Consider the following 60,948-nt stretch of genomic DNA (forward strand, 5'->3'; position numbering starts at 1 on the left):
GGAGTGCTTTCTCCTCATACTACAAGGCGGAGTTCTACAAAATGTACACTCTAAAAAATATTGTGTAGCTCAAACAAAAAAAATCAACGCAACAGTTTGCATCAATATATTTGCGTTATGACAACTTCTAACAACATTACGTTCAGCCAACAAACTATACTGAGTTAGACAAATTACCTTTTACTCTTTAGACAGAGGTATTTTTAAGTAGCATAAACTCTATTTTTTAAGTTGAGTACTTGAAAAAAATGAAGTAGTTCCAACTATTTTTTTTACATACATTTTAAAATAAATTCAGTGTTATGTACTTAATTACCATAATTATATATGCAAGTTTTCAAGTCCACAACCTATAAAAAATTAAGTTGCTTTAATTGTTTAGCTTTTTTTCTTCATGTTTTTGTTCATTCATTTAGTTGCTTGTAAGAAATTAATTCATTCAACAACAATTTATTAGTTAACTTTTTTTTATTTTGAACTGCAGTTTCAAAAACTGAGTTTCAAAATTTTTCACTTTGCACAATTTACAAAACAAAAATTTGTGCTCCCCACAACTTATAAACAAACTGGCCCTACAGATTTGCCTTTTGTATGCATACTCAGTTACGCCATCACAATGAATTAATTCCAACACAGCAAAGTTATTGGCATTTACATAATTTTCCCACAGTGTCAAACAATCTGTAAAACTTTAAACTTTAAAACTATTTCTTCACAGTAAACCCCATTTTTAAAACATCTAAGATTGCTACTGTCACAAACAAGCATATATAAATGCTACTGACATCCATATATTAACCTCAGTTTTTCATGCAGTATGAAATATAACACAAAGTTCAGCCTACAGTAGACTTCAAATTACAAAAAAAAAAAAAAAAAAAACGTGAACACAATTTCCTCTGGAACAAGTAGAGATTTCAGAAAATATTGTTCTTCAGACGCATTACTTTTTCACTGGGTTTCAGTCCATCAAGTTCAAGAAACAGCTTCTGAAACACTTCACAGGTATATTTAAGTTCCTTGGGGTAACTCAGATTCAGAGCATATATTATGCCCATCAGCAGAGCACAGCACCTTGAGATATCCATTCCATTCAGGATTTTGATGCCCTCAACCACAATGGTTGCCGTCTTTTGGTCAAATCCTGAAGTAGTTTGATCACCGATGATGGCAATTGTCATCACTTGCCTTTCAATGTCTTCCTCAAACTCTTGTGTGTTCTTGTAAAGCAAGAGAAAATATAGATAGCATGTTAGACCTAATGAATTGGATTATTATTGCTGATTTTTTAAGTTAATCTTACTTAATTCAGTTAATCACTGGAAACTTTGTTCTATTTTAACTTTAACTCTATTTTAACTTTTTTAAATTTTATTTTAATGACCATGCACCTAGTAACTCAAATGGCCAAAATAGGTTGCATCAATAAGTAACGATCAAAAATATTTTATCATAAAAATAATAGTAAGTTTCATGAAATAATTCAAATGGTTAAGTGAAAAGCAACAGCCATACACATTTTTACAAGTCTTTTTCCCATACATCTCTTTATTAAACTAAATAGCCCATTGTTATGATATCACTGACCTGGGTAGACCCAGTGTGTGGCCAGTGTAATATACCTAAAATTTGAACTGAAAGAGAGCAGTGCAGGATCTTGACCATCATCAGGCAGCTCCCTACCTTGAATTTCCACATCACTGTGTTGATCTGTGTTGGCTGAACTTACAAACCTTTTTATTATGTCTTCCTTGAAGTCCATCAATGAGTGAGGAGTATGTTTTCGGCTTCTGTGGGAAACAAATGTACCATAAATATTAGTGCTGAAATTGCAGTTCTAAAATATACAGATGACAGTCTCATGTTTTTTCAAATGCCGACCCAGGTGTTCAAATAATTATCTTTCTGTGGAGATTGTCTTGGCATTGCAACAAGGACAAGTAAAAGAGATACTTTCTGCAGATCTGAATCTTTCCTGAGTTCCCTTAGAGTGATGTCTTGATAAATGTGATCTAAGGCTACCCCATGTTCTGAAAGAACAAATAACTTGATAAAGGCATGGCAGTGTTTGCCCACCATGACCATGGTATATCCTGTAATGTTTTAGCAATGCTATTTGTGTTTTGGTTTCAAATTTACACATTTTACACCCCAAAGATATGGGCCAACACCCCATTAGATATGGGCCAACATAAAAAAAAATACTTATCAGCCTAGAATGTCATAGTACATTTGCATTAACTGTTCATGCAAATCTCAGCAACCAGTAGATATTCGTAATTGATGCCAGAAGATTCACTGAACGATAATTTAACAGTAGTTGACTGTATGCCTTTAAGTGCAGGAAAATAAAATACAAATTTTAGGTTGCATAACAACAGTGACCAAAATCCAGAATATCTCTTTCTGCAGGTTGTACTAACACAAAAACACACTGTATAAAAAAAGCAATTAAAAAAAGAATAAAAAATAAATAAATAAAAAACTGCCTCTACCATCTTTTTTACAGAGATCAAAAGTCTGTTAATGTTGGTCAAACAGCAAACTGCCTACAATAAAACTTGAATTCTATCTGTGTGTATGACGACAGATTTTTAAAAATGTGTCTGTGCATTAAATTATTTTCCCATTTACAGTACAAATGAAATTCCCTCTCTGGCTGAGCATATTTTTCAATGAAAACATTTTTACATTCTTATCCACTGCTATCCTGGTCAAATTACACTGCTAACATCAACTGTATTACCAGGTGTAGCTAAACCTCTAGTTAAATGGAGAGAATTTATTTGTAAATGATTACTCACCTTGAAATTACTCACCTTGAAATGTCCTTTGTGTCATACTGGTCAGCCTGAAACATGTCTGAACTTGCTCCTTGCTCGTTAAGTGGGGGAGGAGCTTTGAAATCCTGAACTCAAATGGTGTGGAAAAATTAAGTTATCAAGCCAATTTCATTGGGTTGCTACAACATAAATATTGTTTTAAACTAATCAACACATATATTTATGTTTAAATTCCATACATTATTAAGTTGATGTAATTATCAACATTATTCTGTCATGACAACTCATTAAAATAATGCTGGCAACTTAAAAGGTTTAATCAAATTAACAATTTAGAATTTTTAATTTACAACAATGTATTAAATTATGTAGTGGTAACATATCCCTTGAATTATTTTTTAGAGTGTACAGACTGGAAACTTGTATGCAGTGTGGAGACACATTCAAAAATTGTATTCCAGGTATGCAGTGTTAGTTGTTGCCATGGGGTGTTTTGCTTTCAATGATTAATTAAAACATTACAAAAATAATGAACATTGGAATATTTTTTTTTTCTTTCTTTGCTTACCTGTAGGATATGTAGGTCGAGGAAGAAGAGAGGAGCTCATAAAAATTATTAGTCAATACAACCACGAATGCTTCTTCAACGAATTCCCACAAATCTGTGCTGACCTTCTTTGAGTGTTGTGTGCATGTAGTGCCATAGATGCAAACTCCTCACCTTTCAGTGACAACCCACTTTTATGAGATTTGCATGGATCCAATGAGAGTGGCTCTTACAAGAATACTTGTGATCTTACAAGGGTAAATAAAGAACTGGTTGTTTCAATAAGTTTTGCATAATATTTTCTTTATTCTTTACTTCAAAAACTGTCTGAAAAGGTAATACTTTATGTATTTGAGGTCTGAGATGTGGGAATGGTGAAGAGAGAGAGGAGCAAACATTTTGCATTTTAGCTCCGCATTCAACTAATCAACTAATATTGTCTTACTGAAAATAGCTGGCATAGCACTTCATCTTTTACAACATGGGATTCTGACTATATTTTAATCACATGCAGTTTTCTATTAATGTTCATGATCAGTGGATGAAAGCACACCTTTTTTCTACTTGATTAGAAAATATTTAGTAGACACTTGATTTAATACCACTCCAATAAAAGCAGATGCGCCTACTTATTAATTTGAAGTCAAAGTGGACTACTGAGAGGGGTAAAGAATTAGCCAACTAAGAACACACTTGTTTTTATTCTTACTTGTAACAAGAAACTACGGGCATTGTGAAACGTAAGATTCTATTTTTATTTAGGTATATATAATGTTTTGAAATTAATACAAACGTTCATGCAAATGAAAATATTAAAATAAAGTGTTTGTAACTAAGCATTTAAAGCGTTATTAAAAAAAAAATGTTTTTAGCAGGTTTGTTTTTCCGTCACAAGAATAACTTTATTTACAACTCGATGCGGAAACAATAGTAAGTATGATGCGAATAAGTATGACGTTAATCTACCGAGTCCAATCAAAATGCAGTGGGACCAGATCCAACTCCGCCCCCCTGGATCTTGTGTTCTGCAGTGAGGGACTACTGATTAAAGTACAGAGTCAGTAATCATGCAGCTGAGGCAAAGCCACATTCACATCAGTCATAGGGAGAAGTAAAAAAAAAAAAATGTCCCTGTATTAAAAAACTCACATAATGCAAAACTGTCTGCCATAGGAGAGACCAAAATGTTTCTAACAAGGGCAACTCTACTATTAATTTCAAAGCAATTGTTTCCCGGAGAGCAGGATATGGTCATTCCTTTGTATTGGCATTGCTTAAACTGTGTGCATGTGGAAAATCCTAGTGGAGTAGGTCCAGAGAAATGTGGCTGTTTAAGATGTTCTTCCAATGTTGAACTTTCTTTTGAGTCCCTATTAAAAGTTTGTTTCTCATCCACACGTCTCACAATTTGTTCAACAGGATTTTGAGGTCACTTAACTTAATCCTTTTCAAATGTCCTAAATAATTTTCAAATGGAAAGCATGATACAGAGTCAAGATCACCATATTTACGAGAATCTTGTGCCAAATGTAGAAGGCTGTGTATGTTATATACAACAAACTCAGATCCATAGATTTTAGCAAAATTTGTGACAAAAAACTTCAATAACTTTTCAGCATAATCAAAATAGTCACTGCACAGAACTGGACTCAAAATAATTCTTATGGCAACTGATAAGACTAAAAAGTTATTGTTATATACATGTTTAGGAAATACATTAAACAACACAACAGGACCAGTGTATAACAAAAACTGCCTGAACTCTGTGGCTTTCCATTGACTATATTCGTAAAGGGATCATTGCTTTCTTGAGAAATTCCTAGGTCGTTTCAAGTTCTCAGATACAACAGAAAGATCATATCACGATGGTGTTCCTCATCTAACATTTCATCAAACTGGGCATCTGTTCTCAGGGCTGCTTCCATGTCTGGGTACACTATTTTTCCATTTAAATGAACACCAGGTTGCACACAACGCTCACAAGAGCTGTAACCCGAGTGACCTTTTATACATTTGAGAAAAGCTCTTGCAGGAGCATCACATATAAACACATCAGGCAAGGGAACACTGTAATACTTCTCAATGAAGTACAAGCCTTCTTTTGTGAGTCTTTTAAATTCCTCAACATCATCTTTCATGTACTCATGAACTGATGGTGGTTTAGATGGGGCAGCATACAGACTTATCATGAACGCTTCTGAGCTAGGTAGCTCCTTAAGTATGGACCACAACATGGGAACTTCTGAAAAGTGTTATTCCATCAACATTTAGTCATAGAGTTAATGGGCCTCATTTACGAAATGAATGTACGACAACAAATAAATTTGGCGTACGGTCGTTTCAACGCAAAACTTTTATTTATCAATCAATTTATCAATATGAACGTGAATGGTGGCTACAATCAAATCTCACGTCTTGTCTCAGCTTGTGTACGCAAGTTTTTGAGTTACCTGTACTTGCGCGCAGCATAGTAAATATGGTGGAGAATTGTAGAATGACAACATTTTGTTCGTTTTTATTTTCCTGACCGCCAAACGAAGCTCACTAGTCGATCTTTAACCAGTAAGATTAGAATGTCCTTTTTTTTTGGTTTTATACAGGGCTTTAGAATAGCGAATAACAGCGAAAACCACAGACCATGAGGATTCAGTCATCGCATCATGCACCTGTAGCGCTTCTGTGAAAGGAGAAAAACAGAAACTAAGTCTATAAAAGGAATAAAATAAATAGGATCACACAAAATATATAACAGGCTATAATATAATTAACATTAACAAAAGGAAGAAAAAAAACACTGCAACAAGTATAGGCTATGCTCGTTTTTGTGACACCCTTAATGCATTTTATATCTTTATTTGATTTAATCCATCTGATCGCACAGGTGCCTTGTGCACACACAAATAACATTAGTTCTAGCTTTGCCTAGCTTCAGCCATTCATCATCAAACTAAAATGCAGTCAACCAAACATAAAATTTGCACCATTTAATTTAAAAGGTCCACTGTAAAATCAGCGTGCAGCGCCCAAACAAATATTTTTGCACATGCAAGGATTTTACACAGATATTAAAACATGAGTGAAGTATGAAGCCATATTTAGGCTACATAATGAATAATAGTTATACAGACAAATTTTACAAATATGGCAAAAATGGAAACATCTGGATTCTTGTGGTATGAGACAGGCTTGTGAGCCCAATGCTGTTTGAGTTTTGCTTGACATTTGTATGCTGTTTATAATGAATGCCACTATAGCCCAACTTCTGTTTTATTTTATAGTTTACTATATAATTTTATAACTACTTATTTTTCATTCTTCGTTCTGTTCGGAATACCGTTAAATTTAAAATATTTTTTTGTGGGGTGAGGGGAACTAAATAGGCTGTTTGTATTTACCAGTATTTTTAATATACATCTAAATTACATAAATTAATGTAGCCAAATTGTTTTCAATTACAAGGTTAACGGGTGTTTTTGGAGTAAGATCGATTTCTCTTACATGAGTGTACTTCCTCTTTTTGGCCGGGTTCCGTTTCTCCATGTCGTAAACTCTAGGGGCGAGGCTTCTAAACCGGGGTGTTTTTAGGGTCGTGATAATCAAATATCGATTGTTTTCTGCTGCCACATTTATCAACGTGCGATCATTCATATGATGAGACTGGCGGCATACTAATGTTTCAAGAATCACACGTGAACTCTGTTGTAAGTTGATTTGTGCGCACGGATCTGCGCTTGTTTCTACATTAAATTGATTAATGAGGCCCAATGTGTCTGTGAGTTCATCTTGTGCATTGTTCAGCTCTGCACATATGGCATTACAAATGCCAAAATGATAGTGAATTCCACTACCCATATATTTTTTTTTTTGACTTCAGTCTTTTAAAGTAGACATAAGTGTTCATGGATCTTTTGGTAAGTTAAGACCTTCATTTATAAGTATGTGTAGTAATTCTGACAAAGCAGACTGAGAGATATTCCGACTAGTTGCCCAGTCAGCCAATTTTGTCTTCATGTCAAGCTGAGGATCCATTTCCTCTTCGTCAGAATCTTGAAATTAGTCATTTGTTTCATCACTATCCAAATTCAAATTCAGTTGATCTAATCTGTCAGTTTCAAAAACCTGCTCATCATTCACACTTTGCTCAGCAGTTTCATCAAGAACTTCCAGAGCATCCAAAGCAAGGCTCATTAAATGTTCTTGCACTTTTGTTTTGATTCGTCGCCGTGTAGTACGTGAACTTACACCCTAGTACTCCATTATCTAAAAACTAAATTAGGAATAAATTCAATAATGTTTATGGTATAAACAATGATCTACATACAGAACTTGTTACATATATATATATATATATATATATATATATATATATATATATATATATATATATATATATATACAGTACTTTTTATATAGAGAGAGCAATGTATAAAAGCATGTATAAATGTGGCTGACATCAATGTATAAATTAATTTATAATTCTTTGTATATTGCTTAAGAGCACTATCAAATTTCTAATTGCAGTACATACATGATAATTTATACTTTTAAAATACCTCAAAATATTTGTACGTATACAAAGGGCAGGGCGATACGACAATTTAAAGCGTCGACTGTTAGAAATTTGTTATCTTTTGAGATAGTTTATTTAGCTGTATTTTCATATTTATATATATATATATATATATATATATATATATATATATATATATATATATATATATATATATATGCGTAGCACACTACTACTTAAAGAAATATGCATAAATGGGAAAGTAAAGGCTTGATGTTAAATGGGCTAGTGATTTAGCGCCAATATGCTGTGAAAAACAGCTGTCAGCTCATTGAGGTGTTCACGCATGCTCGAAGCGCGCGCACAGAAGGGCCTAAAGAATGGTGGTCTCAAAACTGTTTGAGATCCACCCTACCTGGCATTCGAAAGCAACATTTGTTCGCTTTTAGGAGTAAGTTATATCAGATACCTTAAAAACTCAGTATTTTGCCATTCAAACGTGGTTATTATTATAAATTGTGTGGAAATTCAGTTTTCCCTCAGGTGAAAAAATGGCAACAATACACCACAAAATGCATCAGTAAAGCATAAAATAATCAACAACTGAGAATCCTACTTAATTAATATCAGGCAAAAAACCAAACGTCTCAGGTTACGAATGTAACCATGGTTCCCTGAGTAGGGAACGAGACACTGCGTCCTCTAGGGGTTGCTATGGGGATCAGTCAGTATACCCATGCCGCCATGCTTAGGGGAGTGCAGGCCAGAATCATGGCGAGCACTAAGTACCAACTCTACCATTTCCATGGGAGTTGCCCCTGGGACATTAGACGGCTGTCCGTGACACTATCCCTTATGACCAAAGGCCTAGGCTACATACCCAACTTACCTGTTAGGGCCTCGACCCGGGGTAGAGCTCAAGGCTTGGAATCAAGAAAGATTCCTTTAAAGGGATACGGCAAAGAGCCTAGCATTTTATACTAAGTCTTGCCTGTCACACAGGGGCTACCGCTTGCTCTTGCAAAAGCTTGCTGAAGAAACTGTCTCAACAGATCCCTAGTAGCAACACCCTGTTTAGATAGGTATCCGAGGATACAAAGGTGGAGCGGCGCCCAAGATGAACGGGGCTTTTACCAACTCAAGAAAGGGCACGAAGCAACCGCGCAAAGCCCTCACCATATAGGATTTTTAGAAAGAAAGAAAGTACTAGCGTGCGAACTTACCACAGTGTGGATTTCAGAAACTGTGCAAAGACTTCACGTGCACACTTACCATAGCATGGATTTTAAATACTGTTCTAAGGGGGGGGGCTCAAATATCAATCTGATAGAGCAGCTCATAGATGGAATGGTGCATCCCAAAACAATACGTTTGAGAGTCATCAACTCGATCTATGGTAATAATGCTCGAGTGGCTAGCAGTAAATATCTAGCTGAGGGGAGGGGCAAACACCCAGCTCTCAAACGAGGGGGAGCTCGACCTACCACATGTTCCAAGCTGGAACAGCTAGCAATAATTTACTTAGCTGAGGGAGCACAACCCAACTCTCACGAGAGAGAAGGCTCAACCTGCAGCATATTCCATGCTGGAACGGCCAGCAGTAGGCTACCTAGCTGAGGGAGCACAACCACAACTCTCAACAAGAGAGGGGGCTCGACCTACAGCCTGATCATGAGAATCAGAAAGGTAAGCATACTACCAGCTAGCCAAAAACTCAGCGCATCAGAGAGGCGAAGGAAGAGCCTAGTTTACCTGATGCTGCTGGATGCCAGGTGCTCTGGGAAAAACAGAGAACTCAATTCTTATGTTAGAGGAGAACTCCGAATTCAGAAAGAGAGTAGCGCGCTCGTAGGATCCCTTTTTTGGTAAAATCCCTATGTGGATTCTAGAAAGTGTGCAGAGTGTTCAACGTGCACACTTACCACCATATGGATTTCAGAATGTACACAGAGCTTAGCGTGTGTACTTAAAGCTTCCTAAGTATCGCAGAGGTGCCGAACCACATGGGAGAGGCAAGCTCAAATTACAAACCTCTGGCGAGGGGAGCATCACCTGAGACAGCATATACAAGAAGATTCCTGCAACTGCCACCTCCACTTCCCGCTCGATCCGTCAGCAAGAAGGGATATCCAAGCAACCAGGAAGCCCCTCAGGGTGACCTGGCTGGTTATCCAGGAAATTCCTTGCAGTGCCGTGCTGGGCCTGATGATCAAGAAGGCTCCTGCAGAAACCTATGATCTGGCCGCCTGATACCAGAAGCATGAAGCCGGAATCAGGGCTATCATACTTTCCGATGAGTGTTTAATAAACACTGCAATTGAGCACTGCAAAGAAAACTCACACACATAACCACCAGCAATTTAATACATATATAAGTATATATAGAATGGATCATACTCACACACCCTGGTTCCCGCGCTGGAGCCCCGCTCAAGAGGAGACCGTAATGCAGGAAGTTCCCACCTAACCTCGGTCAGGTGGAGAGCTGGTGGTTATAGGGGAATTAGGAAGGGGAAGATAAGGGCAGATGTAAAACCCCCAAAGGGAGTGAGTAGATACTCAAGTAATGCACAGATCCGGACGAAAGTGATGATGCCTTGTCTGGATCACCTCCCTTTGCCTATCTTCCTTTGACCCGCAATTCCTCCTACACCTACCCGCGGGTGGGGGAGGAGTGCGAGCTGTGACACTAGCCTTCTGTGCCAGTCTCTGATCCTCAGACCAAGACGGACCAGGACTAGTCTTGTCAACCGTCTCAGTGGGGGTACCAAAAAATTCAGAAGGCGAGACCAGAGCATCAAGAAGAAAGCCTTACTTTCTTCCCAATATCTGCCAGGGTGACGCAACTCAGCTACCTCATCCTGAAACCGTTTTTGTGCATCACCTCGATATTGCATACTCATATGCTGGAATCGTTGGATGCATAAGAAAAACAGCCTCTTCCATTTCTACTTGATCTCTGAATGGAGATTAGGAAGAAATGGAAGGCTCGCCTGAGCTGGAGGGCTATGGCCAGAAAGATAATGCACACAAATGCACGCAAATTGCCCCCTCAAGGACATTGCGTGTGTGCATTTAGCCCAAACAACCAATGCTGAGATTGTGTGTGTCATCGGGTATCAAATAACCATGACATGGATGCACACATCCTCTAAACGTTTTGCTAGTGCTTGCTTTGCAAGGAGGAAGTCTTAATAGACTTACATCTTAAGAGAAGATGCTTCCCCCATGGAAAGATAGCATGGCAGCTTCTCCTTAACAGGTGGCATCTTCTCATAATCATTCTCACGCATCCCCTCGATGTTGGCATAACTAGTATGCTGGAATCTGTGGATGCAGATGATAATGATTTTTTTTTAAGCCGGAGTGCTGCATATACAAAAGGAAATTACTGATAGGGAGAAATTTCCCATCAGATCCTTTACATGTTCTCACCGCGACACGACGCGCAGCATGCATTCACCTTGTGCGGGAGCTAAACACGCTCTGCTCACTCACTAGATTACCACAGGAATCAAGCGCGAGCAAAAACTGCTGCCGCCCGCGTATGTATCACTATTCCCACGAGAGGCGAACGCACTCATGCAAATGTTGCTATAAACTCTGGTAAATAGTGAAATATCAGAGCAAAGCCTCTGGCGAGAAACATGCACTCCTAGATGCTGTACGCTTCAAACAAAATGGTCAATGAAGACGAAGAAGAGAATGACGTGTTCTACCGGCGCCTATTTATCTATAGTCGCACCGGTAGTGACGTCAGGGGCTGTCGCCGGCCAACTTGTTGGTGTTTTTTCAATGTATGCTTCAGACACGGGTCACGACGAGGCGTTCCTCATAGTGACCACTAGAGGACGCAGTTCGAAGTTCCCTTGAAAGGGAACTACACCTTACCATCAACAAAAATGACATGTTTTAAGCCTTACAGACATTTTTTGCGATTACGTGGCCAAAAAAAACAACATCATTTTAAAGGCTACATTATTTTAAAGGCAATTTAAACTGCCAAAACAATGTTCCCAAAACTTGAAACCGTGGATAATAAAATCATTTCTAGAAAATATGCTTTTTTATCTGCTTATTTTCGCTCCGACACATCCCTGTTTAAAGTGGTCATATGATGCGATTTAAATTTTTCCTTTCTCTTTGGAGTGTTACAAGCTCTTGGTGCATAAAGAAGATCTGTAAAGTTGCAAAGACTAAAGTCTCAAATCCAAAGAGATATACTTTATAAAAGTTAAGGGTCAACCACACCCTCCTAAAATGGTTCGTTCTAACACGCCCCCAAATATCTACGTCACTATGTGGGAAGATTTGCATAACGCCGCCCAAATGTTCACGCAAAGAAAGAAGGCGTACCTTTTATTCTCGTTGTAGTATTGTTGTTGCCATGTCGTATAGACGCTGTGTTTCACTGTGAAAGCGAAACTACTTTGTTTGGCCTTCCAAAAGAGGACGATATCCGCTTCATCATGCCTGGGGCTGATCCGTGCTGGTCACTGAGGAAATACATCAACTTTGCACTGTGGATCGCCGAATTGGCTTTCACCGTGGACGAAGCAAAGTCCAGCCCGGGATCGTCACATGTGGTTGCCACAAGCTCTTTCGTCGAATCCACCGGCCACGCCATTATCAAGCCACTCTAGACTGCGGCTCACTCTAGGCCTCCGGCCCCCGCTCACTCAAGGCCACGGTGTGTGATGCCGTTTCGTTGAGAAAGCAAAACTACTTTGTTTGGCCTTCCAAAAGAGGACACGACTAGAAATCATGCTTATATCATGTTTATAATGGGTTTTAATGTTTATGTCTCGTCGCTCCGGTCGGACAGGGCATCACAGTATGGTGAGGGGTGTAACATTCTGTCACATGCTTGAGGTTTTCGGCCAATCACAACACACTGGATAGTTGGCCAATCACAGCACACCTCGCTTTTCAGAGCGATGAGCTTTGTAAAAATCGACGCGTTTCAGAAGGCGGGGCATAGATGAGAAACAATAATGTACAGTATGTGGAAAATAATGTTTTTTGAACCTTAAACAGCATAAACACATTTCATTACACACTGTAAAAAAAAGTCTGTAGTTTTTACAAAATAATTTTGGCAGCTGTGGTTGCCAGAATACTTTTGTAAAAAATACAGAAAAACTGTAAACACAATTACGGCCAAAAACTGTAAATTTTACAGTACACTGTAAAAAAAAAACGTCTGTAGTTTTTACAAAATAATTTTGGCAGCTGTGGTTGCCAGAATACTTTTGTAAAAAATACAGAAAAACTGTAAACACAATTACGGCCAAAAACTGTAAATTTTACAGTATAAAACTGTTATTTACAAACAAGAAAATTTGAATGTAAACCAGTAAATTCAACAACGCACACTGCTATTAAAATCTGTTTTGTACCTTTAACATACTGACAACCACCATAATAATGCAGGTGGTAAAAGAGAAAGCCACATGAAGAATCGAAGTTCATCACAAGTAGCTTCGCCACAAGCAGAAGTTTATATTAATATATAGAAGGTGCACAAAGTCATTCATGCAAACACAAAACACCATCATGGTGACACACGATACTTAAACAATTCAATAAACTTTCATTAAACAGCAGAAGATGTAACATAAAGCCCAAATGTACAACTGATAACAAAAAAACTATTAAAAAAACATGATTATTTAAACAAAATACTTTCAAATGTGGAGCGTCACACAGGGAATTCTGGGAATATCAGTTTACAGTTTTTGACTGTAAATTATACATTGATTTGTTCTTTTTTACTTCTAAAAACTGTAAAAATTAACAGCATTTTACTGTAAAATTACATGAAATATCTGGTTAGATCTTTTACAGTTTTCCCCCTGTATGTAGTACGGGAACTTACTGTTAACCTATTAACACTTTTTTTTTGTAGCGTTTTTACAAAATTGTACAGTTAAAATGACACTTATTTTTTACAGTGTACAATATGCTACAAACAAATAGCCTAAATTATAAAAACAATATTATTATAATTGTAGCCATACTGTATTTATATATATATAGATGGGCAACCTCTCAGGTTCACAATTATTTTTATTTTTTTGTGGAAAAAAATGTATTACCTCAATTTGCATCGTTTCATCAATCATGCTAAAATTAGTCTACAGCATAAACTTGTAAAGTGACATACATACTTTATTTGTATTTTTAAAAAACAACAGACTAAAACTTTAGTTTTTACAATATTTGCATGTCAAATTAACAAAATTGTTTTGTTATGAGTATTACAGTATTTCTCTGTTTTTGATACCAATAATTTGTAATTTTAACAAATAATTTTGATTACAATCACATATTGTTATTGTAAATATAACAAAATATTATGTTTAATAGTTTACAAAATTCCACTGTGAATTAAACAAAATATAATAAATAAATAGTATAAAACACAATGCAAATGGTTATAAAACTTTGCAAAATGTAAAGTGCAGTAAATTAAAATAAAAACGGTAAATATTTTCCTAATATTTTCCTAAAACTGAAATTGTACATAAAATAATAATAATAAAAAATACTGTGCTGTTCATGGAAACTCTAAAGAATGGACTGATTAATAAAACGTCTTCACGTATAAACTCAAGTTCTCTCATTATAATCAACGAAATACACGCGATGTAAAAAAGTGCTTCATTAATTGACAACTTCAGTCTTCTTTACTTGCTTTCATGTAATTTAAGTAAAATAATAATAATAATAATAAAATAAATAAATATATGTAGCCGCATTTAAATGCAGGTTTGTATAATATTCCGTAAAATATCAAAACGAATCAATTCAGAACGAAAGCATTATGTAATCTGTGAAGGTTGTATTTCTCTCTAAAGGCGAGTCCATGTGGAGAGAGTCAGCACTGTGAATTTCATCTTGCAGCCGACGAGAAAACATTTGTTTATTAATAAATAATTAAAATGTCTCCTTTTTCACTATTATTAGGCTACTTCTGCCTGTGCTTTGGGGCAAACTTAATGCATGTGCTTGAGCGTGGAATATATTAAAGCTCATTATGGATTATAGATATTAATTTAATATAAACCTGCGATTAGTTGAATAATGCAACGAATAATGACAAATGAACGACTAGTTACTAGATATTACATGGGGGCAAGACCTATTAAATACCCTCTAGACATCTCTGTTCAAGTTTTTAAAGCATTTTATACGAGTTTGCATAAATTCTTCTTTCAGAACGGTCTGTAATGGAGAGATGCCTTAACACTGATTTTTCCTCTGAAACACAAAAACGAAAATTGAAATAAAATTTATAGGAAAACAGGAAAACATTCAGTCTACCTGAAGGAAGACGCATTTCATTGAGCTAATGCTGTTAAATAGAGATTAAAAAAAACAAAAACAAAAAAACACTGTAGGCTATTCTTAAACTTGGAGCTCATTATATTTAAGTACAAATCCTAACACCAGAAGCAACCTACACTCTGTGTTCTTTCATTGAAAGTATGCATTTTGTTTATTCACAGGCTATATGGTTGAAATATTTTAGTTGAAAACTTTATCCCATTGTCTGAAAAAATGCATCATAGAAATGTTTCATAGACCTTCAGTTGTTATGCTTTAAAATCCAATGGACAGACATAGGCCTATATTATCGTACATTACAAATATTTGGATTGTCCCTTATTTTCTTAAAGAGTAAATACTTATGTTCTTCAAGAATAAACATTATAAATAAAGAAAAAAAGAAAGAACCTCTATTAGCCCTTATTTTCCATTTCTGAAGTTGATTTGCAACTCTAATGATGATGTGACTCCCCTGACAGTGGCACTTGTTAGAGCTATGTGAGCGATTAATAGATTTAAAAAAGAAAAAAGTGTGTGCTTGGTTTCCGGAATGGAAAATGAATAGAGCTCGTAAAAAATGATATGATGAAAAAGTCATGATAACATATTATTAATTCATAGAAATAATTTAAGCAATTAAAACCTTTTTTATACTACATTCAACTTGAATTTCAATACTATTAACCAGACTTTAAAATCTCAAGGAGTTTATAAGCTGAAACAGTAAAATGTCACAGTGCATGTTAAATAGTCTAAATGAACTTGTATCTTGTATAGTATCTGAAGACCTTGATTGCATGTTAGCATAAAACTAACAATATAATTTGACTTTATTTTTTTTTTTTTTAATGAACAACTCCTGTATAAACTGTGACAGCAACCTTTATATCAAACATTTTGAAATCGTCCACAGCTGAGCATCGCGGGAGGCAGCTTGAGCGCGCGAAGTGAATGTGATGCACAAAGTCATTTTCAGATGCAATGGAAAAATAAAGCTGGATAAAAACATACACGAAACTTGTAAATAGTTAATAACATAGCCTAGATTAGGCCCATACTCTGTTCCTAAGTATAAAATGTAAATTTGTTAACCCACAATAACACATTTTAACCGATTAATCGCCTATTTTCATTTGCTGCATTTTTTTTTTTAAACACGCTAAAAAGTAAATTAAATTTGTGAAAGTTGCATTTTATTACATTCAGAAATAATAACGGCAGGCCTAATAATGCTATAGGCTAATGTACCAACAGGATATTTTTAGTTCCCTTCACTTTATAACAAATCCTTTAAATTCAACAAATTTATCAGAACAGAACAATAATTACAACTATATAATTCTAATGGATAAATATAATTGCAGTATATAATAATATAGGCTTATAAACAAAACAAATATAATAATTAAAAATAATTTAAAGCGATAGCCTACATAAGGTTGGGCTTATCCAAACATGTTGCCCATTTGAAGCTAAACTCTTATTCATTAGGTAAAATAGGATTTGGATTTCACACGTGTTTCAGTATCGATGCAAAAAAAAAAAAAATCATAATGAGCAAAAATATGCCAAAGTGGACCGCTGCTCGCGCCACATGGCTCGTGAACGACTGCTGTTTCCAATGAATATGTGCGCGTGAGGCACCAGCGCGATCAAAGTCACAATTCACAATTATTGGTCACACAGTAAAGGCATAATTCAAAAATGTAAAGTGTTAGCATTTTGAAAAATCAAGAATAATAACAGAGTTGATAAGAATTATTTGTAAATGCTGGAATGTTCTCATTTCGCTCTGCAAATGGAACCTGAAGATTATTATTATTATTATTAACCAAGAATGAACCGAAATGAAAACATTTATATATATATATATATATATATATATATATATGTAATGACTGTTTAATAACAATAGCATACATAAGAGCCTTTGTGTAAAGGTCTTTCTTTAAATTTTTGATGAGTAGACTTTAGCCTAAGACTTTCCTATTTTTTAATGACTTTTACGGATGATATAATGTATATTATAATGTTATTGTTGTTTTATGTCTTCCTTTCATTTTACAATTACATTCAGTTCGCAATCCGTCCCTTTGTGCCACCTGGCGGTAGTTTCGCGAATGATTTTAACACGGGACTGACTTGCAGTTAACGCCGTTAACGCCGCGGCCCTGCGGTGGTATTACCCATTTTGGTTGTCAACCTACTGTATATTGCGGAACTATAGCATCATACTATATCACTTCATTTCATCCTGTGCTAATGTCCCATAACAGATCATCAGCATTATATTGTATTATAGCAGTTTAAGTCAAATTGACTTAATGTTCTATTTTAAACTTCTGCGTTTTCTATTCTTTTGCTTTGCATTAGGTAGTGTAATCTAATTTTAATGAATGTTACAGCCTCTTTGGCCATGGCTGGACAGGCAAAGAGTTCAAAGGCAGATGCTGAGTATTGTTTGATCCTAGCCATTCATAATTGCCGTGGTTTTCCTGTGTCTTCCTAGTTCCTGGTTTTCTTGCCTTGCCTCAGTGTTTCTGACCCTGGACTGCTTCCTTGTTTATAATTGTTTGCTGCCTGTCCTGACCATTGCCTGTTTGGTGGATTCCTCTCGTCTCACCCTGGATTGATCCTTTTTTGACCACTCTTTTGAATAAAGCCTTGCATTTGGATCCAATTCAGTTTACATGTTCGTCCGTTACATGCACACTGCCTTTACTATGACTAGAATGAGTTTTATTGAATAACATGTCTTCATCCAACCTTGGAACAATAGCTTACCTGATGAATGTTTGATGACCAAAACATGGTGTTCAATAAAGCTGATAGTAAGACAGAACTGAACTCTAGCCTCATTCACAATCAACATTTTACCGTTGGTTTAAATGGGGTGCAATGAGGATGTCTAAAATTAGTCCAAGAAACACATCATAAAAACTTGTATGAACGTCCTTTAGACATCTATAAGTTACGCTGCAAAGATGTTTGAAATGACATTTTAAAAACTTTCATTTAGAACCCTGTAAGGATGTCACTTGGACGTCAATAATGAACATTTAAAAGATGTTTAAAAAAGACAACTTTCTAACGTTCGCTTTTTATGTCACTTGGACGTCAATAGTGAACACTAAAAAGAACTTTCATTCTGGCTCCACAATGGAGGTCTTTTGAACGTTCAACAAATGTTTGAACGTTTCGAAAACCTGGATTATTTTAGGCAATATGGAAATCCTGGACATGATGTGTCTGGGAAAAATGGCATGAATGGTCACCCAATGTAAAAGCAATATACAAATAAATGTTAAATTAAATGTTTGACTGTCCACACTGTGCATTGCAACTGTTACAATCTGATTTGTGTGACCTGTGGCAATTTTAGTACAATTTGAGGTTCTGGGGCCTCATTTATAAAAAGTGTGTACACACAATTTTGATCTTAGAGTGTGTGCATGCTAAAAACTAAAAAATATAAAAATGGTCTTTGATGTGGAAAAGTGCTTAGCACCACATCAAACAGACATACACACTTTTCAGTGAGTACTGCAGGTATTTGGAAATCTAAGTCATTCTAGCTGCTTAAATAACCCAGACACCATGCAGTGTCGCCCAGATCCGGCCCACATGGATTTCATGCAGGCCAGATGTGGGCCGAATCTGGGCCAACACTATGTTGCTGTCTGGGAAAGGATTTGGACATTGACTGGTGCTTTATTATATGATAATGACATTAATTAGGTGGTGCTTATGTAACGGAGTTAAAAAGAACATTAATTATGATATTAATGGATGTTGAATTCCATGAAATTAGAGGGTAAATTCAAATCTAAAGGTATTTTGGTGCCCCCTAGTGGTTAATGCATTGCAGACATTCTTTATTTTGTCCTTGCATGCTTACCGTAGTTCAGCAGAAAATGGTTCACACTGCTGCGGGTAAGCGTGTTTCTCTCTTCTCTCCTGTTTATGGTGTTTTAAAAAAAGTGATAAAAGTGTGTTTAATAAGAGTTTTTTTGATGTAAACGTTTGTAGTGATTATATCAACAAATGTGCAGTGAGTTGGATGGGTTTATATGTCCGATGGATACTTTGTTGAGTACTTATCGTTGTGCCTCGTTACTCATGCGGTGAAATTAACGTGCTACGTGCTGATGCAACATCAGATAGCTTAATGGAATACACACAGTTATCTTCATTTTATGTTTTTCTTATTTCAGTGGTTTATGTCAGCAGTGTTATCACCCTGTCTAATAATACATTTTTGATGTATTTCTCAGGTATGTGATTTTCATGTTTATTTTTGTCATTTTGTTAACATGAAATTGTTACAAGTTGTACGTAGTTTAGCAGAAAATGGTTCACACTGCTGCGGTGGTTTATGTCAGCAGTGTTATCACCCTGTCTAATAATACATTTTGATGTATTTCTCAGACACAAATATCATTGCTGCGGAGAATAAAAAAGGGAAAAGACAACCAGAGTCTTGTGTGCATCGTCCATTCAAAATTTGTGACGGTTGTGTGGGATGTGTTAAGGCCACATTGGGGACAACAATCGTTACACTTACAAGCGGAGAACTGAAACCATTTAGTTGCACACAATTTCCAAATATTTTGCAGTTTTAAATGTAACATCTGAAAGAGAGGCATACACAAATTTTTTTGTGTGTACATTCTTTCTCTGAATCACATGTAAGCACATTTGAGAAATGTCTGTGAGATCAAAAGCAGGACGGTTTCAACGTAACAAGGCCCTAGGTGTCTCAGCATCAGATGTTTTGAACCTGTCCGAATTTGTTCACAGCAGAGTGAGATGTTCCTGTAAGTCTGTTTCACAGATGTTTGAGTGAACAGCACATTCCAGGGACCAGTTTATGACAGGGCCCCTCTCTGAAACAGTGGACAAAGGTTTGCTACATTTTGACTGGATATTGGAGGACTAATACAAATAAATTGTCCTACACCATCAGATAAAGGTTCTAGGACAACAGCCAGACACCTCTTCACCCATGACAATTCAATCTATTTCCATCATGTTTGGACTCACTGAGTTCAGAACATAGCCAAAGGTATTCTGGTGGTGGTTTGGTAAATGAATAATGCATCTATTAAACTTTGCTGACACTTTAACTCTGTGTTGGGACTATGCAAATGAGTTTCACAGGAGGAAAGAATGCCAGCAACCAATCACAGCACTAGAATGGAGAAGCGCCAAATTGCAATATCCTCTTCATCAGAAAGGGATATTGGTACACTTTTAACATACACTCCTTATAATGTTCAGTAACAGACACACAAGTTCTGAGTCTCCGGCCCTTGAGGGAGTGGACTCTTAAAGACAACAACCAAGTTTTAAATCTCCAGCCTGTGAAGGTGAGACACTTTGGGGGCTTTCACAGTAGCAGATTGTAACAATATAGAACTCCATAGTCACGGGAAGAAGGAGGCGGGAACCGGCGAACATTCAAATCAAACTTTAATAACCAAATAAACACAAAACAGTGCGACAGCCCCTAACGGGCGACTGCCGCGCACAAATAAAAACCCAACCCAAAATAAAATCCAGGCCTGGCCCTCTCTCCTCCTTCACTGTCGTCGCTCCTCTTTTGTATCCTCCCAATCTCCTCCGTGGGACTCGAGACCCACTTCATAAAAAAGCGACCATCAATTCCCAATCACTTCACCGCTCCACTCGTCACATACCCCCATCGCCCATCACAGGCCGGGGGGTACTCCCGAGACTGCGCTCTACTCCCCACCCCCCTCCCTCCCTCCGGGGGGACCGCTCACGGTGACCTGCGGGAACCTGGGGTAAGGACAGACAGACGAGGCGAGAGAAAAGGATATGGAAGGATGAGGACCGACAGAGACGAGAGAGAGGAGAGAGGAGAAAAAAATAAATAAATTGTTCCGGTTCCCAGACACACTGCCGCTCGGCCCTCCACCAGCTGTGTGAACTCCTCCGCGGTGCCTGGTGGTGGCACTGGACGGCCCTCGGTGGACCGCATGACACACCTCCGCTGCCCGGTGGACGGCGACGGCTCCTCTGGTTTCGGGCAGCCGGCAGGAGTCCCCCGTTCCCTGCTCCTCCCCATTCCATGGGATGGCAGCAGGCTCTGGCCACCTGGCGAACGGCGCCGACTCCTCCGCTCCCTCACGGACGGCAGCCGCCCCTCCACATCGCGGGCGGCCGGCAGCGAGTTCGTCCGTCCCCGGCAACTCACTCCAGCCCACCGCCTCGAGCGTCCACGGCGCCAGACTGCTATGCCCTGCTCGATGGCACCGCGGATTCACCCCAGCGGCGAGGGATCTTTGGCAGCACGTCCCTCCTTCCTCCTGGGTTTCGGCACCAGTGTAACAACATAAAAACTTCACAATCACGGAAGAAGGAGGCGGGAACTGGAGAACACTCAAATAAAACTTTAATAACAAACTAAACATAAAACAGCGCGACAGCCCCTCACGGTCGACTGCCGCGCACAAACAAAAACCAAACACAAAATAAAACCCAGGCCTGGTCCTCTCTCGACCTTCACTGTCGTCGCTCCTCTTTTGTATCCTCCCAATCTCCTCCGTGGGACTCGAGACCGGTGAGTGGAGCAGGTGTCGCTCATTTCCCAATCACTCCACCGGCCTCGCTCCGTTCCCATGGCTCTCGGCCCCGCCCCACTCGTCACACAGATGTTATATAGCTGATATCAGTTAAGCTGACACCTTAAATGACAGGTGATCCAAAAATCATGTCATTGGTGAAGTGAGTACCAATCACTACATAAGTTATGGCTGCAGCCTTACTGGTATTCCCACTGGACCTTCTTTACATGAGACTATTTCAGTGGTGTGTCAACAATTAGAGAGTTGAGTTACATCCCTGCTAGTATCCTCACCAGACATCTAAGGATTATGGGCAGATGCTATTAGACGTTTATTCCTTAAAAAAACATCCTCAGTTTCTAAATCCCGGTGTTACTCAGGGTAGAGTCTGCTGTTGCAGGATGGTAATGATAGATAACTTGTTATTGGTCTACAGTGTGATCTACAAAGGTCACTCAGCATATGGAGTTGAGAGGTGCAATCAACCCACATGGCACATAAATTTCCTGGATATGATAGCAATTTTCTAGATATTCAGACCTCCCATGTTGTTGTCAGGACATGTTTGTGCTGTTCTTTATAAATTGGTGGGGGACACCCCATATTAAGGTTAGTGTTGGGTAAGTTTCTGTCACTGAATGTGATGCACATCCCACGTCAGTCAAATCTTGGAGCAGATCTTTTCTCGAGGGATGGGTTAAGGCCCAAAGAATGGAGGTTGTATCTGCAAACCGTGAATCTTGTTTTCTCTGTTGTCTCCAGCGCTTCTATGGATAGATGCTCTGGCACATGCATGGCCAAGGGCATTCTTGTTGGCCTTCCAGCCATCCTGCTCAAATTCCTTTTTGGGACTTATTGTCTCAAAAGTTTATAAGGTAGAATGTTTGACAGGACCTCTTCTCTGTCAGAGAATTCCGACTCAAAGTGATTCTGACTCTCAAAATTCTGTCATTATTTTCTTACCTCATATTGGCTTCTGGGGTTGAAACAACATGAGGGTAAGTAAGTGATGACATTTTAATTTAAGGTGAACTAACCCTTTAAGGTGGTTTTGTTGAGGACCTTAAGATCCATCGAGTGGATTGAAGATTTTCAGTCCTTATCAGAGAGCTCATATTGTATGGATTTTGCTCCAAGTTAAGTTAAGGTCTGATGTTCCTAAGGTTGCTTCTACTTCTTCCCACTCTCAGTTTGTGGTATTGCAGATATTTTCTCCTCCACATTTTTAGTTGCAGGGCGTGAGAGGGAGCACATTCTGTCCTGTGAGATTTACGTCAACTAAATGTGGATCAGCCAACAAATGTTTCTATACAAACCACACATGGATGATGTTCCCATAGCGTCAGTTATTTACAAAGCCAGTCTTTCTTTATCTACATGGACATCCGCTTTAAACACATACTTTCTTTCTCCCTCCTCCATCTTATGTAATACACCCATCTGTTTTGATGACATACTTCATCAAATAAAAAATATGCACACATGATACCATTTAGAAGCAATTTTAGAAGAATAAAAGTTTTTGTTGTTGTTGTTGTTTTGTAAGCTTTATAGGATGCATATTTCAAATGTGTTATATGATTTTGTGTTGCATACCCCCTTTCTATACCCCTGACTACAGCACAATAATTTTTCTTCTGCCTTCCACATTATTCTAACATTTGGAGTAAGGCCAAGTTAATCCAGTTGCTAGGGAGAAAAATGACTGGTATTGTTCGTTGAACTAAATGTCCGAGGCAGTATCTAGTGTGTCCTTTAAATGCAGACTGAAAATTATTTTCCAAACTTGTGAAGGTAGGAGATTTATTTATTATGCTAGTCATGAATGGCATGTTCTACATACTAAGCTGACTTATAAAAGTTATACTGCAAACTCGAAGGATAGCTACTGTTCTGAGAAGACATTTGTCATTTAATGGCATTCAGAGTTGAAATGTGCACTTCTGTTTTAAAGCAACTCTTGTAGTTCTTTATACTAGGGGCTTCATGTTTGGTATTACCTACATTTATATGGAGGGCAATAGTCTGTTTCTCACTGTTTTTTTTTTTCTCCTGACAAGACAATATTACAATTAAGATGTTTATAAAAACTGTTTGATTCATATTCTTGTTCATAGAACCAGATTATTACTGAATTCCACATAATATTGAAAAGTATTATATTCACATCTATTTTTATAGTTTAGCAGTTATTTAATAATTATATATATATATATATATATATATATATATATATATATATATATATATATATATATATATATATATTTTTTTTTTTTTTTTTTTTTTTTTTTTTACAAGTTCACAAACAAAATGTGTCATCAAATAGTTTACTGTAGAATGATGGATTACGGTGTTTACATGACTTAATAATGTGACTAAAATACATCTCAATTAATCCATGCTTTTTCCAAATATACCATAAATGTATTTTACGTATCTTATTCATAGTCAGATTATTGCTTTCTATGTAAATGTGACCAATTTTAGGACCTTTGATTTTATTTTAGTTAGAAAAGAGCTGCCCATATTTATGCATTTGGACCATGTTCAGACCATGACCAAAAAACCATGACTTGTACGGTCCAGGAAAGTTTTAACATCATCGTCAGAAAAAAAAAAGTGGTTCAAGTTATTATCTTCAGAAACGTTTTAAATGGTTGTCTTAACATACATACTCTTGAAACTGAAGATTTGCATCTATTGAACCATCATTATCATAAATACATTTTCAGTGCAACATGAGAAAGTGATCATGTCCATGTATATAAACATCCTACTGTAAAGTGCCTACAAGCAACACAACATTATTACACATTCAAGGTAAAAAAAGGTGCAAACATTTCTTTAGATGTATAAAAACAATTGATTTAAAAATTAAAATACATAAAAATGTATATCATGCATTTTGTTCTTCGGGACGTTGCCCTTCTCAGACCTACATCTGGCAAGCTAAAATTCATATACATTAAATTATTGTCATTTATTTGTTTTACTTTATTTTTATAGTGCAGAAAATAAAAGTGCTTTTTTCAGATTAGGTTGAAATGTACATATTGCATGTCCCTATGAAAGAAAAAGTACTGAAAGATAATCTGAGAGGTAAGAGGAGAGCAGACAGTTAGAACAGATATCTCCCGTGTCATAAATCATGTACTGTACATTTATATGTGCCGTTCAGTCTGTGTTTTTTGTGTATACTTGCATCCAAGAGTTTTACAGTCCTGCACTAGCAAAGCCAACCTAACTATATATATTTATATATAACTGTACATTTACACACCTGCTGAACTCCAAACCGATCTGAGCTGCCATGGTAGGGTGGCACAAGCACAGGAGAATAGTAGAAACTGGACCGTTTTTATTGTTTTTTGTTATGTTAACAAATAGTTTACTTTTTTTTTCTTAGATTTAGCTTACTAAATATATATTTACAGAAATTCAGGGCATTATAGTCATAATAGAATCACATTTGTATATGCACCTTGTAAATGCTTTGGAAGGGAAGCATCTGTACATAGTAGTTAAGTCAGTCCCAAACCGAGAGCAACACACTTCATTTACGTCACGTCTGAACAGATAACTGGGGTGCAGTTTTTGGCAAAACTACTTTATCCAGGCTGGAGGACGGAGATTCCTGTGATCAGGAGTTTCATCCAGCACTACAGATTTGATCTAGACTCTGACTTTACATAAACTGCTACCACAAGCCTTCCACACATGAACGGACACGATTCTGGCCCACCAGGAACTACACCAGTCTGCACTACAACAGCACAAATCTATTGATACCATCATTGCTGCTTATTGGGAATGCCCTGAAGTTTTTAATTGCATTGATCTGTTCGTGTAGTTCCTGTAATCCTCAACTCTAGCAGCAGGTCGCTGCTGAACTTGTCTTGCTATATTTTCCGTGGCTACGTCCTGGTCACGAGGCAGTTTATGATCCCAAAGTTGTTATGACCAGTGTCTGAGTATTTGTTCTTAAGGTGGCTAGCCGTTTTGTGTAGTGCACCGTTGCGTTTCTCAGAAGATGTGTGTGCACACGTGTTTCACGAAAATCTGTGTTCGTTTCGCTTTGGTGCAAATAAAAGTGAAAGTGTGTGCTGGTGTGTGTGTGTAGGTGTGTGTGTGTGTGTGTGTGTGTGCATTTCAGTTTTGAGGACCCTGGCCCCATCCTCCTGCACTCGGGGGACGACTTGGCTCTCCGCTCCCTGATTGGTCGAGTTCAGCACTGTCACAGTCCGAGTCCTCACACAACGCACGAGTCTGGAAACAGGACAAAGAGTGTCAACAAACTCTTGGACACATTATATGTTGCCTACAAAACAGTCATTAACAAAATCTTCAAATTGAAGGCAGGCTTCTTCAAGTCTGGTCCTGGAGGTCCTACAGAGTCTGTCTGCAAATTGCTTTAAGACCTTGTTCAGGTGTGTTTGATCCAGTTAATTTCTACAGGACAGTGGACCTCCAGAGCCAGGTCTGAAAAAGCCTGCAACAGGGCAACATTTGTTTTTCTCGGGGCGATATGTGTTGCAAGGATTCTCACAATACTTGTACCTCCAGGATATTTTGTTCCAGGTCAAAGTTGGCCCTCTCCTGTTCGAGGGCAGCGGCCTCTCTTTCGGACAGAGTAGGGTCTGTAATATCAACAGGGATCTCAGACCCCTGGGAGATGAGGTCATCGCTGCGATCGTCCAATCGCTCGTCTGTGTTGGTGCTGACCACGTCCGGCGTGCCACTGTGGGAGTGGTCAGTGGTGTGGCCCTCCTCTCCCTCGGAAACGGACAGGTTCTCGGAGCTGAAAGTGGATACTGATTGGCACTTGGTTATACTGGTCGGCCGTCTGCAAAATGGAGATTAGAGAACATACAACCCATTAAACAAGGATATATTAAAATTAGGACTGTCAAAAATACTGGGTTGCACTTTATTTTACAGCGCATGTACTTACAGTGTATTTACCTAAGAAAGCACTGGGCAATATAAGATAACTTCATTGGTTAGGGTTAGGGGAACATTGAGGGTTAGTACCTAATTATTACCCAGTTAATAATTACTACAATACTACACTGTAAAATGAAGTGGATGCCGTGGCTTCATGGGATAGTAAAGTATCCATCAATTGTGCAAGTAGTCGGTCATCCTGGTACGTTATGCTTCCAGTTTTTTAAAAACTGTCATCCAGAAACTGGGCTGGGAGACACTGACCTAGCAAGATGATAACCAAGCACCTTAGCGTGTGTTCTATTACTTCAACCAGGCATACAATGCTCACCCAGTGGGTGAAAACAAAACCTTATTTTATTATGCAGTTAGAAGTGCTGCTTTACATAAATAAAGCAACCCCAAACTACTTGAGTTCACACCAAAAATATTTCAAAAAGAATAAATAATTATATTCTTACCGTCTTCTTGGTAACTCCACCTCACTGTCCACCTCGCCCTCTTCTTCTTCTGAGGAAACGCCACGTCGCTGGTGGAATTCAACACAATTGATTCAAACATGCGCAATGATTAAGGCCCCAAACAGCACTGCAAAAATAACAAACGTAAATTTTTCATTTGTTTATTTTTTATCTTTACCATTTTGATTTTTGCAGTGTGATAAATGTATTATTTCTAAATGAAAGTTCCAAATGCACTCATGTAAGCTATTATGGGCTCTTCCTTTAAATCCAGTCCTCACTGCTCTGCTCATTTTGTACAAACCTAGAACAAACCTCTGAAGTGATAAGAGAAACATACAAAATGAGCAGAGTGGGGGGTCATGAGGACTGGAATTGAGAACCACTGATTTATAGGGTGAGACAAGACAGAAGGTGCCTTGAGCATAAACAAACAATGGCTAGCAAACAACATGTTTTGCTCCGTCTTGTCATCAGAAAAGCCCAAAAAAGAAAGAAAACCTGACCAAAAAAAAAGAAACATGCTAGCTGTGGTGATGTCGTGATGAGCCATTGTCATTTATGAATCCCTACGACACTCTACATAAAGCAGATCAGGCTAAAATTGTGTAGTCTGAACTGGGTTTTAATGGTTTCATGTAAGTGTAACATGGAGTCAGAGACGTTCGGATCCATATGGGGGGGGACGGAGGGCCAGGTTCGTGTGGAAGTGGAGTGGGCCAGAGCCAGCAGAGCAAGAAGCCAGGGTGGAGCAGGCGGAACTGGAGCCCTTCCTGGGCCTAACATGGGAAACAGGAGCCCTTCCTGGGCTTAACATGGGGAACAGGAGCCCTTCCTGGGCTTAACATGGGGAACAGGAGCCCTTCCTGGGCTTAACATGGGGAACAGAAGCCCACCGGGCAGAGCTGGAGCCCACCAGGGCAGAGCAGGTGGAGCTGGAGCCCACCAGGGCAGAGCAAGGGGAGCTGGAGCCCACCAGGGTGGAGCAGGCGGAGCTGGACCCCACCAGGGTAGAGCAAGGAGCCCCCACAGCTGAGCAGACGGGATAGAAGCCCACCAGGGCGGAGCAGATGGAGCTGGAGCCCACCAGGGCGGAGCAGAGGACCGCCACAGCCCAGCAGACGAGACAGAAGCCCACCAGGGTGGAGCAGAGGACCACCACAGCCCAGCAGACGAGACAGAAGCCCACCAGGGTGGAGCAGAGGACCACCACAGCGGAGTCGATGGCACAGGAGAGCAAGTCTGGTTAGGTGAGACTGGAACAGATAACATAAGCAGATTAATGGTGGCCAGACGAGAGTTCACAGACGGCTTCCATGGCCGTGACAGGACAGGCGGTGAGTTCATGGATGGCCTCCGTGGCCATGACAGGACAGGACGAGAGGTCATGGATGGATACTACTGACACCTCCAAAGGTTCTGCAGCAGTTGCCGCCACCTCTGGAGGTTCCACAGCAGTAACAGTCTCCTTGACAGCAACACAACAGGCTGAGAGAACATTGCTGGGTGCAACAGACAGGATGTGACGAGGCTCTGGAAGTTCAGCTGAGACGTGACGAGGCTCTGAATGATCTGTTGTGGTATGATGAAACTCTGGAAGATCTGTTGAGATGTGATGAAGTTCTGGAAGATCGGTAGTGATTTGACTGGGCTCATAAAGAACAACTGTGACTTGACTTTGTTCACGAAGATCAACGGCAACTTGACTTTGTTCACGAAGATCAACCGTGGCTTGACTTGACTCATGAAGTTTAACTGTGGTTTTATTTGACACATGGGGTTTAATGGTGATTTGACCTGACTATGGATGGTCCGCGGTGACTTGACTGGACCTTGATTCTGGAAGATCAACGGGGACCTGACTTGACTCTGGAAGATCAGCGGGGGCCTGACTTGACTCTGGAAGATCAGCGGGGGCCTGACTTGACTCTGGAAGATCAACGGGGGCCTGACCTGACTCTGGAAGATCAACGGGGGCCTGACTTGACCCTGAAAGATCAACGGGGACCTGACTTGACCCTAGAAGATCAACGGGGACCTGACTTGACCCTAGAAGATCAACTGTGGCTGCCATCTTGTGCAGTGGCGCCGTGCTGGCGGCCATCTCGCGCAGTGGCGCCGGGCTGGCGGCCATCTTGTGCAGTGGCGCTGGGCTGGCGGCCATCTTGTGCAGTGGCGCTGGGCTGGCGGCCATCTTGTGCAGTGGCGCTGGGCTGGCTGCCATCTTGTGCAGTTGTGCCGGGCTGGCGGCCATCTTGTGCAGTGGCGCCGGGCTGGTGGCCATCTTGTGCAGTGGCGCCGGGCTGGTGGCCATCTTGTGCAGTGGCGCCGGGCTGGCGGCCATCTTGTGCAGTGGTGCTGGGCTGGCGGCCATTGCAGGAGGAGTCTCAGGAGCGGCGGCCACTTTGTGAACAGCCTCCGGGCTGGGAGCCATCTTGTGAAGAGACTTTGGGGCTTTAAAGTCCTCTGCCTCTCCCACAGTGAATGGAGAACCACATAACGAGAGAGCATAGTCCATAATGTCTCTTAAACTACAGATAAATTCCTCTCCAGGTAACATTGATTTAATTGGTTCACTGAGTCCAAAACGGAACAAGTCCTTAAACAAAACTTCATCATGAAATGGTACTTGATAAGACAACTCACAGAACCGGTGAACATACTCCTCAACAGATAGGCCTCCTTGACGAAGACATAATAGCTGGTCTACTGGGTCCATGGTTGTGCTGGGTAGCTGAAACGCTGACAAAGGGTGGGAACAGATATCTCGGTAATGAGAGGATACCGGGCTGCTGGATCCTGGTATGGCGAAGTCTTCTGTAACATGAAGTCAGAGACGTTCGGATCCATATGCAGTAGTTTATTATCAGAATGGTCAAACAGGCAATGATCAAAGGACAGCGTCAGGTATGTCAAGGGATATCCAAAATCGAAAACAGAAATAAGCAGAGGTCGGGGCAAGCAGCAGAAAATCACAGTCGGTATAAACAATCCAAGATAAAACACGGAAGGAACAAACACAGGGAAACCGCTCAGAAATGCCAGACAGAACTAAACAAGACTTCGCAATGTGAGTGTGGATGAGTGCAACCTTTATAGTGTCACTGATGGGAAACAGGTGAGGTTCAATAATGAGTTCCTAGGCAGGAGTTTATGGTAAATGAAGTCCAGGGTGTACTGTGTCATGTGAAAATCTGTGTGGTGAATAAACGGATGTGCAGTGACCGGATCATGACAGTAAGGCATAAATTATATTTGACTGAAATGCTTGTACAGAAATATTTTATTTTCTACGAAAGATAAAAGTGTGGTAGATGTTAAGTTTTATGAGGGAGGGCCACTGGTAAGGAGCCTTCGAGCTGTGTTTATGATCACTACGATATAGTAGTTTTCAATTCGCATAACAGTGACTGTAAAATATGGACTTTAGTTATGGGAATTGCATTTTTTTAGTTTTTCTATTTGGCATATGGTCATTGGGCAATTTTTGATTGATCATTGGGCTAGTTTTGTTACGCATACCTGGCAACCCTGCTTCAATAATTCCTTATTGCGATCATCACAAAGCAGAAGTGTATTGTGGCCCAAAGTTCTGAAATAAGGCCTCCCCTTTACATTTTTAAAATCAAATTCCCTTTTGGTTAATTTGCATGTGAGGTGACAGGAGATACAATCCGAGGCCATTTATCTAGTTTGAATCAGTCTCTTCTGATTCTGCCTTGATTCTAAATTACACATAACAAATACAAATGTGTATTTGGCATGACATGTTAAGCAGTGACAACAGTGTCTTGTTTTGTAAAATGCTAACTGAAACTCTTAATGAAACTTTTTAAAATTCATATCTGAAGAGAATGGTGACCAGTCCAGTGCAAAGATCTAAGATATGCACCTTTCCTTACCGAGAAAACTCAGGAATAGAGAGATGCGTACCTGTTTGCGTGTGATAGCAGCTCGATACAGTATGGCTGATGGAGTCAGATGACTGCCGCTAGATCCTCTGGGTAATCGCACCGTCCCGGTTCCCTCTTCTCTCTCCTCTCCTACATGAGTTCTGCCCACCGCTCCACTTCGGCCACAGCAGGGTGAATCCGGGCTGCTGGAGAACGGCAGTGAAGCGGCGTCCTCACTCGCTGTGTCACTTCTGGGCGGAGTCTCGTCCAGACCGGCCCCTGCTTCAGCTCCACCGCCGGGCTCTCTGCCCAGGGCTTCGGTCGTGGCAGCTCCACTGACTCCGTCTTCAACGTGGTGGGTGGAGGAGAGCAGATCTGGGCTAGATGAGGACAGCTTCAGTGGGGGTGGCTCCAGCTGGGCCTCCCTCATCGCGGCCCCTGAAGCAGTTTCAGTGAGAGGCGGCGGGGGCGGCGTTGTGTTGGGCAGCGGGGACTCTTTTTCTCGGCTAGCAAGGGCAGAAGGGTGCTTAGGCCCTGACAGATCCCCACTGCTTCCCCTGCCACTCCTCCGGTGACGAGTTTTCACTCTGCGGGCGCGGCTAGGTGAGGTAGGCCCTCGGTTTGCACATGGTGGGACGGTCACCTGCAGCACACCAGCGTCCATCTTGGGGAGAATGATCTCTGATCTCAGGAGGTCAGGCCTGGATATGGCATACATTACATTATGGCATACAACTCTCTTACTTGCATTGAGCATAATAATGGAAATTATGATAATGCATTTGGTCTTGGGTGACTTTATCTGCTATGCACACTTGCTGCTTCCAAAACTTACACAAGCTGTGAGAAAGTAAGACTTAATGCTGCTGCAGAAACAGACATACATAACATAGCTGTTCCATATAACTGATCTAGACAGGTGGTGCTGGGGGAGGTGGAGGGTTTCAGAGGAACTCTGAACACCACAGGACATTAAACCAAAGTATTTAAATCTTGAGCTAGCAAGATAATTGGCTGCTGATACAGCAGAGGTCAGTCAGCTGCTATGTAGTATACAGTGTACTTACTAGTAGACTACATGTCAATGAATGTCCAAGAACTTTCTCTTGACAAACTTTTCTTTTGTACTTTTGTGCTGTTGCAGTAATGTTAGTCTATAATGTAATATGTGAAAATGAAAAGTTATTAAATGAGTGTCTCATCCTTATGTTGCTTTGGGAATGCATACATTTATGATTTTCAGTTGTGTCCATGTTTGTGGAAATGTCAAAGATACTTTTCTAAACATTTATTTATACATATACATACGTTCACATAGAAGATATTGAGTAACACTGTGTATAAGATACATAAAACTGTGATAAATAGACATGTTGTACACATTCTTCAAATGACTGATATGGACAAGGATAAGGTGATTTTGTATACTGGGTCTCAATGACTAACCTCCTGGTATCTGTCATTTAACATACTCCAAATTTAATAACATTAGAATGAGGTTAAGAAAAATGTATGTGCATAAATACGGAATAAAGAATTATGTGTGAGATGTTCTGCTGTGGATATAAATGTAAACAATCCATGTAATTATTAATAAATGAGAGCCAGTGTGAAGAACATCTGTTCTTACCTCTTGCCGTGAGGAGGCAGTTTCTGGGGGACGCTTCTCTTCTTGATGAGTTTGTCCACTGTGGTTGAGGGGTGATGTTTGAAAAGACCAGGATATTTCTTATCCAGACACTGTTCCCTCCTTAATCAATAACAAAACAGCATAAGCACTTCATGGTGTTATAAATGAAGATATCAGAAGCTAAATTTTAATAATCTCAAAGTAACATGACATGGAATATCAGGAGCCGTTTCCATGAATAGGGCACAAAATAGGGCCTAAACATGGAAGACCTGGCCTGAACACGGAAAGGACTGACAGATTAAGAGCTCTTTTTCTATTTCTTTTTCTCTGTGGTGATTCATGACTGTTTATAGCCGGTTTATTCTGGTAATACACAAGACTTCATTGCTACGGTAAATACGGTGTGTTTCTTTTCGATGTGATAAGTCAATCTCTTTTTTTGAGGTGGAATGTTCTCACAATTGCAGTCTTATTTCTCTCTTTCTGTCTCTCTGAAGTGGCCAAGAGCAGTGTGATCTGCCCTGGCAAACTGTGTGCTGAGCTACAAAATACTATTTCAAAGCGCCATCTAGTGGATATTGCGTGACACACAACAAATGTATATAATTTCCAATTAGCATGTCCGCAAGATTCTGTTTTTGAGAGAATGCATGAAAAAGTACCTCTTTAAAGTCAGAATCTGTACTTTCTCAATGCACTCTATGTGGCAATATCAATACTAGAACTTAATTTGGTAACTTGACTTTATCCAGCAAAATATCTACAGAAATTGAAGTATCTGCTATGGAATAGTTCACCCAAAATGATTATGTTGTCATCATTTACTTCTCAAACCGTCCCCAGTAAATCCCATAGTATTTTTTCCCATACTATGGAATAAAGCCCTGCACAGGCCTTAAATCTAGGCCCTTGTCCGACAGCTTATCAGAAATGCCTGAGTCTGACTGGAGCCCATGACTGGTTTTATTTTTATTTTTTATTTTTTTTATCTCCTCCCCATTACATTTACATTAATGCATTTAGCAGACGCTTTTATCCAAAGTGACTTACAGTGCATTCAGGCTATAAATTTTTTTACCAGTATGTTTTTACACACCCTACTGATGCAGCCATTAGTTCAGTTCTGTTTTTAATGGCAAAGTGGTTACATTTCTTTTCCTTTCTTTATTAAGTTAATTTAGAAAAAATGTTAAACACAAGTTTTTGTTTTTTAAAGTGACGACCAAGTGGCCAGCGGTTAAATATCACAATATTAGTTTTAAACATTTAAACTAGATAAATGTGTGCTGTCAGGTGCATATCCAAGTGTTTGTGCAGAGAGTGGAAGCTTAACACATTTAATGCATGGAGGCGCTGGCGCAATCACTTTTTTCCTGATAACAGTGAAATCAACTTAAAATAGCCTACACTGTCATTTTTGCTCATACAGATAAGAGTAATACATCATTCGAAACTTTAAAGTCTACTTTTATTTGTGTGCACTCACAATGACAACAAATCATTGTGCTTTAGTAAAATGAAGAAAACAAACAGTATGCACTTTCTGCCATCTCGGTCTCCATTAACTCTGGAGCACATCACAAAAATGAACTGAAAGTCAGCGTATGGGCTTCTTGCCTCATAAACATGAGAAATATATAAAGTTTGAAATGTCTATAAAACAAACCAATTCAATCGAAACAAAATCTCTCTCATTTTGTAATCCGTCCGTGTGAAAGGTGCATTTCTCTCTGAAGCTGCGTCCACTGTACAGCAGAGATGGCAAGTCAGACACTTCATCTATCCAGCCGACACTGACCCAGAAAACACTAGTTTATTAAAAAATTATTAAAATATCTCATTGCTATTTTTCCCGACACATTCATAGTCATTAATAGTTCTGGGACGGTGACGCTAAACACCGCGCGAGCCTGATCTGACAGTTCTGCTAACATGGTATTATGTTGTTTCCACCAGGGCAGCGCATCACCTTAATCAATGAATGTCTAAGATACAAATAAAGGAGAAGCCTAAAACAGCCCCCGTCGGGCTGAAATGCAGGGCTCTACTATGGAAGTCAATGGCTACTATCAACTGTTTGGTCACTAACATTCTCCAAAGTCTCATCTTTCATGAGTGTGCATGAATGATGATGATCCTTTTTTTTTTTTTTTTTTTTACAGTTGTACTCTGAAATAAAATAACTTTGTTAAAAACTCAGTTTTTCTTTTTACAGTATAAAAGCTTTATTATTACATGTATCTTATTTGGTTTTATGTGTATGTTATAGGTGTATGTGTGTTTTACCTGAGCAGCTCTTTCTCTTTGAGCTCCAGCTGCAGCATCACGGCATTGAGCTCCATGTACAGATTGTTGGCTCTCTCTAGCTTTCTCTCATAATGTTCTCTGATGTCAAGAGCATGCCTGTTAAAACAAGTCAGATGTCATGCTTAGTAACAACCCTTTAAAGGACACAAGGACACGTTGCAAATGTCCTCTGCTTTATTTCTTCTCTCTTTCTCACAATACAGTTACTGTGTAAATAAATATGCAGCATATAACCTCATCAAATATTCAGTCTCCTGTAGAACTACATCATAATAGCAAAAAAAAAATGTTTGTGATTAATTGCAATACATTAATTTTCAACACTTTATTTTATAGTGTCCTTGTTACAAGTTACATGTACTTTTGCATAATTACAGCAGAGACACTCGTAGCCTGTGGCAGGGGATACAGACCATTACGGACTACAAGCCCCCACCACGGACCTGTGACAGCAACATCTCTCTGCTGAATGAGCTGAACACCTTCTTCGCTCGCTTTGAGGAACAAAACAGCTCCACTGCACAGAAGACTGCACCACCTCCCGGGGAACAGGTGATGACGCTGACCCCGGACAGCGTGAGGAGATCCTTCAGCAGGATCAATGCACGCAAAGCTCCGGGTCCTGACAACATCCCTGGGTGTGTACTGAGAGACTGTGCAGCAGAACTCACTGATGTCTTCACAGACATTTTCAACATCTCGCTTAGTCAGGCTGTTGTCCCCACATGCTTCAAAGCTACCACCATCATTCCAGTCCCGAAGAAGCCATCTCCATCCTGCTTCAATGACTACCGTCCTGTTGCACTTACTCCCATCCTCATGAAGTGCTTTGAACGGTTAGTCATGCACCACATCAAGTCTGCCCCCCCCATCCCTGGACCCATTCCAGTTTGCATATCGGTCCAACTGGTTGACCGATGATGCCATCGCCACTACCCTCCACTCAGCACTCACACATCTAGAGAAAAAAGACTCATACGTCAGAATGCTGTTCATAGACTTCAGTTCAGAATTCAACACAATCATCCCTCAACAGCTCATTAACAAACTGATCGAGCTGGGGCTCAACACTTCACTGTGCAACTGGCTGTTGGACTTTCTGACTGGAAGACCTCAGGCAGTACGGGTCGGCAGCAACACATCCAGCACCATCACACTGAACACTGGGGCCCCCCAAGGATGTGTGCTGAGCCCCCTCCTCTTCACTCTCCTGACCCACGATTGCACACCGTCACACAACTCCAACCTCTTCATTAAGTTTGCGGATGACACGACTGTGGCGGGTCTCATTAGCAACAGAGATGAGACAAACTACAGGAGCGAGGTGAGCCGCCTGGCCGGGTGGTGCAGTGACAACAATCTCTCTCTGAACGTGGAGAAGACGAAGGAGATTGTTGTTGACTTCAGGAGAGTGCACACTCAGCATGTTCCTCTGACCATCAACGGTGCGACTGTGGAGAGAGTGAGCAGCACCAAATTCCTGGGTGTGCACATCACAGAGGACCTCTCCTGGACCGACAACACCGTAGCACTGGCCAAGAAATCACAGCAGCGTCTCTACTTCCTCCGCAAACTGAGAAGATCTAGAGCCCTGCCCCCATCATGTACACCTTCTACAGAGGCACCATCGAGAGCATTCTGACTAGCTGCATCACTGTGTGGTATGGCGCCTGCAACGCGTCCTGCCGGGAGACCCTTCAACGCATAGTGAGAGCAGCTGAGAAGATCATTGGTGTCTCTCTCCCCTCCCTCCAGGACATTTATGGAACCCGTCTCACTCACAAAGCCCTCTGCATCGCAAGTGATCCCATACACCAGTCACACAGCTTCTTCAGTCTGCTGCCATCAGGGAGGAGACTGTGGAGTCTCCAGGCCAGGACCAGCAGACTGAAGGACAGCTTCATCCATCAGGCTGTCAGGAAGCTGAACTCGCTCCAGAACTTGCCCCCCCCCCGTCCCTCTTCTGCCCCAGGCACCACTGAACTATGAACCCCCCCCCCACAGATCCCACATCCCCGGGTCCTTCCACCCCCCTCCCACTAACATACGATGACATGCACCAGTCACTTTGTGCAGCATTGGTCTGCTCACTACCTCATTCACCATGGAACTGATGTCATTCTACCACCTCATCAATCAGTTTAAATAAAATAACTGCTCTTGAGCCCTTTTGTCACTTTAATCAGACTGAATAAGCTTTTTTTATGCACTAAAAATCTTTTTATCCGCACTGTTTGTTCACTGGTTTGCACTCTATCTGCCATGTGCCTTGCGCTGCTTTATTTAACTTTATTTTCATTTTTTATTATATGTCTTTTTTACATTCCCTTATTATATATTTATATCTTATATTTTATATTGATCTAGATTTTTAGGCTCTACTGTTAGTGTTATCTGTATGCACCGGGGGTCTGAGAGTAACGCAATTTCGATTCTCTGTATGTATGTACTGTACATGTGGAAGAATTGACAATAAAGCAGACTTGACTTAACTTGACTAACCCTAACGCAATCCATAATCCTAACCCAATGTTTTCTTAGATAAAAACACTGTAAGTTCCGGTAAGTGCACATACTGTAAAATAAAGAGCAAACCAAATTCTGAGTTGAGCTTTTGAGTTTAGTTAGCGAGTTTCGGTGGGCTCTTTTAATGGTTTGGGCAGGACAGCGTTTGGTGCATGTGTCTGTTGCTGACCTGAGTTCCTCTCGTCGCCGGTTGATCAGCTCTTCATCCAGACGGTGAAGACATGTGCCCTCTGACTTGATCTTCTCAAAGTGTTGCTTGACCTCCTCACGCCACTCGGCCTGCACACACATACAGAGATTTATAATGCTGGATCTCAAATCATCAGCAGTGATTATCTTTCGCTTTAACAACACTGTTGATATGGCCAGAGATGTGGGGTCGCCGTGATTTTGCCAAGACATGTTCCTGGATCATCTTTTGATGATCCTGGATCAACAATATTGTCCAAAAATATAACCTTAACCCAATCCATACCCCTAAACCTAACCCTAACCATAATTTATTCCTAAAATCAGTGGGAAATTATAGCTGATTAACAAGGAAGTAAAAGCACCCAACCCTGATTTTAAGCCTAAAACAGATATTTCCTGAAAAGTTATATCTCAATTCTGACTGGTTGATTGGAATGTTGTTCCAGGATCAACAGGATGTTGATCCAGGCACATGTTGTACTTGGTGAAATCACACTCACCGAGATGTGGCAGTCAGTTTTGTCATTTCTATTGATTTCTTCAAAAATTCAACTCAGTGACATGAATATGATGAGCATGTTTTTAATTTCTGATGTGTTTTTTTTTTAATTGCATGACATGTTTAGTTCAGATTGTTAAATGACATGTTGAGACACCCCAAGAACTTGAATTAGTAAAAAAATACTTTCTACCCTGAAAAATACTTTTAAAACCCTTTTGATAATATTGATTAACCTGCAAACTCTCACATGGACTCAAATTGTCAGGGAATATGTTTCTGTGAACGTCACAGGTGTTTTAAACTAGATTTTGAACATGTTTTGTCTTGTTGCATTTCTAGGCAAACAAAAGTACATACTTAACGTTTCTCCACCATAATGCTCTTGTGTTGTTGTTCAGAGTTGAATGAGAGTCTCACCTGAGACCTGAAGTAGGTCTCCTGTGGGGTGGAGAGCACGTCTGCAGACGCGATGTCCAAATGCAGCAGAATCTGCCTGAATGACGGCCTGTTCCTGGGTTTGCAGTTCCTACACACACACGTTAGCATTACAAGGGTCACCTAGAAATGATTACCAGTCAGTTAAATCATCTCTGCTTATTTCATCTTTTGCTTGTCATTTTGCACAGAGAGATTCTATTTCCATATGATTTTCTTTCTTTCTTTTCTGAAAAAGTACACTTTTAAAAAGAGCTCATTAAGCAAAGAATAAACTTTAAGTGTCAACTGAATGTAATGTTTTCAGACACTGAATTGAATCTAAAATGCCTTTAAATGTATTGTACTGTAAATTTATATTAATTGCATATAATATAATATATAGATTTGGCTGAACTTTAGAGTGTTTTGACCCACTTAAATAGGACTTCAGTACATCTTTATATATATTTTCATAATTACTGCTATTGTCTGTAAAATATGGTTAAAGTGTTACTGCCAAATGTACCGACAATCATTTATAGAAAACTTAAATATACTTTAATGTCATTTCTGTTGAAAAGTGTATGTTATGTATTTGTAATTTAAATATATTTGAGATTTTTAGTAATGAAGTTGCAATTCAGTACATTTTCAATCTATAAACTTTGAATGTAATATTAAATAACAATCTACAATAACAGTTCGAATCCAGTACTTTACATGTGCTTTAGTATGTTAGTCAACACATCAAAATAAGTGCACTTCTTTAAAACACGACAGAAGATTATTAAAACAGAACTTTAAGCTAAAACTTTTCTAAATCTGACATTATTACAAACTGCACTTTTTAAAAGTCTACTTAAGTGTGTTGAGAAACACAGTCATGACAGTGCATCTCTCTGTTAGGTGGCTTTTCATTACACTCATATTATATTATCTGCAATACAGTTAAATTTTTCTACAACAAGTGCACGTTCAATACAATAAAGCACACTTTCTTTCTTGGTTTCTCACCAGCACTGTCTGAGCAGGATTTTGAAGCCATCAGGGCAGCTTTCAGGAAGAGGAAGCTGCAGGCTGTTGTTTCCTACGCCCCATATGATCGCGGAGGAGTCCACGTCTTTATACGGGATCTCACCGGTCAGCATCTCCCACAGCACCACACCGAATGACCTGCGGACGCCACATATCATATATCACATTACTGACAGCTGCATTCATCCCCTCACCTCATCTCCTGGACTTCAGTGTGTGCTATTTTTTTCTTTTCTATGTAAGCACATCTCTGTTCATTGTAAATTAGGCTCATTATAGATAGATTATAGTACTTCTGCTTATGAAAGTCTACGACTACCGTTCATTCACATATCAGCCTCCCTCAAAACGTCCCTTACAGACATGCAGAAATCCCGTGTGATATGAAAGAGATCTTGTGGCCAACACTCTCCGAAAACGTTAAAACGGTTCCTTTAGAGGTTCAGTTGCTTTGACACAATCTGTATTGCTAAAAGCACTATATAAATAAAGGTGACTTGACTTGACCAGAGGTACACTGTAAAAACAGATTGTCATTTTAATGAAAATGCTACATTAAAACCTGTTCATTGGTTAACGGTCAGTTTCCAAACAGGGAAAACTTAAACTCAAAAATAGATTTAATGAGACATTTCAAGCAATTGTTAAAGTATTATTAAGGTTAAAAAAAATAAGATTACTGTTTATTTTAAGGTGTCCTTGTTACAGTGTAATTATACATTTAAGTACTGAGTAATATTAATTAACAACATGGACTTACTATATGGTTAGGGTTACTTGCATGTAATTATTCATAATTTATTTTTATTATAATAGTAAGTACATGTAAAGTGTAACAAAGACACATTAAAATAAAGTGTCACCAAAAATGTTTTTTGTAATTTGGAATATTAACAATATTTCAGTTGATGAAATATACACGTTTTGTTTGTTTGTTTTGTTTTTGTTCAGTCTGTAAAACTATTTTTTCAGTATAAAACAGCTCGTTACTGGGGCAGCACCCTCAAAAGGAAGACTACGTATCAGTACACTGGAGTATGAATATGCACCCCATGAACCTTTTAATGAAACTGCATTAAATACTCTCAGACCCAATGATTACGAATGATCGTACCAGATGTCCACCTTCTCAGATACGGGCTCGTTCCGAATCACCTCGGGCGCCATCCAGGCCACAGTGCCTGCAAAGGACATCTTGGTGCTCTTGTCTCTGAGCTCCTTAGACGTGCCGAAGTCTGAGATCTTCACCAGGTCGTCGTGTGTGATCAGCATACTGACAGGGAGAAGACACGGGTATAAGGTACACATTCAGTTTGCTCATGCTTCCAAACACAGCTGTGTGGATTGGTAGAAAGCAGCAGTATACTTGGGTGATTTGAGATCTCTGTGGATGATCTTGTGCAGGTGGAGGTAGTTCATGCCGCCTGCGATGCCCATGGCCCAGTCCACCAGCAGCGACGGCGTGATCTTCCTGCCGGCCCTCAGCACCTCGTAGAGCTGGCCCTGCGCGCAGTACTCCATGATGATGCAGTAACACGGAGCCTGCGTGCACACGCCCCTGAAACACACACACACATGTGGCTGACTGAGACGAGATCCGACCGGCCACAAACTCACTGCGCATGTGCTGAGCACAACTTTGACATTCAGTTTCAATGTCACGTCAAAAATGTTGCCACAGCCTGACACTGGATTGTTTGATACGATATTGATATGAAGAGCAGAGAACACTGGAACAACTACACATCAAAAAATCTAATGTCATAAATCAAATACTATATATATATATATATATATACATACACACACACACACACACACACACAAAGTTTGCAAAGTAAAAGAGATTAACATGAGCTGCTGTTGTTTCTTTGTAGCCTGTCAAATGGAACTTGGGATTCTCAGAAGCAGAGTTGGAAATTACTGGGGCTTGGGGCAAAAATGCCACCAAAATTAATAATAATGCCACCAAATTATATATTATTATAACATATGATATAGTTAATTAATATCATATGAGGAAGAGTGCTGTTTTCCCTGAAAATCCACACAATTGCAAATTCAACATTCAAAAAACAAGACAATATTAAGTGACTTACATTTTCGGCACAATATTGTGCAATTTTGCTCCTCTAAAAATTTCCTCTAAAAACAAAGTGAAGTGACGTGACATACAGCCAAGTATGGTGAACCATACTCAGAATTGGTGCTCTGCATTTAACCCATCCAAAGTGCACACACACACCGTGAACACACACACACCATGAACACACACCCGGAGCAGTGGGTATCATTTATGCTGCGGCGCCCGGGGAGCAGTTGCTCAAGGACACCTCAGTCGTATTGCTGGCCCGAGACTCAAACCCACAACCTTAGGGTTAGGAGTCAAACTCTCTAACCACTAGGCCACAACTTGCCCAAAGTTCTAATCAAAGTCACAGCTGAGCCACTGAACGTCTCTGCACAAGCAAAACACAGCAGTGCTTCCTTGATATAAATTTAAGAATTTGACATAAAAGATGACACATTTAATAAGTAAATAAATAAATAGATGAATTAATGCATGCTGCTGGAAATCAATTTAAACAGTTAAATATTGGCATGTAATGGGAAAGTTCATTTCTGGTGTCGTTTAGAAGGTGCTCCAAAAAGAAAAGTAAGTGTAGACCCCTGTCACAATATAATTCTTCTGTTTTCTTTAGGCCAGGGATGACCAATCCTGCTCCATGAGGGTCAAGGTTCGTAATCAAGGTCTTTAGGATCACTAGACACTTCCAGGCAGATGTGCTGAACTAAGCAGGAGCTCGATTATACACCCTACTTCTGTGTTATGTATTCAAATTGAATGGGACACGTTACAAATGCCTGACATAGAGATTTGAGTTTCCCAGGTCTACATGAAGGCAGCAATATTTCTTCATTCATCTTCTTCTGTTTAAGAAGAAGATGAATGAAAGAATGGTGCATATCGCCACCTACTGGACAGTTGTGCAACCATTCTTTCAACTCTATCATGTTGCCTCGTTTATCTAAAGGTGCTTCTTTTTCTTGTTTTAAACCTAGCCAAAACCCATGTGTTGCGTGTGAAAAACAGTAGGCTTTGATTAGTATACATTTATTGTGAAATTACTGCATTTCCGTGTCAATCCATGTTAATTTTTACCGCGAACAATGCGCTGTCATTTTAATTCAGCGCATGCAGCACAGCAAAAATAGACTCCGTATGTAAACGATCGCTGCACTGCTGCAGAAGCACCGCTCCTGGAACGCACTGACGGACCACAACCGCGTGAACGCTGGAATCCGTTAACATGGGTGTGTAAAAAAAATAAATAAAATGCAACGCATACGCACTGCAGACGGAGTATGTGTGAAACAGGCGTAAGGTTGTTTGCAACTTGTGCAATGTGGAATTAGTTTACTGTAGGAGTTCCTCCAGTCTCAAGTACCACCTAAACGCAAAGCATCCCTTAACTAATGCGGAAGATGCCGGGCCAAGCAATGTAGCGCAGGGGAAGAGTCGTTGTTAAACTACTATGTTTGAGTGCAGCACAGCTCTATCAATACTAACAAGTACATCTTATTGAACATAGTTTGAATGCCTTCGGCAGAATTCAAATAAGCCATTTTAATCTAGACTAATTCCAAGATTACAGTGAGATTAATCTATATTAAAAAAATTTATCTATGCCCACCACTAATATATATATATATATATATATATATATATATTCTTTTTTTTGTATTGGTTTGTTCAGTAGTAGACCTTTCAAGATAATTTTTTTCCCATAGATTAATTTTTTTGTAAGGCAAGAAGGCGGTTCACTGTTGTGACGCGTTCCATTTCAAGGAAGATTGGCAGAAAGCGCATCCTTTTTTCCCCTCTATTTGACAAAAGCTCAAGATTTTGGTGTTACTGTGAGTGTACCTAAATAAAAACAGAAATAGATTTTTACGAATGATTTAGCTTTTAAGGTTACTCTTATCTGTATGACCAAAAATGACAGAGTAGCCTATTTTAAGTTCTTTCCACAGGAAAAAATGCAAGGGATTACACGGGTGCCCCCATGTCATGCAGTAAGCACGATTATACTCCCACACTTCTCATAAATACTTGATATGCACATCTATAGTGCATATTAATCTGAATTAACGTCAGAGCTAACCGCCATATAGCAGCCCTACTTCTTTCCATGAGAGATCAAGTGAGAGATCTTTGTCCTGTCTCCTACACTATATATCTGAGAAGCAACTGAGGCATTGCCTGAAACAGCAGCTTGGCACAATTGGCCATCATCAATACACAGAGAGCGAAGGCTAATTTCAGATCAAGGATGTGTGACATAAGAAAATGTTTTATGTGTATATATATATATATATGTGTGTGTGTGTGTGTGTGTGTGTGTGAGAGGTAATAAAAGAGCAATTCCAGCAATTTACGGACGTGACATTTGCTGTCAAAATTTGAAATGGAAATTCTCATAGAATATATTCATTACCAACATATTGAAACATGTTTACATTTTCCTAAACACCTGGAAATAGAGTTCAGACATCAGAAAAATATCAGTCTATAAATGTGTTTTATCTTTTTAGATAAAAAAAAAAATACACATGCGTTATGGACATGACAAAAAAGTCGCAAGTTTTTGGGAGACAACATATTTTATAGACATTCTGTGAATGACAATGCACAAACCAGAAGCAACAATATCTGCTGAATTGAGAAGGGTTGGCTATTTACAGAACATAAAATATCCATTTTATTTTGATTTTTGTTTTCATATTTTGACATTCTGAAAGCGGAATTTATCCAACAATGGAAACGTGTATGAAATGCTTTAAAAGCTTTAACCCTAATTGCATGGATGTTTCACCAATCATTATTACAGCAACCTGGACCTATATATCCAACACCGATAGATCTCTAACTGCTGCAATATCATAAAACTCTCCTGATATTTTAATAACAATTACAAAAGAATAAAATAAAGCATATTCCGTTACCTTTTGAAACTTAGAAGGGTTCAGTTTGATCAGATGATTGTACCATTAGTGTCATCGTCAGAGCACACTCCAGTATATTCAGCATCCGGTCATATTTGTGATTTCAAACATATTCTCAAAACTATCATTTTTAATGACTTCAAAATCAATATTTTGATCGCTGGTAGCTTATTCACCACATCCACCATCAAATGACAGTGACACTTTATTTCATTGTGTACAGTAATTGCTTTGCAGTAAAGCCATTCAAGCCAGCTCATTTTTTTGCTGATGATATTCTTTGGGTATATGCCTGCGGTAATAAGTGAAACATCATGTCATAGTTGTCAATCAAACAGTGCCACCTTGAAGAATAAAGGTGAATTGCACTTTTTGAGTTGTCAGATGTTTAATTATTGTTGCACAGGAAAAATATACTTACACTATTACATACCTCGCGTCGCTAGTGACCCTATAAACTTCATACAAAATAATTAATCAGAAAACAGACATTGTTTTTTATATATTTCTTCTTGACATATTGTTTATAATGAATAGATTGAGGAAAACTAAGAAAGTTGATGACTAACTTTAACCCTAAAACTGGCAACGTATCCTGCGGGATACAAATATTTGAGAGGCTGTGGGGAAAGGCAGGGAAAGTGTAGGTCTCATTTCTTGGTTTCATGTTGAAAGGGTGTTTGTTGGGAATATTTAGATATATTGACTTTGTTCATACATTATTTAGCTCACGGGCAGCATTTAAAACCGCATGGCCGGCTGTAGTGGGAAATCTACTCACCTTCCTATAAAAGTTGATCTAGTTCACATATTTACACACATTGGAGGGACTTACCTGTTTAAAAAGCTGTTGTTCAGCATTAGCTTACTAGGTTTACATTGAAATTTTATAAAATTAAATGCTTACATTTTTTGTAATCTGTCTCTAAATGTTTGTATCTCAGGGGATACGTTGCCCTTGTAGGGTTATAAATCAAGATATAAAAACATACATATATACTCTGTGAATTTGTGGCTTCTGTTTTAGAAAATCTAATCTTTTTGTAATCTTGACAAAACAGATATCATTGGAAAGGTCTGATAGTCAAGGTTCCATATTTGGTGACTGTTTTGTAATAAAAGTGATATTGTGACAGAAAATTATTGATTTGTGACAGAAAACTGCATCAAAAGAATTCAATAGAGTTTGGGTGTCACCCAGAGGTTATTTTTGGTATAGTGCTTTGGTGATATCAACTTCAAATTCGGAACATATCTTGGTTAGACATATGGCTTAGATTTTACTGCAATTTGAAGTGCAACATATTTTATAAAGTATTTATTTTATACACAATTAAAAAAATATATTATACTGCATTATTTTTACTGCTAACATAAACTTCTATAACTTTTTTATATTTTCTTTTTAAAATGCTTTTATTTCAGCAATAATCTGCTAGCTATGTGTCTTCTTTAAAAAGAGACCAACCTTAGGTCTGTATTCCAAAGTGTTCAGGAATTACAAGCATTGATAAACAAGCGTTCTGATTTCAGTTAATTTATACCCCCAAACTGGCAACGTATCCTGTGGGGTACAAACATTAAAATCAATATTAAAAGTCATGTTTTGAAAAAAAAAAATATCAAGTTGTATTATTGCTAGGCAACACAACCAACCTGTATCAGCACCTGCAGAAGTATCACAGACAAATCTAGGATGAATGCATGGCCAAAAGGTCCACCGATGAACACACTTCGTCACAACCACCGCGACTGACTTCCAAGCAAACTTCAATTGCTCAAGCATTAGAAAGTGGCTCACCCTATGACAAATCTTCACGAAGGTACTATGAAATAAGAGACACCATAAGTTACCTGGCTAAAGATATGGTGCCGATTAACGCTGTCACAAAAGATGGTTTTAAGAATCTTATCCTAACGCTTGATAAAAGATATCGTATTCCTTCTCATACGTTGCACTTTCCAACTGACCATGCGGGAGAAAACATTGTTTCTGCTTTGAAGGATGCTCTAGCTGGCTGGGGTCTAAATGAAGAAGGCCAGGTGTGCATCACCACAGACAATGCAGCCAACATAATAAGGGCAGTGGAAATAAATGGATGGACCAGTCTCCAGTGCTTTGGTCACAGACTCCATCTTGCTATCGGTAAGTGTTCATATATAATATAAATTTTATAATCTTGTATTATTCATATACAATACATAATCATATTATAATGACAATGATAAATAATTTTACAGTATTGGTTGAGCATTGTTAATAATAGAATTTACTGCATAAACCTATACATGTTTAAGATTTCTGTTAGTTTCACAAAACTGTATTATGAACAAATACGAATTATTAATAAGGGGTAAAGTATGTGTATATAAATTAAAAAAAAAATTAAATACTCTAAAAAAATATGTTGTTCATTGTAGGCTCATTCACATCTTACATATTAACTAAAGCTAACTAAGATAATTGCATTCTAAGCTTTTTCTAATGGTATATTTTCAGAAAATGCACTCAAAGATGACAGGGTGCAGCGAGCGAGCAGTGGGTGTTTGCAAGAAGCTGGTCAGTCAATTCTCTTAAAGCTGGAAGAAAAGAATGGCATTGACTGCAGCCCAAAAAGAGCTCAATCTGCCTGAGCACTCATTAATTACAGAGTGCCCAACAAGATGGGGAACCAAAGAAAAAAGTATTGCAAGGGTTTAGAGCAACGCAAATCTATGAATCATGTGCTGTCTGCAGACAAGAAAACAATGCACCTAACACTGACATGGCAAGACATAGAGGTGTTGAAGTCCATCCACAAAGCTCTGCATCCACTCCAGGAGTTTACAGATGTGCTTTCGGGAAAGGATTATGTTAGTGTCTCCCATCTTAAGTCAGTTCTTCACCTTTTGAGGACAAAGACACTCGCTGAAGATCAGGACAACAGTAATCTCACAAGGGCAATCAAAGACATTTTGAGTCCCTCAATACCTCAATTTAAAATATGATGACCCAGCCACTCGAGAACTTCTGGATGCTAAATCATTCTTAGATCCTTGCTTCAAGATGAATTACAGCAGTCAAGACAACATCCCAACCATAAAAGAAAGAATGATGACAGAGATGGAAGAAGCTGCAAGAAAGGTAAGAAAATGGCACTTTCTGTACTGAAAATGTTCAAACTTAAGTAACGTGCTTGCTTGCTATTTTTGAATGTTACAGGAGTAAAGAGATCACGTGTCTCAGATTCACAGGATTTAGCAGCAGCCAAGTCTGTTAAAGAAAATACACTTGGCAGCTATTTTAAGATTTCCTCTGTGTCTCCAAAAGAACCTCCTAATTTTCATCATGTGGTGGAAGCATAACTAAACAGCTACTTAACTGCACCAGCAATTGATAAAGAAGGGAATTCCCTTGACCTGGTGGAAACAGCAACAGGTTAACTTTCCCAGGCTGAGCAGGTTGGCTTGCCGATACCTGTGTGTTCCTGCCACAAGCACACTGTCGGAAAGACTCTTCAGTGCAGCAGGCAATATAGTAACATGTCATGAGGTCATGCCTCAAACCAGAAAGAGTGGATATGCTGCTTTTTGTCAAAAAATCTTTAAGCACATTACCCTGAATAAAGTGAAAATGTAAAACAATTTAAATGTGAAGGTTTTCTTGTAGGCCTTTTGGCCTCAGGATTGTTCATGTTCTTTGCACTTTAAATGGCAAAAACTTTTGCTGTCATTGTTTCAACCTTAATGTAGGTTATGGTCAGTGTTTTACTGATGTAGAATTGTTTACAGTGTGTTTGGGTTCTTAAAAGTGTAAGATTTTATTTATAATTGTTAATTTAACTTTATTTAAGATACTGTAGTTATTTTCTTAATTTGTCATGACAGATGTTTGCATCATGACAACTTTATTAAAAAAAATGGCCACAATGTTTAAGAGGTTTTAAAGGGGTCATATGATGTTGCTAAAAAGAACATTATTTTGTGTATTTGGTGTAAATAAATGTGTTTATGCAGTTTAAGGGTCAAAAAACACAATATTTTCCACATATTGTACATTATTGTTTCTCTTCTTTGCCCCGCCTTCTGAAACGCGTCGTTTTTTACAAAGCTCATCGTTCTGAAAAGCGAGGTGTGCTCTGATTGGCCAGCTATCCAGTGATTTGTGATTGGCCGAATGCCTCAAGCATGTGACGGAAATGTTACGCCCCTTGTCATACTGTGATGCGTGTCCAGGTCAGAACACTGGCGAGACAAGACAAAAACAATAAAGCCCATTACAAACGAGGCAGTTGTTACATCCAGTGGGGACATAATTACGGATTATAATGACTTATACTGTGTTTTTACGTGCTGCATTGCATTACGCCATGCCGCATTAACATAAAACAATGTCTGCATTTGTGATTGGAGAAACGACAAACAACAATCTCTATTCTACACCACCATTCTCAATTCCAGTCCTCGTGTTCCCCAGCTCTGCATATTTTGCACGTCTCTTTGTTAACACACCTGATTCAGATAACAAGCTCGTTAGAAGTGAGCTCCGTGCATGAACTGTGTTCCCATTGACATGGTCCCTACACAGTGTTTATTGCTCCCTACTCCCTGAGCAGGGGAAATCTGTTGAAGTTAACCTCGGAACATTCATTCATGGATTTGCGCTGCGCAACGTCTTCACAAATGGACAAGTATGACATCATATACCTCTGTAAATAAATACATTTTAAATTCACCTCTTGCACACTTCAATGCACTTTGAATGGAACATATACGTTCGCTCCAGGGGGGGCGCAAGGACTGGAATTGAGAACCGCTACTCTACACTGCTCAAAGCTTGCGTTTGAATCATCAGTCAAATTCAATTCAATTCAATTTTATTTCTAAAGCACATTTAAATTCAACCTTTGTTGGCCAAAGTGCTGTACAAAGTAAAAAAAAATAAAAATAAAAATAAAATACAATAGGGTAAAAGCAAGTAAACACATACAGATTATGGAGATTTAAAAGCATTAGAAAAAAGATGCGTTTTAACCTGGATTTGAATTCGGCTAACGTGGAGGCAGTTCTGACAAGTAGTGGCAGGCTATTCCATAGCTTAGGACCAGCTTCTGCGAAGGCTCTGTCTCCCCTGCGTTGCAGGCGGGACCATGGTATTCGCAGAAGATGGCCATCTTGGGATCTGAATGACCTAGCCGGATTGTAAACGGTGAGTAAATCGGAGAGATACTTAGGGGCTAAGTTGTTAAGAGCTTTGTAGACAAATAGCAGAATTTTGAAATCAATTCGATACCGGACTGGAAACCAGTGCAATGTACATAAAATTGGTGTGATATGGTCTCGTTTGTGACTACCCGTGAGTAGGCGGGCAGCAGCATTTTGGACCATTTGAAGACGAGAGATCTGGCAAATCCTTTACATATGTAAACGGACTTACAGGCTGTGAGTTAGAACAGCCAGCAGTGTAGTCTTCTCTCCCAGGATCAGGAAACAGTCCGCCACAAAATGTGCTGCACATTAAATATTTGGGTTGAACTGTTCTGGAACAGTGTTGTAAATACAACTTAACCACTGATTTCTAGTTGTGTCCTCTTTTGGAAGGCCAAACAAAGTATTTTCGTTTTCACAACGAAACACACAGTGTCTCCATGACATGGTGCCGGCGGCAACAGCAAGAATCAAATTTACGCCTTCTTTCTTTGCGTGAACATTTAGGCGGCATTATGCAAATCTTCCCACATCGTGACGTAGATATGTGGGGAGTGTTAGAACGAGCCGTTTTAGGACGGTGTGGTTGACTCAACTTTTATTAAGAATATCTCTTTGCGTTTAAGACTTAAGTCTTTGAAACTTTACAGATCTTCTTTATGCACCAAGAGCTTGTAACACTTTAAAGAGAAAGGAAAACTTGAAATCGCATCATATGACCTCTTTAAATACACAGTAAGCACAGTGTCACATAGTTTGTGATTATGCTTGCATATGCTTGATCAGAAAAATCGCAATTAGATTTTTTTCTCCAAATCGTGTTTGCCATATATGTTACTTATTTAGATAAATGGAACATCAGATGGCTTTGACCTGTAATGTCTGTACAATGTAGTGATGCAGTTAGACAGACTAGTATATTTACAAATCATACACATATCCTATTCAAAACATTTCTAGCATAAACTTACATTGAAAAGAAATCAGGTGTGGATCTATTCTAAACGGTTGATAACTTTTGACAAAGTTTAAACCAGGAGCAAAGAGAAATAATTTCTACTTTAAAAGCACGGTGTCACGCTACCAGAAGGAACACAAAGTTGAGAGTAATCGAGCAAGTCTTTATTAATCCAACACAGGGGTAAATCCAACATGGAACACAGGAGGAAGACACACGTATGTAACTGGAAGACCCGACAAAACTGAACTGAAAGAACAAGGCTTATAAAGACAGGATAACGAGGGACTAAGGAGACACACCTGGGAACTAATCAACAATCACAGGAAACAGAAACTGGGTCACAGAGAACATGGGGAATGGAACACATGAGGGGAAAACACAACATAATGAGTCCAGGGGTGTGACACACGGAGAGATCATACCTGAAAAAACTACTTAATTACAGTAACATGAGTAGTTGTAATTCGTAACCTCCACCACTGAAAACAGGCAAATGATTAAAGCACAGGTAAGCAGTCCAAACAGCAGGAAACACAAGCAAAGGATATCCAGGGAGTAAGCAAGGATTTAAAAACCAGAAAGACAGGAAACGAGGGGAATGCTCAGAAATACAGTTGACAATAACGAGACTTTGCATATACACAGGATATAAATAGGGAGAGACAAACAGGATAACCAGGTAACAAGGGGGAGAAGCTAATTAAACACCATGGAAACTAACAAGGGGAACCATGGAAACAAAGCAAACAGAAAATGAGACTGCCAAAGAATTGTGGGAATTGGAGTGCAGAAAAGAATAGCAATGCAGTAGGGAGGAGTGTCCTCTGGTGGATGTCCAGGGCATGACCAGCTGGTGATCATGACATAGCCCCCCTCATAAGGAGTGGCTTCTAAACACTCCTAACAAAATTAGAAAATCCAGGAAGGAGGTGGATTAGAGGGCGGTTTGGAGTGGATGATGGCCTGGAGACTAAGGCAGAGTGGGCAGGGCTGGAAGCCAGGTTGCAGCTGAAGAGAACAAGTGTAGAGCAGATGACCACCAGGCGGAGCAGGCAGAACTGAAGACCACCTGGGAAGAGCAGATGACTACCAGGGTGGAGCTGAAGACCACCAGAGCAGAGCAGGCAGTGCTGAAGACAACCAAGATGGAGCTGAAGACCACCAAGGTAGAAATTAAGAGCACCAGGGATGAGCAGGCGGAGATGAATAGCACCGCAGCAGAGCAGATGGGACCAAAGATCCCCACGGCAGACCAGATGACCACCACAGCAGGGCAGACAGGAGTAAAGATCCCTACAGCAAAACAGATGACCACCACAGCAGAGCAGAACCTCCAAAGATCCCCACGGTGGAGCAGACAACCACCACAGCAGAGCAGACAGAACTGAAGATCCCCACAGCAGAGCAGACAAGGCAGGAGACCACCAACGCGTATCAGGCGGATCTGGAACCCACCACGGTGGATCTGAAGGCCACCAAGGCAGAGAAGACGGAACTGCAATAGAGAGCACAGAGAGGTTAGAAATAGCCCTTGTGGTCATAAAAGGACATTCAGGAACCACTTTCATGGTTGTGTCAGGATGGGCTAAGAGTTCAGAAATGGCTTCCATGGCCCTGACAGGACAGGTAGCGTGTTCAGTCCTCATTGGCTGTGACAGGGCAAGCACACAGTTCAGGGACAGTTTCTTTGGGCAAGATAGGGCAAGCAGAGAGTTCAGGAATGGCCTCCTTGGCCATGACAGGACAGACAAGGGATTCAGGGATGACAGGACAGGCAAAGAGCTCAGAGACGGCCTCCTTGACCGTGACGGCAGACTGTGAGTTCAAAGGTGGCCTCCAGGTGGACTCATGGACTGGAGCGGGCTCTGGAGCAGATTTATGGACCGGAGCGGACTGTATAGCGGACTCGTGGAATGGAGTGGGCTCTGGAGCAGATTCGTGGACTAGAGTGGGCTCTGAAGCAGACTCGTGGACTGGAGCGGGCTCTACCACCTCAGAAAAGTGTATAGCTCAGAGTCCGGGTGGCCACAGGGATACGACATCAGCGGTGGACCCACCACACTGGACATCAGTCTCAGTTGTCTGGGCACTGCCTTACTAGTTTCAAATGCATCGTTCATGACAGCTGGGAACACTAGCACGGTGTCCATGATGACTGAAGACTCTGGCATAACATCCATGACAGCTGAAGACTTTGGCATAACGGCCATCTTGCAGAGAGGCTCTGGACTGGTGGCCATCTTGCGGAGAGGCTCTGGTGTGGCGGCCATGTTGTGAACTGGCTCTGGTGCGAGAACCAAAGGAGGGGAAGGTACTGAAAGTACAGGACTAGCAACCATTATCACATGACATGCTGGTGACCATGGTGGGCCAAGCTCCGTGATCACCGGAGCTTGGTGTGTGGTGCCCTCCCTCCAAAAAAAATATTTAGGGGAAACATACTCCTCAATTTCCCCAACAGTGAAGAAGGGTTGTTGTTTCAGGGTTGGCATCATCTGACCATTTGACCAACACTGATGAGTTTGGATTTATAGTGTTCATCGAGTCCATAACAAAAGAAATCAATGAGAGCATAGTCTGGGAGAAATTAGGAATGTCTAGAAAGCTCTTAATATGGTCCTTGTCAAAGATAGATGATTCTTACTGCAAGATCCACGTTGGCGAAGTCTTCTGTCATGAACACTGCTCTGAGGCTTGTACAATGAGGATCCAAATGCAGGTTTATTGGAGGGTTATCCAGAATCAAAGTCCAAAACAGGCAAATGATCAAAACACAGGTAAACAATCCAAACAGCAGGAAACACAGGCAATGGATATCCAGGGAGCAGGCAAGGAGTCAAAAACCAGAGACACAGGAAACAAGTGTAATGCTCAGAAATTCAGCTGACAATAACAAGCCTTTGCAAAGACATAGGGAAATTCACAGGGTATAAACAGGGAGAGACAAACAGGATAACCAGGTAACAAGGGGGAGGAGCTAATTAAACACCATGGAAACAATGGGGAACCATGGAGACAAACACGGCAGAGGGGCAAACAGCAGATGAGACCTGCAAAGAATTGTGAGAAATGGAGTCCAGGATAGAATCACAATGGAATAGGGAAGAGTGCCTTCTGGTAGATGTCCAGGGCACTCCAGCTGGTGATGAGGGCAAGTAATAAAATCTTTTTGGAATTTATAAAATGTTCATTTCACTATGGCACAAAAATGGAGACATGGGACAGGGAGTTTCTTTAGAGAATCTTCAGAATTGGGTGTTTATGCATTAAGTACGTTTACGGTTATGATTGAGTTATAATCCTCCTACAATGAGTTTTTATATAGTCAAGCTACAGTTTTAATCAGTCTGACATGATGCATAATTGAATACATGATTTGGACGGGTGCAACACCTTGCCTGTGTTAAGTTTGTTGCACATCCACTCTTGTTATGATCAGGGAACGGCGGCCGATTCTCATTGGTCATGTCATTCACAGTGCTGATTGCTTACACAACTCTGCAATAAATTGTCTTCTCTAATCCTTACCTACACCATAGCCTTAACCTTAGTTTAGCATCAGCAGCACTTCATGATAGACAGTGTTACTGTTTGATGTGATTGGACCATCTATGATTTTTCTGAACTGAATTCATAACAGACGAACAAAAGATTGAGTTGAACTCAGCTACGGTGTGAGGTTGGCACTTAAATAATCCCACCAATCATTTGCTGATGAACTAAAAAAGTCTGTGCTCTGTCTTTCAATGCAGAGTCATATAGTTGTATACATGCTGGACGAAGACAAAGTCATGTTTTCTAGATTTCCCAAAATCTGGACTAATGTTAAAAACATAACGTAAAAAAGTTACGTTATATCTAAATATGCCATATTTTTAGGAATATAAATCATATTTTTTTAATCTGAAACGTGCTGCAATTTAGGCCTATAATGTGACTCATACGATGCATTTAACATTAAGCACGCAAAATTTGAGCAAAGCGCACAAATACACGCACACAACAATTCTAGCATTGCTAACTTGACATCACAGTCTATTCATCGTAAAGCTAAAATGCAGTCAACCAAACATATACAAAGTTCCACCGCTCAGTTTAAGGATGATGAAGGTTGATGTTTAGCATGGATATTGGTACACAAGTAAAGTACAAACCTTGTTTACATAAAAAAAAAAAGTTTAGCAAAGAAATGTTTTGGAAAAATGGAAACATTTGGAATTGTGCTGAATGAGAGAGATGCATGAACCCAACACTGGTTTAATTTTCTCAGTTTCGCTTTAAAAAAAATTGTGTTCCTTTATAATAGCCTTGCTCCTGTTTAGAATAAATGGCACTATAATGTGTATAGTATTTATAATGTTTGTAAATATTTAATTTAAGATGCTTTACATTATTTCTGAATGTAATAATAATAACATGCGTAATGCAAATTATCCGTTTTTTTTTTTCTCTCAACCACGCAATTTTGCCCCATTGCAACTTATACTCAAGGGCGACTTATTTTCTGGAGAATGCGCTACTTATAGTCTTGAGGGTGATGCTGATGTGCAGGATTGCGTTCACTCACTTGAAGGTAATGATGTTGGGGTGTTTGAGCTTGCGCAGATGTTTGATCTCAGTCTCCTTGATGTCTCGGACTTTCTTCACAGCCACGTCCTCACCATGAAACTTCCCCAGGAAAACGGCTCCCTGCGCCCCGCTGCCCACCCACTGCAGCTCGGAGATCTCCTCGAATGGCACCTCCCAGGATTCTGGAAGAGACATTCCATTATCTCCATCCAAAACGACACTGAAACACCCCGACTACTCTCCGACTGCTGTACTCACCCTCCTGGCTCTGCTTGTGCTCTGTCGAGTAAGCTTTCCCGATCATCGTCCACACTGGCTTTAGGCATCCAAACAAGCCTTCCAGAAAGCCTCCTCCGCCCGCCTGCAGCCGGAAGCTGTCGGACTGGTTGCGCATGGCTCCGCCCTCGGCCCCGCCCTCCTGCAGCTTGAGCACGCTGTTGGAGAAGTTGGTGGGCTCGTCGCTCAGGGTGGGGCTGTTGCTGTGGGTGTGAGTGCCACTGCCACCCCCAACCGGGTCAATGGAGAGCACGTTACGGAGGACGCACTGGGTCGGGGTGAGCTCGGTGTCTGGAGTGCTTGCCAGCACCTCCGAATCGGGCCGACAGAAGGGGGGTTCTGAGAGCGGGGTGCTGAACCCTGAGAGGGATGGGGAAGGGGCATGTTGCTCATGGACACAAGCCATGGGTGCAGAAAGGGTGAGGGTAGCCCACTGCGTTACCCACCCTTAAGAAAAGTGGCCCTCACCACTCACTCTGTAGCAGCGCTGCTCGTCAACACACCTGGAGAGACAACACAAGTCATAAGTACTGTGAAGGGGCATTCTTCTAACTGCTCAATATGAATGCCAATCAAATACCAGAGTATATTAGTATATTAGAGATGTAGTGATTATGGTGGACTGATCACACGACAAGGATGCACTCAGGGGCCAGTTGCATAAAAGGTCTAACTTGTAGACTAGTCTTATAAGTTAGTCATAATTTTTTTTTTTCTTTAAAACTTGTCATAATTTTTTTTATTCAGTTATATAAAAGCATACATTAGTCTAAACTGAATCCCAGAATAAGACTGATTACCACTTGGATAACTTCTAGTTGGTCAAAATCATACTTAAGACATTGTCTTAACATGGAGGCTAAGTTTATGTACCTGGGCCCAGGTATGTAGGAACCGCCGGAGCAAATTGCTTTCAGACTGCCAAGCCACCATAACTTTACCAAAACTAGTGTTCTCAAACAAATTTGTAAACAGTTGTAAAAGTTGTAAAGAACATTTACAAGTTAACTCAGTCCTTCCAACACATTCTCTCCACCAACCAGCCAACGATTAGTGTCATTTCAGTGGCCTGAATAATAGAAGTGTTTGTATTCTGCATGGGGTCAGACATGTTGAGATTATTTGAATTGAGACCAGCTGAATTCTACACACGGTTATCAATCACCAACTTGTTAAATAATGTACTTATCATGGTTGACAGTGAACAGAGCATTTCTACAACGCCACTGATAATCAAAAACATTTGCTTTTGTGTGATGTTACCGTCACACAGCAAGGTAAGTCCAATATGGTGTTCGTTTTGTGCCACAAATCTGTGCACACAACAGAGCGCACAAAACGTTTTGTATGCATGTTGAATTAAAAAATATATATATTTGCAAAGAAGAAAAATCTAACCAAATTTGCACATGGAAAATGATGTTCATGTTTTGATACAATTCCAGGATGTCTGTGACTTCATAGCTCCAACACTAATCAAACATACCTGAACAAACTCATCAAGGTCTTCAGAATTACTAGAAGGCTACAGGCAGGTGAGTTTGATTACTCTGCAGCACAGTGGACCTCAAGGGCCAGATTTGAGAAGCCCTGTGCAATTGTGTACTACAGTGCCGCACATTTTTCCAGTTCTGGAAGTATTTTTCCAACTGGAATTTAAAAAAAAAATCTTCGTTTAAGAGTTATGAATCAAACCAGCCTGCTACAAGGAGAATAACAGCAAACTTTGATTTGAAGCAAAAAATCTGACAAAAAAAAAAAAAAAAAGTTCCCCATGAAGCATTGTGAATGGCATACATCATTTGCAGCGCTTCAGCATGATTTGCTTGTAGTGATTTCTTGATTGGTGGAGGAATCATGGGTAATGTAGTTTTTCACCAGGAAATCGCCTGTTGAACACAAACTTAACTTATTTAACAAAAATGTATAACAACAAGTTTAAATAATGTAGGCTGATAGCTTCAACAAATGCAAATACCACTGATTAACAACCTCATGGCTCACAGTAGGTCTGTCTTTAAAGGGTAAGCTATCAGTAAATTGTTATATCATTAAGTTATCATTAAAAATCAATGCCCCTTTGAGGAAACATAATTCATAACATAACTAGGCCACAAATGATGAAAAACAGTGAAATATATCACAACAAAACAACTTGAATTATTCAAGTTTCAAATTGTATTCAATATTTCGGTTCTTATTCAGATTTTGACAGATTGAAACCTTCAGCATTATTTATTGCTGACATTGCAAATTTAAGCTACACTTTATAACCTCTCACTCTTTTTAAAAGATAACTTTTTAAACAATGTATGACTCCTGAGCTCCTGAATTCTTCACTGCATCAGCCTGTGTAGAATTCACACCTTTTACAGCGAGTGTTTCCCAACACTTCACTTCATTTAGCTGGGATACGCCATTGTTCACACTACAGTTTATCAGGAGAGAGGGACTGAAAAGATGTTAAAAATTAGCAGCACAAACATCACTTTTCTACATCATAACATCTTTCTATCAGGGAGTATTCTGTCAGTTTGTGCGTTGCTCATTTCCCCGCTTCTGGAATAGGTGTAATGGTTTGTTTATAGTACAGTCTTTGCAAGGACGAATGCAATTAACATAGTGTGCATTTGCACTCGGTTCTTATTCATATCAGTCCTCATAATGAGATTTTAGCATTATAAATGAATTGTGTTTTAATATAGTGCCCTCCAGAGTTGGTCATTTCAAAAAAATTGCCTGTATGAGTTTTGTTTTTTATGATGACACATGATTGATTTTATACAGCAGTTCAATTAACATAAAGTTAATATTAAATGACATTTAGACACAACTTTGTCAATATTGATGGTATTTTGCTGTTTCGCAGATGAAAAAGTACTAAATTAGGCAGAACTGTTAAGCTCCCCAGAGCAGCACACAGCAGTGTTTAGTTTCATTTCTGAATGAATCTGTGTTTATGAACAAATCAATGATTCACTGAGCCATTCATAAAAACAGTCACTTGCTGTGTTCCTGAATGAATCAGCTGTTTTCTTTGAATCGGTTGAATAAAGAATTCAGAAATCATAAATCAAGACTTGCTGCCACCTGTTGGGGGTTTCAGGAAAACCTGCTCTGTTTTCATTTACAGTGATGTATTTATGAAAATTCTGTTAATTTTTGTAGATTTGAATTTTTAATTAACACAATTTGGTATCATGATATTTATGCTGGCATAGTATCGTAAAATATATTTATGGTATACTGACATCCCTAGCGTCTGATGCCTGTTCATACATAAACACCACTGATCCTCACAAACTTCTACATCCGTCATAAAACACTCACGGTACAATCATTTTACATTCACAAACACTGAACTGTGTTCATGCAGGAACAGGACAGAGCGAGAGTGACACGCGGTTTGTGTGCGCTTCAATAAAAACATACACACGCGCACACCTAGCGTATGACTCCTGAACGTCTCTCTAATCGTCTTTCCCTTGATTACAATCATCCCCCATCAAAACTAGCGTGACGCCGGTCTGCTTTACCAGCCGAGAGCTGTAGCTGATGCAGCGGTCACATGTTCAGTCTGTATTTCACACAGCGCTGAGAGAACCGGCTTCACAGAATACCAGAGAGCCTGTGCTTCTTTTTCAACTTAACAAGAATTCTAGCAATATATTGAAATGAATGTTAAGTTATCTCATGCCCCCCCCTGCAAGATCACCGAGGCCCCCTAGTGGGCTGTGGGCCCTCGGTTAGGAACCACTGCTGTGGGGCCCCATGAGGAGATATGCATACAGTAGTCTTAATATTAATGCAGACGCCAGAATGCTTTTTGTTCGGTTGGTAGTTGACGTTCAAGTTTTAAATATTAAACTAAAATCATTTTAAACCATTATTCTAATTATATAATAAATATGTTATGCATACGTTTAGATGAATCATTTCCTAATTCAGCTGCTCAAAGGATTTGACATGAAATGGTGACAGAGCAGCTGAAGGTGCACTTTATTCTGAGCCGAACCCTGATGTTCACAGACCTGTTATTTGGGCTGCAGACCCAGTCTATTGTGCATCTGCATGGAATATATTCTGAATGCGAACGGAAAACACCGCACTTCCGCGCGGACCGACGCTCGCGCTCGCGTCACGTCGCTCTCTGCACAATATGGCAAAATTGCATAACAAACGCGCGCGTGCGGACCAAAACAACACGACTCTTGACGCGCGTCGTATAAATACACTGTTGTGAGTGTACAGTCAAAAGCATCGCGCTAACGCACGCCGATGAAAGCGCAGTAAATGGACGCGCTCGTTCAGATGTGATGTCATTGGCGTCAATGGCGCGTGTGAACGCGTCGAGCCGAGGAGCCGCGAGAGGTACTGCAGCGAGTGAGGAGAGGATGCGCTCCCTCCATCTCACACACACACACACACACACACACACACAGAGCCGCTTTCCGTGCTTCACGCGCTCTCCATCGCGGAGGTGTTCGCTTCATATTGGGGCAGCAGATGCTCGAGCAGTAACGTTACCGTGTCTCTGGAGGATGCTGTTGTCGCGTTGTCAGGTGACGGGTGTATCCTCTCGGCTCCGCGTCTCTCCGCGCGTTCTCCTCTGTCTCTAGGATCGGCGTGATTTCGTCCGGTCCGGATCGAGCCCCATCGGCTGAACTGCGCGATCACGGATTCGGGTCCATTAGTCGAGCGGAAGGAGCTGTTTCTCCTCTACGGTGCTGAAGTGACGTCATGACGCCCGCTCGGGGGCGCGCGCGTCGGCGTGGGCGCGCATGTGACGTCAGAGCCACAGGCGGTGGATGTACAGTATGTACAGTATGCTCAGTGATCTGTACACGAGCTTCCGATGGATTCATATTTTAAATCGTTCGGGACGGTGTTTATGAGTCAGGATGTGAAAAAACATAAAAATTGGCTCCAGTGTGAAAATGATAGCTGATAGCTTATATTATAAATACATTATAAATAGGCTACGCAAAATTGTAATTAAAGTAAAAAAACAAAAAACAAATAGCACATCTGTCTACAGCTTGTGCATTAATTTCAACTTCAGTAAGGGTTTTATTTTTTGTATTGTGGTTCAGAACAAACTTTTCGGTTCAGTTCATCTTTAAGTGACTCTTTGTGACTCCATGCATAGCTACATTTTTACATTTTAAGTTGTCCAACAATACAAAAGTCTAAAACACTGACAGCACATTGGCCTCTGACCTGTCACAAAAACAACAAAATAAAGTCGAGTCTCATCTATTTCCATGCCACCT

The 60,948-nt window shown here is 39.8% G+C and overlaps 1 protein-coding gene and 1 long non-coding RNA gene across 2 annotated transcripts; both read right to left on the bottom strand.

The window, feature by feature from the left end:
• Positions 1 to 693: 693 nt before the first annotated feature.
• LOC122146234 lies at positions 694 to 3,331 on the bottom strand. Its single transcript, XR_006160896.1, has 3 exons — positions 2,820 to 3,331; positions 1,734 to 1,790; positions 694 to 1,220 (listed from the first exon to the last, which is right to left on the bottom strand). It is a non-coding gene; the product is annotated as an uncharacterized LOC122146234 (long non-coding RNA).
• Positions 3,332 to 24,246: 20,915 nt separating this feature from the next.
• LOC109051855 (mitogen-activated protein kinase kinase kinase 12-like) lies at positions 24,247 to 60,579 on the bottom strand. The gene is made up of 14 exons (XM_042763249.1): positions 60,203 to 60,579; positions 55,658 to 56,178; positions 55,398 to 55,581; positions 41,042 to 41,233; positions 40,790 to 40,948; positions 39,655 to 39,813; positions 38,641 to 38,749; positions 37,699 to 37,808; positions 34,983 to 35,099; positions 32,694 to 32,813; positions 31,104 to 31,764; positions 27,171 to 27,238; positions 26,323 to 26,608; positions 24,247 to 26,031 (listed from the first exon to the last, which is right to left on the bottom strand). Exons 2-14 carry the CDS (start codon positions 56,079 to 56,081, stop codon positions 25,915 to 25,917), a joined length of 2,706 nt encoding a protein of 901 aa, XP_042619183.1. The 5' UTR covers positions 56,082 to 56,178; positions 60,203 to 60,579; the 3' UTR covers positions 24,247 to 25,914.
• Between the last annotated feature and the right edge of the window lie 369 nt (positions 60,580 to 60,948).

Source organism: Cyprinus carpio, chromosome A9 (genome assembly GCF_018340385.1).
Source record: "Cyprinus carpio isolate SPL01 chromosome A9, ASM1834038v1, whole genome shotgun sequence".
NCBI lineage: Eukaryota > Metazoa > Chordata > Actinopteri > Cypriniformes > Cyprinidae > Cyprinus > Cyprinus carpio.

Coding starts and splice junctions, on each gene's coding strand:
- LOC109051855 (XM_042763249.1), bottom strand. CDS start 56,081: ATGGCTTGTGTCCATGAGCAACATGCCCCTTCCCCATCCCTCTCAGGG. Junction 38,750..39,654: donor ATCCTGCTCAGACAGTGCTG/GTGAGAAACCAA, acceptor GTGTGTGTGTAG/GAACTGCAAACCCAGGAACA. Junction 32,814..34,982: donor AAAGAGAAAGAGCTGCTCAG/GTAAAACACACA, acceptor TTATTGATTAAG/GAGGGAACAGTGTCTGGATA.